Genomic DNA, 72,089 nt, shown 5'->3' on the forward strand with positions numbered 1-72,089 from the left:
CCCGTGAGTGTGTGAGTTCTAGAAGAAGCAGGGACAGAGTCAGCCCAGGGATCTGAGAAGAGGGGACTGCTGTGTGCACGTGTGTGTGTCGGAGAGGGAGGGCATCTGCTGGTCTAGGGGTGCAGAACCAGAAATTGTGAGCCTGTGGTTGGCAGTGAGCAAGACAGCCTGGGCAGGCACACAAGGAGGGCATGGAGAATGAGAAGAGAAAAGTCCGATCCAGGACCCTGGAGAACACAAATGTGGAAGGGCTGCGAAGCCACACACAGGCGCTAAAGTTGTACAGGATTTAGACTTAATAGAAAGGGAGTGATAAAGAGTGACATGTCCTTCAATTAAGGGAGTTTCTTCATCATCTCACAAAAATTGAGCTTTTGTATTTTACTCCTAAACATGCATTAAAGAATCCTACAAGAAACAGCGTCGCAAAACCTGCTGATGGATTTACTCTGGGGAGATTGCTGAAGCTATTGACCGTTCTCTTTGTGAAAGACAACTTGAGAAAGCATTTTAGAGTAAGCACACAAAAGCATTATTATCTTGCCACCAGGAACCGACATATTTTCTCCTGACTCAAGAGGCATACTTGAGAGATTTTATTTTTCGGGTTCTTGTCATCTGATTTTATTAATTCATCTATTTTCTGTTATGGCAAAGTAAGGATACTGTTCATGTGATTCTCAAGGCAAGAATATCTGAGGTGGTTTGCCATTCCCTTCTCCAGTGGACCACGTTTTGTCAGAACTCTCCACCATGACCCGTCCGTCTTGGGTGGCCCCACACTCCGTGGCTTGCGGCTTCATTGAGTTTCACAAGGCAACCTGAGATGGTGGGATGGCATCACTGACTCAATGGACATGAGTTTGGGAGATAGTGAGACAAACTCTGGGAGATAGTGAAGGACAGGGAAGCCTGGCATGCTGCAGTTCACGGGATCACCAAGAGTCAGACCCGACTTAGCGACCGGACAATGACAAATTAAGGATAGTAGAAAGCTCATCCATCCTAATGCTTTTGGAAGTGTGACTTGAGACAGTTCATGTAAAGCACTTAGTGTAGTAATAGACACATTGTAAGTATTCAATTAATATTAACTACCGTATGCCTGTGTACAAAGTTATTTCATTCTGGTATTGGTTCAGAAATGCTCAGTAGATCATGGAAGGGAGTGAAAAAAATCATTATTACTGATAGAGGAGTTTTGATCTCTATAGGTAAGATATAAGAGGTCAACCCTACATTATAATCCCATCCCATGTTATTTTCATTGTTAAATCGACTGCTCTAAAGGCAGATGAAGCTCTGTTGCGTCCACGATTTTATAAATGCTAGGTTTAAATTTATAGCAAAGCCTTGGCTGGGAGCTTCACCGGGGATAAGAAATGGTTGCCAAATATTTCTGATTACGTCATGAGCTCTAAATAGCTTCTCCATCATAAATGACACCGTTTGCCTTGATACATCCCTCCTCTCACCTCGCCTACCTTGTGAGCAATGGCATGAGATTACGCAGTAGAGAGGCGTGTGATTTGTGGCTGTTTTCCTCTGTGAAATGTTAACAGGGCCATTAAATGATAGTGGCCTCATTTAATTCACAGACAACAAGAATACATTTGTCCTGGCTCCTCACACATATTTTTTCCCTGGGATTAGACTTTCACACAAGTGATTCACCTTATGTGACAATTTATCTGACAAAGAAGGACTGGTTTCCGGGAGGCTTGAGTCATGAGTTCCTTTGTTGGCTGAAGTGAACTTTCTGGCTTGGAGTTTGTTTCTATAATCCAGCTTTCTTTGCATTTCGCTTTGGTGGTTCTATCCTCCCATGTACTTTTCTGCTGGAAATAAACATGAGGGGAAAGAACCAGTCATCGTAGCTGGAGGAAGACAAAAGGGATGAAACTGGTGTCTGAGCAGCGGATTTCCCTGGATCTTGATCTCTTAACCTCTTCACTTTAATTAGATTTGATTGCTCCCTAGAGTCACTGGTCCCTTTCAGACAAATCAAGTTGATGGTCTTTTCTTTTTTTCACCACATCACACAGCATGTGGGATCTTAGTTTCTTGACCAGGGATCAGACCTGCATCCTCAGCACAGGAAGCATGGACTCTTAATCACTCAGCTGCCGGGGAGGTCCTGATCATCCTTCTCTTCTAGTTTGTGTTCTTTGGGTCCAGAACCTGGTGGATGGCCTTTTTTCTCGCTTCACCTCCCACCATCCATCATCACCTCCAGGTCATTGCTATTTAAACCTACTTCACAAACCCTGGCTCATACATTCATGGGTCATGCCTTCCCCACGCATCCCCGTGCCCACCGTCTCACTTTGTCATCCTGTGACCCTTTGGACATCTCCATTCATTCACTGAAGACTTTGGCCGTAGGTTCTGTCTGCACCTCCAGCCTATTTCCTGTCGACATCCGTGATGATGCCAATCTTACATTTTTGTTCATCCAGTTTGTTGGCCTCAGCTCCAGGGAATTTCTGTGCAGATTATATCACCCACCCTTTCTCATGGCCATGCACTTGGCTTTTTCTTTTTAATAAAAAATTTACACCTCTCAAATCTCAAATGCAAGCTTTCTTTTTCTCTTTGACTCCAAATTCTCACATTTCCAGCCCATGTACACAATTACGAACTCAAACTTCAACCTGACCTACAATTCTTTGATTCTTCAGACTTTCTCACTCTCAATTTTTATAGTCCTTTGCCTTTTAAGCTTTTTGTTGTTCTTGTTTGTTTTGTATTTCTGTTTTGGGTACCACTCAGTATGTTGATCCATCACTATAATCCTTCCCTTGAGAAAACTCACAACTCACTCCTCTGGAGTTCTGATGGTCATATTTGCCTTGCAACTCCCCCCCCTTTGATGAATTCAGTCACATGGTCTTTTTATGCCCACGCTTATTCAGTGGCATTCACTGGCTTAATTTCAAGTGTTAGATGTGAAGGATTAGTTGGACTCTCAGCCCTGCCAGATAATCCAATATTCTGTCCCTTATAAGCTAAGTTTTCTCACATCCCAAGCCAAGTACTGCAAACATTCTCCTCTCTCCTTAACCTCCTATTGCCATCTATTGGGTTATATTCAAACTTATGGTTTACTCATATACTAATGAAAAGGTGATTCATCATTACATGAAATCTCCTCTGTTTTCCTGCTTATCTTCAAAATTATTTGTATTTACAACTATGTTCCTTCTTTATCTTCTGATACAATTGAGGAGTTGATCTTCTTGTTTCAAAGGCCAGTCTTTAAGTGTATGTTCTGAAACTCACCTCCCCTCATCTTCTCAAGGCCTTTTACCCCTATACTCCCCCCTTTTTCTTCTGCAGGACCAGGGTTATGTGCTGGAGTCAGCGTGCAAATACTCTCTAAAATCTCTCCTGCTTAAACAAAGAAAATATCTACAAGCATACCTGCCTTTGCTCCAGATCTGCTTGCAGACATGGCTGTGAGTGGTAAAGAACCTGCCTATCAATGCAGGAGACGTGAGACACAGGTTCGATCCCTGGGTTGGGAAGATCCCCTGGAGGAGGGCATGGCAACCCACTCCAGTATTCTTGCCTGGAGAATCCCATGGACAGAGGAGTTTGGCAGGCTGCAGTCCATAAGGTTGCAAAGAGTCAGATGTAACTGAAGTGACTTAGCACTCACACACAGCAAGATCTCTCAGTAGAGTTGTTTACATGTGTGAACTACACTTCCCCACCCATGCTAGTTTGGGCCCTGCTCAATGACTCCACAATTTTTATAGGTGCCCTTTATCCAACTGAGGAACTTTGGTCCTATCACTAGTTTGTTGAATGCTTACAAGAGTTGTTGGATTTTGTGAAATGCGTTTTCTGCATTAGTTGGGATGCCCGTGTTTTTCGTCTTCATTCTGTTAGTACATCATGTTCTTTTGACCCCTACTTCCTCCTGGGGACCTTCTGTTTCATTTACAATCCATATCACCACACATCATTGGCTTGTGGGCAGAAATGGACAAGAAGGCTCCGTCGTGGCTGGGAGATGTCCGCTCACTCAGGTGAGCCGGGATGTCTAGGAGCCTAAGGCCCATGGCTTCAGCCCCCAGCTGCCTGCCCACCTGTCTTTCAATTTTATTTATGCTTGGGGTGTGTTTGGGGAGCCCTCTTCCAAGCTCCACACTTAAGCTTGCTCCTTCTTATTTTAGAACTCTGATCTTCTTTATGGTACAGGACAGTCTCTCTGAGGATGTGACATTTGAGCAGAGAGCTGAATGACGAGAAAGAACCACCATGGGAAGCTGTGGGAACAGATTCCCAGCTACAGCCACTTAGAGCTTTGTTCTAAGCTGAGCTTGGAGACGTTTCTTCCTGGGCACTCCCTCATACGCTCTGTGCTCTTCAAGCTTGGTTTGAGGGACCTTCTGGAATCAGTCCATTCAGAAAATGAAAACCTTTTTTGCCACCAGTGAAATGAAACTGCTGGTAGTTCTTTATTGTTTTTTAATCTCTAAGTCATATCCAACTCTTGGTGACCCTACGGACGGCGGCACATCAGGCTTCCTATCTCGCGGAGTCTATTTAAACTCATGTTCATCAAGTCGGTGACGCCATCCAACCATCTCATGCTCTGTCATCCCCATCTCCTCCTGCCCTCAATCTTTCCCGGCATCAGGGTCTTTTCCAATGAGTCAGCTCTTCGAATCAGGTGGCCAAACTATTGGAGCTTCAGCATCAGTCCTCCCAATGAATATTCAGGGTTGATCTCCTTTAGGATAGACTGGTTGGATCTCCTTGCAGTCCAAGGGACTCTCAGGACTCTCCTCCAGCGTCACGATTCGGAAGCATCAGCCCTTTCGCTGCCAGCCTTCTTTATGGTCCATAGGCTACTGGAAAAAACATTGTTTTGACTATTCGGAACTTTCTCAGCAAAGTGATGTAGTTCTTAGGCTTAAACATAAAAAAGGAGCATAGAGAGGGCAAAAGAGTAAGGAAATAATGTTAATTAAAGGAGAAATTAGGAGAATAATAAAAGGTGGAGGAGGGAGAGCAAGAGAGAGAGACCACACTGCGGAAAAGTGGCCGCCGGCAAGATGTCATATTGCAGGTGATGGCGGTCGAGTCCGGCTGGAAAGCTCCTCTTCTTCCTAAACAGACGTGAGAATTTTTTTAAAAAAGGAATTTTTTTTTTTTTTTTTTTGCCAGTTGAGTCTTTTACAGGTATGGAAAGAAATAAGTTCATTTATAATTTCTAAGCCAATGTTGTGGCATTCTTTCCAATTGAAAAAAGCAGTAAAAAAAAAGTCATTGTTGCTATGTGATTGTAAAATTTTCCAGCTTGCTGAGATTATTCTCATTTCAGTTTCCCTTTCTGATGAAAGCAATATCTTGAATCTAAGTTGTTCTCAGTCTGCTCAGCAGCTGATAAACAAAGAATAAAAAGGAAACAATTGAAAGACTAATTAATCAGAGTTAAATAACCAAAATTTGAACAAAGTTTATCAAAGCCTCTGCCTGTATAAAGAGAGAACTGAGGAAGAAAATCGACTGGAACTCTTGTGGCTTTTCAACCATTAATTTTCATGATTGTGTATTGCCTTTAACTTTCAAAAGTCTAAAATTTCTTATATCCAAAATCAGTGAAATAAGTAAGCTAAAGGCATACTCAGGACAATAGACTGAGCAAAACAAAACAAACACAACCCCCCCACTTTCTGATATTCGCAGAATCTTTAGATTTTAAGGTTGGAAGCACCTTGACTGTTTATTAATTTTTCCTTCAGGAAGTTTATGCTGTTTCTGAGATTGAAGCAATTATCTTCACACACTGTAACAAAATGCTTCTGGTCAATCTGCTCTCTTCCTAACTCTCCCCGCCATTTTGATCACGAATTCTATTGACCTAGAGAATGTTTGCGGAGAAGGCAATGGCACCCTACTCCAGTACTCTTGCCTGGAAAATCCCATGTACAGAGGAGCCTGATGGGCTGCAGTCCGTGGGGTAGCACAGAGTCAGACACGACTGAAGCGACTTAGCAGCAGCAGCAGAGAATGTTCGCAGTACTCATTTCCCGATACTGAACTTGCTTAAGTTCTCTGCTGCTGCTGCTGCTAAGTTGCTTTAGTCGTGTCCAACTCTGTGCGACCCCATAGACGGCAGCCCACCAGGCTCCCCGTCCCTGGGATTCTCCAGGCAAGAACACTGGAGTGGGTTGCCATTTCCTTCTCCAGTGCCTGAAAGTGAAAAGTGAAAGTGAAGTTGTTTAGTCGTGTCCTACTCTTAGCCACCCCATGGACTGTAGCCCGCCAGGCTCCTCCATCCATGGGATTCTCCAGGCAAGAGTACTGGAATGGGGTGCCATTCCCTTCTCTCAGGGATCTTACTGACCCAGGGATCGAACCCACATCTCCTACATTGCAGACATTGGCAGTTGGATTCTTTACCACTCGGCCAAATTGCTAATGACAATGAGGATGGCGAATAATGATGAGTGATGAGCTACACTTCAAATAAATGTATTAATCAGTCTTTGTAAGTCATGTATTAAGAACAGGACATGATTGACCACAATTTCAGATTTTTCAGAATGGAAAAATCATGAGATCATAAGCAAGAACACTAAACTGTTCTGATTTGGGGGAACTAGTTTCTTGGGATTGATGTCACTGCTAAATATCTGGAAGTTAGCATCTAGGGACATATTTTGAAACTCATCAAAAGCTCTATACACATAAACATTAAACATCAATAGATAATATATGTGAACTGATAGCTTCTTTCATATATTAAAGGGACGAGGCATTTGTTAAAGCATGAGTGGATCTGTAGTAAATGCTGAAAATTTCCCTATTTTGTAAAGATATCCTGTTAGGAAAGTAAATGCAATCAGTCACACATTTCCTAAAGGAGATTTTCCCTTCAAATCAATATTATCTTTCATTAGGAGGATTTTCTTTTTATCACTATATGCATTTTCTTTCAGACACATAATTGAAATGATACTAAGAATCAATGGCAATACATGCTTTTATTTTATATGTATAATTTATAAAAGAAGACCAAGCTTTTCTTTAGTTGGAGATCACTCTTCATGTCTGATATCTATATCTGTCAAGCCTACTTTAGAAGTATAGCATCCCATTATTTCCATTATTTCATTGCCTATTTCATTTTTCTCTAACTTGACTCATGAATTTTGGCCTGACTTTAATTATACAGCTTCTCATACTCCCTGCTGCTGCTGCTGCCGCTGCTAAGTCACTTCAGTCGTGTCCGACTCTGTGCGACCCCAGAGATGGCAGCCCACCAGGCTCCCCTGTCCCTGGGATTCTCCAGGCAAGAGTGCTGGAGTGGGGTGCCATTTCCTTCTCCAGTGCGTGAAAGTGAAAAGTGAAAGGGAAGTCGCTCAGTCGTGTCTGACTCTTCGCGACCCCATGGACTGCAGCCCACCAGGCTCCCCCGTCCCTGGGATTTTCCAGGCGAGAGCACTGGAGTGGGGTGCCATCGCCTTCCCCGCTCACACCCCCTGCATAAAAGGAAAAACGTCCTTCCGTTGTGTCTCACTTGCTGGAGGCTTACAGGACCCAACTCTTGATTTCAGAGGAGCTGCTGTGGCTGCTGTGTTTATTCCTCTCTCACAGGACTCTGCTGCCACAGATCCCACCTTTAAATGTGAATTTTATCACAGGTAAGCGTTTAACCTCAGGATTGCCTTCTGTAAGCTCATTCAGTAGGAAAGTGACACAGTGCCACCTTCTATCAAAGCAAATGAGCTAAAACTTCATACATTCAAAGTGTCTGCTTAGACCTGTTTGTAGTAGCTAGCAGAGAACTTGAGCAGGTTCAGTATCTGAAATGAGTACTGCGAACGTTCTTTGCTGCTGCTACTGCTAAGTCACTTTAGTCGTGTCCGACTCTGTGCGACCCCATAGACGGCAGCCCACCAGTAGCTAGCAGAATTCCCTGTTTAATCTGCAGAACATTCTCTGCTCTTACTTCATAGCTATAATAAGCAAGAATATGTGGGACCGACTCATTTCTAGTTAGAAACCTAGAACATGTTTTCCCTATTCATCTGGTAATATGAATATTATCACTTCTTTTAAGTGTCTGAGGAAAAAAGAAAAAAAAAAGAGAGAAGACTTCAAATAGTCAAGATGATTTAGAAGCTAAGAAACGGAGAATGTAAACTGGAGGGAAACTTGCCAAGATTGAGGAGTAGGGGGGTCAGGTGAACTTCTAAAGGGAAGGCGAGGTTATCAGTTGTACATCCTGGAATCAAGGTAGATATGCACATGTTCCTGATGCAGATTCTAGTGACTTGAAAAATCAGAGACTGAAATAGTGGACGCAGATGGGAGGGTATGTGCTTGGCATTTAATGGTGGTGTTGACTTACTTTAAACTGATATTTGAGGTACATAGTCAGTTCTTAGTTATTTTTGCCCGTAGAGGGAAGCAATGGTGTGAATAATCCAAAATATAATTATTTTTGGCTTTTAATGGGCATTTTTGTTTATAGTATTAAAATAACTCAACATTTTCTGGAATTTGTGACTGTTCAAGTAAAATATTTTATTCACCTCTTTTGGCAAAAATAAAATTTTTTTTTTAAGAAAGATTGATCCTCTCAGCTTTAATCCTGTTTTCCACCTCAAACATTGGAAATGCTAGGTTTGGAGTGAGTGAATGAGCGAGTGAGATTGCTCAGTTGTGTCCGACTCTTTGCTAGGTTTGGAGAGTACTGCATTTCACTCACTTTGATTCGAGCTATGAGGATATGAGAGCTTAAAATAGTACACTTCACATGAGATCTCAAGAGTTAAGAGGAAAGTTTCTCATTCAGACACCATAGTATATAAACCCCACCACCACCCACCCTGAGATTTGCCTCCCATTTCCAACAGAGTAGCTACTTCCCTAAATGTCTCTAAGGGAAACTGTTACTCAGCCCGACTCTCTGCTTCCTTCATCTTGGAAAATCTCTTGGGCTTATAAACTTGGCCTTGGCGTGGGATCACTTATCCTCTACAGTATGTTTCACAAAGACAGAGTGTTTCATTCTTGACCAAAGCAGGGGTGGGAAAGCTCCCAAATTCAACCCATTTTAAGATTTCTCAGCCTCGTTAGTTGAGATTATGATACTCTCTGGTCATTGAGAAAGCAAAATTTGGAACTTCCTTGGCGTCCAGTGGTTAAGGGGGTGCAGGGACTTCCCTGGTATCCAGTGGTTAAGGGGGTGCAAGGCCTTCCCTGGTATCCAGCGGTTAAGGGGGTGCAGGTTCGATCCCTGGTTGGGGAGCTATGATCCCAGCTGCCTCGTGGCCAAAAAACCAAAACATAAAACAGAAGCAATATTGTAACAAAGTCAATAAAGACTTTAAGATTGGTACACCTTAAAAGAAAATCTTTAAAACAAAATGAACTTTTAGCCAGATCTTTCCCAGTAATAGAACCAGTAGTATTTAAATCCATGTAAAATTAAAAAAAAAACAAAAACAAAAACAAAACATCCTTGGACTGCAAGGAGATCCAACTGGTCTGTCCTAAAGGAAATCCACCCTGAGTATTCACTAGGACTGATGCTGAAGCTGAAGCTCCAGTACTTTGGTCACCTGATGCGAAGAACTGACTCATTTGAAAAGACCCTGATGCTGGGAACGATTGAAGGCAGGAGGAGAAGGGGACGGCAGAGGATGAGATGGGTGGATGGCATTACTGACTCAATGGACATGGATTTGGGTGGACCCTGGAGTTGGTGATGGACAGGGAGGCCTGGCCTGCTTCGGTTCCTGGGGTTGCAAAGAGTCGGACACGACTGAGTGACTGAACTGAACTGAACTAAATCTACATAGACTTCTGTATAAATTACCATATTATAATTTTTAGCGATAGCAGTAATTATAATGATTTGTTTGTTGTAACTGAAACTACTAGGGTTCTTGTGGCTCTGACCTTAAAGACTCTGCCTGCAATGCAGGAGACCCAGGTTTGATCCCTGGGCCGGGAAGCTCCCCTGGAGAAGGAAATGGTAATCCACTCCAGTATTCTTGCCTGGAGTATCCCATGGATGGAGGAGCCTGGTGGGCTACAGTCTCTGGGGTCACAAAAATTTGGACACAACTGAGTGACTAACACACACAACTCAAACTACTAAGTAATTTTTATTTGTTTGTTTCCTTTGTAATAAGGAGCCGCGGTTCCAATCATACCTGCTGAGTTTCCTGGGCTCCTCTTCTTTGATTTCATTTTCATTTTGCATTGAGTGGGCTTTACGATGTCTATCTGGAGGGGAAAGAAAAAAATGGCTTAAGTAGAATTTTACTTTGCCTTTTTTGGTTTCAATTTAGCTTCCATAATATTTCAACAATATCATACCCAAGATGAGTGGAAAAGTAATTATATTTGAGGGTACATATTATTTGCCAAAAACTTTTTAATTTTTTTATGAATTGTATAATTATATAATTATTATAATATAATTGTACAATTATACAATTGAATAATTGTATAGTTGAATTGTATAATTGTATAATTGAACAATTGAATTGTATAAATGTAAACCAATGACTAAAGTTTATTATTTCCCCTTTATAGATAAGGAAACTGAGGCTTTAAGAGCTAAAGTAACTTACTTAGGGCCACAGAGCCTGTGAGCAAAAAAAGTGAGGATTTTTTCTAAGAGAGCCTGAGTCAGTTAGATATGATTTGATGACTGCATTGGGACAGTGCAGATGGTAGAGGCCAGAACCCAGAATCCTGTCACTGAGAGGCTGGGGCCACTGCTGGGGTCAACACACAGGGGGATAGGGCCAGAAAGAGGTGTGATCCAGCAGGCAGAAGAACACCAAAATGGGAGGCCAGTTTGAGTCGGGCCCAGGGTGTGGACCATGTCGCTCAGCAGGTGAGCGGCAGAGCCAGCCCGACGGCAGGGTGTAAGGACCTTCCCTTCCTCAGCGGCGAGCATGGAGTCGGGGCTGCTCACACTGCCATGCAGTTTCTCTGAGACAGGGAGGAATCTCAGGGCGGTCTGTGAGGAGGCAGCATGCCGTACCATCGGAGGACACTTGGACTGTTGCCCTAAATCCTGAAGGCTAGCTCACATGGCAGATAAAAAGGGCAGGAGGCAAGCCAGAAATTGAGTTATCAGTGCTGAGAACTGGGATGCAAAGAAAGAGTCCATCATCAACAACAGCGATTTGACAGAGGGTTTCAGAATCGCTTTCTGAAGCCCTCTTGCCTGAGCTGAGGCTTGTCCTCAAACCTGGGATGCAGCTGGTCCTACATGTGGGCTGTACAAGTGCGTGAAAGAGATGACAGAAGCAGGGAGCTAGAGGAATCAGGACACTGGACCCTGACGCGTGAGTGAAGAGAAAGTCAGCACTGAATAGAAATAGCTTTTAATCACTGCCTTGCATCTCAGTTAGTTATCTGTTCAGATGATGTGGAGGGGCCAACACTGAAATTTGGCCTGCACTGTTTCCAAGGAAAATTCAGCATCTACTCAGACACCTCGCTATGTGCTTTTCAGTTCAGTTCAGTCGCTCAGTTGTGTCTGACTCTTTGCGACCCCATGAATCACAGCACACCAGGCCTTCCTGTCCATCACCAACTCCCAGAGTTCACGCAGACTCACGTCCATCGAGTCAGTGATGCCATCCAGCCATCTCATCCTCTGTCGTCCCCTTCTCCTCCTGCCCCCAATCCCTCCCAGCATCAGGGTCTTTTCCAATGAGTCAACTGTTCACATGAGGTGGCCAAAGTACTGGAGTTTCAGCTTTAGCATCATTCCTTCCAAAGAAATCCCAGGGTTGATCTCCTTTAGGATGGACTGGCTGGATCTCCTTGCAGTCCAAGGGACTCTCAAGAGTCTTCTCCAACACCACAGTTCAAAAGCATCAATTCTTCGGCGCTCAGCCTTCTTCACAGTCCACCTCTCACATCCATACATGACTATTGGAAAAACCATAGCCTTGACTAGATGGACCTTTGTTGGCAAAGTAATGTGTCTGCTTTTGAATATGCTCTCTACGTAGGTCATAACTTTCCCAAGCAAAAGATCAGAAGTAAGATTCTTGACTCCCCTTCCCAAGGGAATTGTGGCAATGCATCTAACTTGCTTCATGAATATGTAGGGAAACTAAACCTAGTCACGTACATGCTTGATGGTGGATTTAAGCATTAGAGAAGAGATAGATTAAACAAAATGGATGGTTAAATTTGCACAAGAAGACTGAAACCAAGAGCACTGCAGGCTGTGGTTGTCCGCACCTGTTTGCAATTCGGAAAGAGCATCAAGGGGGTAGACAGGGAAATTTTATGCTGAAATCACAGCTTGGTAAAAGTTAGACAGCCTAAACACAACAGATATAATTAAAACCCACATGCCGTGGATGTTTAAAACCTATCCAGTAAGTACCAAAACATTGATATACCATTGTTACACCATCCACTTACACCAAACTGAATCACCACTTTCTTGTTTTCCTGCTCACAGTATGTTCTATGCTTAATGAGTCATGTCTGGCCTTGCTTTGTTCAGCTGAACAGAATAAAACATTATGAATTTTTAACACTTTCATGTTAATTACTTTCTCAATTGTATACCCCAATATGCTTGTGAAGAACTTTAACACCTCAAATAGCCTTTGAATGTTCCTTATTTAATTATAATTTAAACATTACACAGACAGGATAATGGGTTGCTTATGATGAATGTTTCATGGCAAACCAGGCAGAGGGATTAACGATTGTATTTATGATGCCTAAGGGAAGACTGGGGCTTCTCTGGTGGCTCAGTGGTAAAGAATCCTCCCGCAGTGCAGGAGACATGGGTTTGACCCCTGGGTTGGGAAGATCCCCTAGAGGAGGGCATGGCAACCCACTCCAGTATTCTTGCCTGGAGACTCCCATGGACAGAGGAGCCTGGTGGGTTACAGCTTATAGGGTTGCAAAGTGTCAGACACGACTGAAGTGACTTAGCACGCACACAAGGAAAGATCTCCTGGAACTCCAGGAAGAGATACAATTACTGACCTCAACTAAGGAAGGCATATTTCCTGGAAGGCAGAAGTGTTGGGGTGAGTTAACCCATTTTGCTCCTTGGAAAGAAAGAAAACACCAATGCTGCCACCAGGAATTTCTTTGTGTTTTGGAGGCCACCATGCAAACTGAGAAACTTATAAATTTGATTATGGAAATAATCTGGGGTTTCTAACATCACTTTTGTTGAGGCAAGATATTTTACAGATTTTCATACTGCTGGGCTCTATCTACCTTTCTCCAGCTATGTAAACTGGGCTATCCACACTCCTTATTGCCAATGTTCATCTTTTGGAAAATGTTTGGAGAAAATATCTATCTCAGGGAAATTATGAAGATTCTATTAGCTCAATCACTGAGTGCTTTCTGCTGTCTTAAAGTCACCAGAAGTGCTCAGCAGATTTTTGGCATTTTCAAAATTAGTACTGTAATCATCATTAAAGTCATGTGTATAATCAGGCCATCTTATCCCCTGGTTTCCACATCTGCATATTCAACCAATTGCAAATGAATTGTACTCTGCCATTTTATATGAGGGACTTGAGCACCAGTGGACTTTGGTATTGACAGCGCAGTTGGTAAAGAATCTGCCTGCAATACAGGGGACCCCGGTTCAATTCATGGGTTGGGAAGATCCCCTGGAGAAGGGAAAGGCTACCCACTCCAGTATTCTGGCCTAGAGAATTCCATGGACTGTATAGTCCGTGGGGTTGCAAAGAGTCGGATACAACTGAGCAACTTTCACTTGGGTACTGGAACCAGTTCCCCGTGGAAACCAAGCGATGATGCTGTGTTCTATGACTGCATTCAAGCACCTCTTCCATTCTAGGCTCTCATTTTCTGGGATGTAACATTTATGACTTTGTCATTTCTTTGGAACTTTTAGCTCTCCAAGGGAAAGCAAAACAATTAAAAATTTTAAAAGGTATGAACTGTGTATGGAAGTAGAGCATAAGCTTCATGAAGGCATGTTCTTTGGATCTCTCGATGCTAAACATTATATATCACACTCTCAGGGGATGCTGCTGATGACGACAATGCTGTTGCTCTCCTGGGTCCTGTCCTGCGACGTCTTTGATTACTTCACACTTATTTGTTTTCCTTGACTTGGAAGAACCAAAATACGATTCTGTTATGGAATAGCAGTGGAATCAATTATCGTGCAAATTCAGTGTCTGAGTCTTGCAATCATAATTACCATTGAAAACAAATATTTGAGCTGTCCTGTCTTGTGTATAAGAGACTTTGTTTTATACTAAGTAGCAACTTTTAAATTTCAGTAAGTTAACTCAAAATGTAAAATATTGCTCAAAAGGTATTTTGACCTTAAAATATGTATGCAAGCTAAGATGGCTTAATTTTTTTCTCCAGCAGAAGGGGCATGTAAGACAATGTCTGTGAAGAAAAAGTACCATAACAAGAGTTTTCAAAGGGCACGCACATTTTTCCTGCACATTTGAACCACCAGTTTAATCAAATGAATGCCTAATCAGTAAGCTATGTGCTGACATAAACAGGGAGGCGCAAAATAGCCTTAGGGCAGTAGCCAAGAGTCGAATTCTCAGTGCTCCTACAAGGTTAAAGTATCAGATTCAGCATACTAACTTTCCCTAAACTGACCGAATTGTGAATTGAATGTTTGTGAGGAATAAATTATTGTTGCTCATAAATTACATAGCTTTTGGTGTTTTGTTATAACATCCTGAGCTGACTAAGGCAGACTTCATAAATTTGGTAACCACTGGCAACGGAGGAACCAGTTTTTAAGTCTCCAGAAGTTTTTGTTGGTAGGATGGACTCTCCAACACATAAAATATAATAACATCTTTGTGTTATTTGTGGGACTCTAGGTAAACTCAAATTTGTCCTGCCAAGGCTTATCCCATACCCGATAGAAGGATTCTGGATTTATGGGTAGAAAATTGCCTTTGAGTACTTCACTATAACCAAAGGTAGAGTGAGCAAACACTGACTTTTATTTAACTAGGGTCTCAGAGCATTTGTATCACTATACCTTACTCAACGAAACTATGGACATAATATTCTCTTCTAAAAGAACACATTGAGAAGACCCTCAATACTTACACATGCAAATTTAGGTAAATTCAACAAGTCTTAATTATATAAAAGCCAAGAAAAGTCAAAATTAAATAATAGGACCTGGGGAGTTCCAGGGCTTTTACAGAATTTTAGTTCACTGATTTTCATTTTCCTTGGAAACTACCTTTTTATCAATTTCAACTTCAGAACTCTCTGAGTGCAAAACTTCTTTTCCTTCACTTTTATCTCATCACTGCTTTTCCAAGTTCATCTTAAGCCAAAGATTCTAGTTTGGCCTCTTGGGCTTGGCCTTTGGAGGTGCTAGGAGGAAAGAGCAATTTTGAAAGTTTAAAGAGCTTAAAACCCAGTACTGAGAATTTTCAAGAAAAAGTCAGTCATCGCTACAGACCTTGGGTTGTTTGACTACCACACAGGATGGATTTTCCAGGGTAGTTCCAATTTTGAGACTGTACTTTGTAGCTTAAAACTTCTTTCCTATGTTTCCCTGTTTCCTTTGTTAGTACTATGCTGTCAAAGCCTGATAAAGGTATTATTAAAACAATTTTAGTGGTTAACCCTGATAACATTTCTGATGACAAGAGTTTTGCTAGAACCCAGAGCATAAGAACTTTTCAGCAATTTGTTTTCTTTCAGATGCCAGAGCATTCCAGTTTGACACATTGAGGCTTGAATGAAAGTTCATTTGGTTACAGTTATAGAATTCATTTTTTCTTTGACTTCCTAAAGCTTAGATTTCTAAATATGCCCCTAATCTCTTGGAAGAAAAAAATGAGAAAGTCCAGTATTATAGACTTGATAAAAAGAAAGTAGATAAATGATTTGTCATTGTACTTAAAGCTGGAAAAGATCTTAGGAATTCCAGTTCAAACTCATAAAGTGAATTTGTTTTCTCACTTATAAGTGGTTTATCATAAATAGAATAAAAAATGAATGAAATAACTACTTTTTAGGGGTATGTAGTGCTCTGACCTACATAGTTTATTTTAGTAATCAAAAATGGAATGCATACTTCTAAAACATGACCTCAGCTGGGTTAAGACAAAATGTGAAGTGAAAAGCAAACACCATGTTTTAAAGATCATTTCATTGTTTGTGAAAGCTGCATCAGGAAACAGCGTATGCAAAAAACAGGATATGGCTGTCAACTAGAGTACATATATTTGAGTGGCTTTTCTCTCCTGACTGAATCAGAATTTTTAAAGCTTCTGTCATCTGTACTTAAAATATTTAAAAGAATTGTAAACATAAAATGTTAACTCTCTTCTCATTCTATCTAGGATATCATAGAATGAGAAGAGACCCATCTAGGAACGCTGAGTCAGAACACAGTTCCAGTATATTTGCCTCTGCAGTGTTAGCAGCAACTCTTAGGCACTCGTTCTTACTTCTGTTCCATTTATGACTGTGCAAAATCCATCTATCACTTATGCCACGTGCATGCTTTTTGTTTTTTCATTCTCCTTTGTCCCAGGAGTCTGTCATCCTTAACCTGGAATGCCTTTTGGTTGGATAGGTCATCTCTTAAAATGCTCTTATTCAAAACAGCATCTCACTTTCCTTTCAAAGCAGTGTCTTCTTTCCTTCCTTCCTTCCCTCCCTCTCCCCCTCTTTTTCTCCTTTTGCCTCTTTCTTTCTGAGCTGTAAGCTAGATATTAGAAAATTGTTCTTATTAAATTAATGTTAAAATGAAATGTGAATGACACATCATTTACCTAGCTGTTCTCTCTTCAAAAGGTTTTTCTCTAATAAAATGTAATTATAAACAGAATTTTGGGTAGAGAGAAATCTTGGGATGGAAGCTTTTAAGTGACGCCGCTTAGTTTTCAGCTAATATTTGGCGTTGACGCTGAGAGTGCCAGGTCACGTTGGCAATCTTCAGAAAGCGCTGTCCTTCCTCCCCCATCTCCTCACGGCTGCCTTAGCCTTTCTCAGATGCTAATTAAAGTGGAAGAGCCTATGTAGGAGCTGTCCAGAGGAAAATAAGTATGACTTGGAACTTTATTCTCTTTTTCAGCCTTGTTTACTTGGGAATAAATATACTGTATAGGTAAGACACTCTCTGCTGTAACCAACAGGACATTCTTTGGTTAAAAGAAAGTCCCAACTACTAAAAAGTCCTGACTACTAACGCTTATTAAGTGATGAACATACTATCTCACACCGAAGAGTTGATGAGTGCTGGAGAATTGATGCTTTTGAACTGTGGTGTTGGAAACGACTCTTGAGAGTCCCTTGGACTGCAAGGAGATCCAACCAGTCCATCCTAAAGGAGATCAGTCCTGGATTTTCACTGGAAGGACTGATGCTGAAGCTGAAGCTCCAATACTTTGGCCACCTCACCTTTTCAGCTGAAAAGACCCTGATGCTGGGAAAGATTGAAGGCAGGAGGAGAAGGGGTTGGATGGCATCACCGACTCAGTGCACATGACTTTGACCAGCTCCAGGAGATGGTGAAGGGCAGGGAAGCCTGCTGTGCTGCAGTCCGTGGGCTTACAAAGAGTCCGACATGACTGAGTGACTGAACAAGGGAACAGCAACATTATCTCACAGAATTGTTGTTATATAATTAGGGTGAGAGTAATAGGTATTCTTTATAGAGTTCGTGTTGTATACTACACGTCTAAATACTTTACGTATTCTGACTCATTCTTGATTAGATCAAGGCAAGCATTATAATTTTCTCCATTTTACAAGGAAAGCACTGGGTTGTTCAGCCTCCAGACAGGCTAGTTCTGTGGTCCACGGGTGTCAGCGAGGACCAGTTTCTTTCCATCTCTCGGATCTGTCATCTTTAAGGTGTCAGTGGTTTCTCACACTGACTAACCTAGTTATTGCAAAATGAGTCGAACTATTCAAGGCATTATGTTCAGACAAAAATACATCAACAGTAAAATGAAGGGCCCTTGTGACTTTGTGCCTATCATTTTAATAGGGAGGAGATTCCTGTTCATCAGGACAGGATCACTTGTCTCTATTAGTCGTGGATGAGAGAACGCAATTTCTATAACTTGCTTAGGCTGATTGTTTGGAATAAAATGGATGTTGGGGAATGAATTACTATGATAACTGTGAAATCTTCCATTGTAAGCTCTCAGAATAAGATTTCCAAATAGTGGGAAATCACTGTGGGAAAGGCAGAAATCTACAACCTCTTGGGTATAAATTCAGAATATTTAGAGAATTTCAAGGCTACTTTCAGCAAATTTTGATTTCATTTTACCTTGAGGCTCTTACTCAACTTAGTTTAGTTTGGTAACAGTTGCATGTATAAGGGTTTATTTGAACTGCATTCTGTTAATGGTGTAGTTGGCATGCAACATAAATATTGTGTGTTATAAAAACTTAGATCACATTGTGCTGAGATGAAGTATATGTTGCCCTGCACTAAACCCAGCTAACAGTCTGATGCTCCCGTAGTTCAGTCATCTTCTTGTAGCAAACTAATTTAGGAGTGCTGTGATGAGGAATCTTCATTTTGGCGTATGGCAGTTAGTGGATCATTTGAGATTTCAGGGTGTGTGATTCATAAAGATGGATAAAGATGCAACTTGCACCAAATTCAATATATGGACATTTTTACAACACAGTTCAAACTCAGAAAACCTGAATTCTGTAACATTAGCTTTTTCCCTGGAGTTAGAACATTCACATCTATGTGTGGTAGAAAAGAAAATTAGACTGACTACGGTTGAATTCCAACTGTCTTTAAATTAAACCAATGACCTCATTTGAAACTTCATGGGAAAAATTATAGAACTTTCTTGGACTTCCTACAATGAAGAGAAGTCTGGGCAGGGACTGTGCCTGTGAAACACTGAGGCATACAACCTGTTCTCTACAGGAGCTGCAGCCCAATGGGACCATCACACTTCGATTTCCCCAAGATGCTGCCCATATTTTACTATTATCTTCAAGTGTTTCCTCTCCTATAGTTTCTATTCCTCCAGGCAAAATACATTCTGTAAGTTGGTTCCCAGTGTTCTCTCTTCAGTTCCTAAAAGCTCCTGTATTAAAAAAAAAAAATTGTTTTTGAGAGTGGTAATGAATAGGGAAAGAATTTGGCCAACTGAATAAAAATTTGGATTTATTAAGACCATTGGTCACAAGTTCAAAGGAAGAGATAAATAATTGGCTCCAAGGAGACAGGAAAGCATAGACGTCTGCCCCAGGGCCGTTATTAAGGTAATTAGGCTTCATGACTTGTGGTCCTGTATGGCCGTGTTCGTTTTCAGGTTCGGAGAAGGCAATGGCACCCCACTCCAGTACTCTTGCCTGGAGAATCCCATGGATGGAGGAGCCTGGTGGGCTGCAGTCCATGGGGCCGCTAGGAGTCGGACACAACTGAGCGACTTCACTTTCACTCTTCACGTTCATGCATTGGAGAAGGAAATGGCAGCCCACTCCAGTGTTCTTGCCTGGAGAATCCCAGGGACGGGGGAGCCTGGTGGGCTGCCGTCTATGGGGTCGCACGGAGTCGGACACGACTGAAGCGACTTTGCAGCAGCAGCAGCATTTTCAGTTTCCAGGAGAGAAAATCTAATGTGTCTGAGTTACAGCAGCCATGCCCATCTCCAGGCTTAATAGGGGTAGCCAGTAGCATTACTAAATGGTTGTTAAGGAAATCTAATGTGTGGCATTTTATCATCAACCACCCTGGGACACCACTTTTTGTTACAGCGTCTTCTTTCTTTTTCATCTTCTCTCCTTTTCCTCTTTGCTTTTCTTCTTTCTTCTTTCACTTTGGGTAATTCCTCACTTCCTTCTTTCTTATGTTGGCTTTCATGCTGATATCCCTCTCTACATTTTCAAACTATTAGAGCATGTGATGGCATCAACTTTTAATTAGCTTGGAAATAGCTTCAAATATCCCAGCTATGGTCCCAGGACCCAGAGTTATGGTCCTGGCTGGTTTTAGCTCAGTGAGACCCTGAGCACAGAATTGAGCCACATTGTGCCCTGACCTCCAGAATGGTGTGATAGGAAATGAGTGTGGGCTGTTTTATTGTTGTTGGAGGATAACTGCTTTACAATGTTGTGTTAGTTTCCGCTGTTCAGCAACACGAACAGGACAATATGCACACAAGTGCACGTATATCCCCTCCCTCTTGAACCTCCCTTCCCCCCACCCCACCCGTCTAGTCATCGCTGCAGAAGGAGGTGGCAACGGGCTCCAGCCTGCCTTTTCCGTACAGCAGCTTCCCACTGGCTGTGTACTTTACACATGGCGGTGGGGACGGCAGCGTGGCCCACCCCCTCCTCTCCTCACCTCCCCCGCAAGCCTGTTGTCCACCCTTGCGTCTCTGTCTGTGCCCTGCAAATACGTTCATCAGTACCATTTTCCTGGATTCTGTGTATATGTGTTAATATATGATATTTGCTTTTCTCTTTCTGAATGCTTGTGGTTTTAAGTCACTAAAATTTTGGAAATGCGTTTGCAGAGATAAAAAACCGAACACGTGCCCTTGAACTCTCTGGTTTGTTCTTCCTCTAAAGGGGGATTTGTTGATTTTTTTGTTTGTGCCTTTGTCTACTGTTTCCTTGGCTACTACCCTTATTTTTATTTTACCCTTCTATCTACTTATTTTGGACTGGATATACTTCTCTTTCCCTAGCTTCTCAAGATGGAGACTTAGATTAAAGCTTTTCTTCCCATCTATTATTAAGACTCTTTTATTTGGTTTTCAATTACTTGGAATTCAAGGCCTCCTAGGGTTTCCCTGTGGCTCAGATGGTAAAGAATCCGCCTGAAATATAGAAGATGTGGGTTCAATCCCTGTGTTGGGAAGATTTCTTGGAGAAGGGAATGGCAACCCACTGCAGTATTCTTGCCTGGAGAATCCCATGGAGAGAGGAGCCTGGCGGGCTACAGTCCACGGGGTTGCAAAGAACGACTGGGTCTCTAACACTTTCTTTTTAAAGGTGCACTAATGGATGGATGCCAGCTGCGCAGCTTCCCAGTTTCCAGTGTGCATGCGATTCATGTGGATGCCTCGTTAAAACGCAGGTTCTGACTCAGTTTGGCGTGGGACCTAAGATTCTGTTTTCATCAAGCTCTCAGGAGATTCTGGTAATGTTGACTTGAGGACTAAGCTTTGAAAGTCAAGGGTCTCACAGCAGAAAAATCTACCAACAGCAAAAGGCAGAATTGCTTGTGTCAGAAGATAATTAGCTATACATAATTATAGGAATCATCTTTTGATTTTTATTTTTCATGACATAATTATTTTCTAGCTATTTCTATTTGGTTTTTTAAACTTGAATTTTAATGCATTAAACTTAGCTTTACATTCAAAATATATTTTGAAAATTCACTGGGCTGACTTTTGTAACTGCGTTCTGGGTGGCCAGGAGCCCTAGAGCTCAGTTTCTTTCTCTCTTATCATGTTCAGCTCAGAAGACTAAAAAGGAAACTCCAGGGCCCATGGGCCCTACTGCTAAGAATAAAATGTTGTGTGGGGTAGAAATGAACAATTGTCTATTCTCTTCTTTTGTTATGGTAAGAGCATTTAACATGAAATTTACCCTCCTAACAAATTTTTAAGTGCATAGTACATTATTGTTAACTAGAGACCCAACAGTGTATAGCTATTATTGAGTGCTGTGAGTTATAATCCTTATTTAGTGGCCAAAAATCACTAATGAGCATGAATAAGTGCTTGGACAGGTGGAGAAGCAGGACCTCGGAGGGTCGTTCCTTAATCTTATCAGCGGGTGATTAAAAGCATGAGAGCTGATGATCAGTGTTTGCTGCAATGCTGCACCCGTGAGGGAAAACTGAAATTTAAAGGAATTGAGCAAAGGAGGTTGAAATGCATAGAACTCTGTGGATTACCTCTTGAGAGTACTTGTGTATGCAGGAGATGTTATAGCGAATGTGCAAATATTCCGTAAATGTTCCCCAAGCTTCCATTTCCCCGATTCTCACTAATACTGCTCTAATATCTCTTGGGGGAATTCACCCACTTATCGTGGATTGGTGCTGCTTGGTGGAAGCCAATGGATGCATCCCATGAGCCTGGCTGCACTGAGTCACTTAGAGATGATTCCAGAGGATGAATCCTACTACCTGGGCAGGAGACGCCTCTTCTTTCTCCCACAATACAGTGTGAGAAGGAGGACTCTGAAACAATGGCAGCCAGATTTGGGGTTATGAATGGAGACCTTAGAGCCTGTTGAAGACCACTGTAGCAGAGACCGTGGATGGAGCTCACTGTGTAGAAAGGAGATGAGAGAAACAGAGAGAAATTGAGTCCCAAATATATTACTTGAATTCCTGGAAAATGTCTCACCAGAAACCATTCCTGTTTGTAAAATTTTAAAATAAGTGAGCAATAAATTGTCTTCATTTTAAAACAGTTTAAGGTTGTAATCCCCATTTATCATCCTTGTCATTCATTCAGTCGTGTCCGCCTCTTTGTAACCCCATGGATGGCAACACGCCAGGCCTCCCTGTCTACGGGATTTTCCAGGCAAGAATACTGGGGTCAGTTGCCATTTCCTTCTCCAGGGAATCTTCCTGATCCAGAGATCGAATCTGAGTTTCCTGCATTGCAGGCAGATTCTTTACCATATGAGCCACTAGGGAATCCCATCAAAGTCGTAAATGATAAGAATTGTTACAATAGGTAAACTATAAGAGGAGATAATGCATCTAACTCTGTATTGTGAAATTTTTGCATTTTTTCATGGAATAAATTAAATGAAAAAATATCAAGAAGAACCTAATGATAACAGAATTTCCCAGAGAATGTTACAGGTGGCCTGGGTTAACAGGAAGGAGACTGGCTAGAAAAGATCTGAACTTTATAAGAGAAGAATGACTCAGGATAAAAGATGTGAAGGGATGAAGGCATCCAAGGGCAAGACGTCTGCAGCAGAAGGCACCTCGTGGCAGGAACAGCATCGGCCAGCACGCTGGCCCGTCGTTCTCTGTAACCTGAGGCTCTTTAAATCTTCAGGATGCTGAATTTGCCTATTTATCACTTTAAAACATTAAAGAAATAAAATTTGCCAGGCATGGAGTTGGTACCAACTTATTGGAGCGTCCTGGATGAAGATTTTCTCTGGTTACTGGATGAAGGTAAGATCCTACAGAATTACAACACACTCAGGAAATAATCCAGGTGCTTCAAGGCAAAGATCTTTCAAATACTGTTTCACATGATGTGACTTACTTTCAGAAAGTGCTACGAAAGTCTGGCCTCCTAGGGAAGGCCTGGGATATTGAGAGAATCATCTCTTGGGGCAGAGAATCGTCTCCTGCTGCTATAAAAATGTTCGCCCCATTTTCATGATGTACTGGGAACTGTGAGTATAGAACGCTCTTCAAACAGTAAAGTTTCACAGGCATCCAGCTGTGCTTTCCTGTGTGATAAATATTTCACCTGAAAACAATGGGAAAGGAATGTTGTTGGCAAGTACCCTAGTGTTTCTAAATAAGTAGCCCTTGTTTCAGTCAGTTCAGTTCAGTTGCTCAGTCGAGTCTGACTCTTTTCGACCCCATGGACTGCAGCACGCCAGGCCTCCCTGTCCATCACCAACTCCTGGAGTTTGCCCAAACTCATGTCTATCGAGTCAGTGATGCCATCTAACCATCTCATCCTCCGTCGCCCTCTTCTCCTCCCGCCTTCCATCTTTCCCAGCATCGGGGTCTTTTCCAATGAGCCCTTGTTTAGAAAGGACCATTTTTATCGTCTATGTTTCTGTGAAAAACCAAGAAACAAACAAACAAAGTGAGAGGAGAAACATGTCCCAGTGAGTTTATACCATCTTTGCAAAGGAAAGGGAAAAAGGAATGAAAAGCCTGGTACAGTGATGGTCAGGAATAGCCTGCAGAAACCCTTCTGTAGGTTAAGGGAACCCTGCACTGATCTACCTTGCTCTCTGAAGGGACAAATGCCGACTCTGAAGCCCAGCATAACAGGGTAATTGGAGGATGTGGCCATTAGAGCAAGACCAGCGCTGGTCATTGACATCATCTCCGTAACATACAATAAGCAATCCTCGTGTGCCATATTCTGTTTTTTGTTGCTCTAAAGTTTCCATCCCCTTGTGGTTAGAATCATCAAATTAAGATCTGGCATCCCCCATTTCCTCCATCCTTAGGTTAAATTAATCCAGATAGCCTTGATTCATAAAGTTCCTTGACATGTTCAATTAATTTTCCCACTATGGTGCTTCCTGCTAAGTGATATGTGCCCTTCTATTCAATTTCTGACCACTCACTGATATTTGTGACTTAAAAATGACAGACTGCTGTGAAGAGTCTATATTGAAGTTTTTCTGGCTAATTGATCATTCTTCCTCTTAATGAGTCACTTTTTTAAAAATGGAAGCTACCTGGTTCATAAATCCCCAGTTGACACTTTCTCCCAGACCTGCGATATCAATGGTCCACCTCTGCTATCTAGGCTTCTTAGGAACTTACCTCCTTGCAACCTGTTTACTCTTGTTTCGAAGGTAATGACAAAACATTTCAGTGTATCCATGAATAGCAGGATAAGTGTAATGGTTAACAACCCCATTTTGGGAAACTGCTGACTTAAATGACATAAACTCGTCTCAGCTGGCCCATTTTCCATACCTCTGGACACCAATTTGTGTTTGTGTATTTAGTAGTATAGGGATTTCTTTGGTGACTCAGCTGTAAAGAATCTGCTTGCCAATGCAGCAAATGTGGGTTCCATCCCAGGTTGAGAAGATCCTCTGGAGAAGGAAATGGCAACTCACTCCAGTTATCTTGCCTGGAGAACCCCATGGACAGAGGAGCCTGGCAGGCTACAGTCCATGGGGTCACAAAAGAGTCAGACACGACTCAGGGAATAAACAGCAACAGCATTTAATGGTGTACTTTAGAATTTTCTGTCACATTCTTTCATATCTTCCTTTAAAGATGAAGCCTTCCTTAATATTCAGTGTTTAACTTTAGTCTGAATTTGATTAACTTCCTTTTATCTAAAGTAATTACATGAAGGTGAGATCGTATTTTCAAATGTTTACAATAAAATGCATTATGCATTTAGCAAGATATCTAAATACAAAATGTAGCAATATAATGCAGGACTAATTACCAAAGTGTCAAAATGAATAAATCAAGCAAAAAGAAGCAGCCTGATGACGTCAGCTGAGGCCGTCTCTGTGCTAATAGAGGAAGAGATGGGAAGTAATGATGCCCACCAGTGTTTGCTGGGTGTGGTTATGTGTTGAGCCTTCTGCTTTCATTCTGGGGGAGAATTTTAGTAAAAGGGCAGTTAAGCTGGGATCTTATCTAAGTGCTATCTTCTGTCACGCTTGGCCACGTGTGTGTGTGTGTGTGTGTGTGTGTCTGTGCGTGCATGCTGACATACCCTTACTTTGTCACATGCATTTCGTGGAGTCGCGTTGGTTCTCACCAATGCCTGAGAAGGCTGATCCTCCCTTTTCTGCTGCGGAAAATACAGAGTATCAGGTGATTTCTGCAGCCTCTGTAGGGCCCTGAAATTTACCGTCCCTGGCAGCTGGGCTCAGCTCTCTGGTTTGATATGTAGGCTGGCCGTCCTGAGTCAGAGAGATGTTCATTCCAGCCAGGAATGATGGACTTGTCCTCAGGGATGTTAGCTCTACTCAGAAAAGGGTGAGTCTGCCCAGATCTTACTAAGATCGCTGACCCCAGATGGGTGCTCAGCTGGTCACTTTCCCTCTGAGGTAAGGGAGGTGTTGGCATTTCAAATTCACCTCCTGAAGACTGGGAATGTACAGTTCTGAAGTGGAGCTTTTCACAGTTACTTCTTGGTGTAACTAGGAAAAAAAAATGACTCAGAAGAAAAGGCAACCATTTACGGAAAATCATGAGAAAATGATTTAGCTGTACTACTGCGAGTTTTCAGGAAATATTTGGTGCTTTCAGCCTGTTAGTCTGTTTTGGTTCTTTGCCCCTGCGTAGGATCTTCCTTGACTGAAGCGAGTCCATTTTGAGGAAATTGTCTCTTGGTTCCATGTGCCCTGTTCTCTTCCCTACAGCTTGCTAGTAGAAGAGTCTGTGCTGTTTCTATACCCCTTGCTCTCTCATTCTACTTCTGTGTCTCCATGTGAGAAGAAAAACATCTGGTATCTGCTTCAGTATTTCACTGGAAATTCGCTCTTCCCCCCGTGTCTTCTATTTTTTCATCTTGTCGTCAAAAGCTTCGTCATCTTTGCGATTCTTTTCTCAAATGAAATATACTAGATTTCTAGTTGAACAATTTCTGAACAGCGTTTCATGTCTTCCTTTACTGAACTGATGGACAAATTGTCCCTTAAACTCCCTCCTCCGTTGACTTCAGTTGTATCCCCTTTTGTAGTTTTTCTTTTACCCCTGTGATTACGACTTCGTGACCTGTTCCTTGTTAACTAGCCCCTTAAGTGGGCTTCCCTGGTGGCTCAGATGGTAGAGAACCTGCCTGCAAGACAGAAGACCCAGGTTGTGTCTCTGGGTTGGGAAGATCCTCTGGAGAAGGAAAGGGCAACCCACTCCAGTATTCTTGCCTGGAAATCCCACAGATATAGAGGAGCCTAGCGGGCTGCAGTCCACGGGGTCACAGAGGGTCGGAAACAGCTAAGCACAAACACAAAGCACGGAACCCCTTAAATACTCCTAGGATAATAACAGGGGGTCCAGGCTTAGCTTTTTTCCTACTATTTTTATATATTCCTTCATTTCTTCACCAAATATATACTGAGCTCTTTTTATAGATGTGCTCCAGGATATGTACTAGGGAGAAGTTACTGGATACATTTTAATGATAAGGCCAATAATATATCCTGCTGGATCCAAAAAGGGGTGTAAGACAAAAAGAAATTAATTAGTGGTGACTCCAGAGGTTTTGGTCGGATCAAGTGGAGGGACCCAGTTGTCATCATCTGATGTTGGCGAAGCAGTGAAAGGAGATGTCTTAGGCAGGCACACTAGCGGTTCCAAATAGACTTGTAAGTTTAGGATCTGCTATGGTTTGCGTTGTGCTTCCCAGGTGGCTCAGAGAGACAGAATCTGCCTGCCAGCGCAGCAGATGGGGGTTCTATCCCAGCATCGGGAAGAGCCCCTGGAGGAGGAAATGGCAACCCTCTCCAGTATTCTTGTCTTTGAAATCCCATGGACAGAGGAACCTGGTGGGCTACAGCTCATGGAGGTCTCAAAGAGTCAGACCTGACCATCTACAGAGCAGGCATGCCTGCAAAATCCACATGGTGGAGTCCTGTGGAGGCATTTAGAGAGGGAAGCTTTGGGAGGTAAATAAGTGGGGAAAGCAGAGCTTCCACAATGGGATTAGTGTCCTTATAAAGAGAGAAGAGGGCTAGTTCTTTCTCTCTGTTCCACGTGATGATACAGGTAGGAAGAAGCCATCGGCAACCAAGAAGGATGCTCTCAGCAGGAGCTGAACTGGCTGGCACTGTTATTTTGGGCTTCTCAGCCTCCAGAAGCATGAAAAATGAATGTCTGTTGTTCAAGTTACCCAGTCTATGGTAGTTTATTAGAACAGCCTCAACTGAGACAGAATTTGTTGTAGAAAGCCAGGCATAGATGTTCAAAAAATAGTTGAAGTGATCTAAATCAAAGATATATGGTTGGGGGCCTTCAGAATAGTCTATCACTATTCAGTGCTTTGAGACTGGTTGAAATGACCAAAGAGAACAGTACTAAATACTAAGTTATGGAGGGTTCTGCTTTTAGGGGCTTGGGGGAAAAAAAGGAGAAATCTGTAAAAGAGACTGAGAAGATACTTTTGAGGTAGGAGGAAAACCAAGGGTTTTGCTGACCTGTGAGCCAAATACTGTAGGGAAGAGGAAGTTATCTACAAGTTAAAGTTTGTGCTGGTCTAAATAAAATCAGGAAAAAAAACAACACCCTGATAATTGGATTTAATCATTAGCAGCATCTTGGTTATGTTAGTAGGAACAGTTTCAGTACAAAAGTTGTGGATGAAGGCTCCGCCAGAATGAGGTTAGGAGACAACGGGGGGAAGGGATTGCAGGACTGCAAGACATATTGAGGAATCACTCACGTCCTTATCTTCCACTATCTCTATACCTGCTCATCATTATCACATTTATATGCATATCCTTTGGTGGAATATTACCCAGCCATAAAAAAGAATGAGATAACGCCATTTGCAGTAACATCTATGGACCTAGAGATTAGCATACTAAGCGAAATAACTGAGAGAAAGACAAATATCATATTGTATCACTTGCAGGTGGAATCTAAAAAAGTGATAAACTTATTCTGTCGCCTGCCAGGCTCCTCTGTCTACGGGGATTCTCCAGGTGAGAATAACTGGCATGGGTTGCCATGCCCTCCTCCAGAGAACATTCCCAACCCGGGGGTCGAACCCAGGTCTCCCGCATTGCAGGTGGATTCTTTAGCATCTGAGCCACCAGGGAAGCCCATTTGAGAAAACAGAGCTGGACCTACAGACAGAGAAAGTAGATTTGTGATTACCAAAGCAGAAAAACTTAGGGGAGGGAGGAATAAGTCAGGAGTTTGGAGTAACAGGTACACACTGCTGTATATAAACTAGACAAGCAACAAAGACCTACTGTACGGCACAGCGAACAATATTCCCCATCTCGTAATAACCTATAATGGAAAAAAAGTCTGTTTTCCTGAATCACTTTGTTGTCCACCTGAAACTAGTTCAACATTATAAATCAACTATACTTCAACTTAAAAAATTTATATGTATTTTCCAGACTTCTCTGAGCCTGGTTTTTATGTAGGTTTCTCAAAAAAAGCCCACGAAATCCAAATAAATCAGTCATGTCTTTGTCTTCCTGTTTTGTTCAGCAAGAACTAAATCCATGAGTCAGCTTTCTTTCCATTTCGCTCCTTTGAACAAACGGGCAGGCCATTCCTCTGTGTCAGGCTTCACGTACCTGGAGTTTTTTCAAAATCTCACTTGTTTCATTTAATCTTGGAAGTAAAAGCACAATGTGACTGAACTTTTGAGTTTCTGTTCCCATGAGAGTGATGAAATGATGAAAAGGTACAGAGAGTAAAAAGAGGTTAGATCTGTGTCGGTGAACAATTTGTTTCAGCCACATTGAGTTTCAGGTGAAAATACATTGATGTAGGACGCTGCAGTGTGACGGCTTGGAGGGGGAGATGAGAGGTCGGGCAGAGGCGGAAAATGCAAGGTTTTCTTTCTGATATTGACAGTAATTAGCTAACAGCTGTGGCTGGTAGGCGGGCTTCCTGGTGGCTCAGGGTTAAGGAGTCCACCTGCAGTGTAGGAGACGCAGATTTGGTCGCTGGGTCAGGAAGCTCCCCTGGAGTAGGAGAGGGCAACCGATATTCTTGCCTGCACAATTCCATGGACAGAAGAGCCTGGTGGGCTCTAGTCCATGGGGGTGGCAAAAGAGTCAGGCATGACTTAGTGACTAAACAACGACGGCAACATAGCTGGTAGGAACAAATCATGACCGGAGCATAATTTTCGATATACGTAAACAAAAATCACAAACAGAATTACTCTCAAGCCTTCTTGCTTTCTTCCTGGTAGAATGAAATCCCCAGGGTGCTATGAGATTCATAGAAAACCCACATGTGTTGTTTTTTAATGGGGTCATTTTGAAACTTCAACATTACAAATAAAATGTATTCTAAATTGAGGAGTTAAACTTTTCACAGATAAAATTTTAGCCTAAGTGTTTTCTTTTCCCTCAAGTGGAGTTATGACCAAATTTATTGTTTTATGACCAAATTTATTGTTTTATTTTCCCTTTTAAATTTCATTCAATGTTGGTTTAAATTTAAAAGTGAAATTTCTAACTCCGTTTAGAATGTTGGGTTTAGAAATCAGATCATAACAGTGTCATTAGCAGCTGAGCCCCATATAAAACCTCACTGAATAGTTCACTGATTGAGTTGCTGAAATCTTCCATTTGGTTCAATTTGAGGGGCTTCCAGGTGTCTCTTGTCAGTGAAAACACAGTTAATAACAGTACATTCTGATTACTAACTTCATTAACCCAGGACCCAATTCAACCATGACTATCACAGATCAAAGCTCTTCTCTTTTTCTCCTCCCTGAAGTGGCAGCATTCAATTGTGCTAGAAATCCTTTATGTGAATTATACAAATATAGTTTTATATGTTCCCTCTCAGTAGGCACATCACAAAGTAAATGCATTGTATTCATTTAATTTTCTTAAAATATTGAAAATTTAGAAAATATCATATGTCATTTATTTCTAAGTTTGAAGCATGTGGGAAACCCTTATAAAGTATACATTAAACCATTATTCAACACAAGAATTAGAATAGTACTGAAGCCATTGAAAAAACATGTGTCTTCCTGCCCAAATCCACCCACTAGCTGCCTTGAATTATTTTAGAGTGTTCAAAATTTCTTCATACCTAAAATAATAAACATAGAGATGTATTTTTATTTGCTTCACTTGAGAAATAAGTAAATGAAATGGTGAAAGCAGATTTGAATGGATCCTTGCCTCTCCGTGCTGGGGCAACGTGGCTAGCCAAGTGAATGTCATAGTTTCCTTTCTAGGGTTTAAGCTCCGATAACCTTTTAAGCGCAGTTTGAATAACAGATGCCTATAGTGACAAGCTCTTTAGTACCAGGTCATTTCAATAGATTATGTATTGTCATTAACTATAAGATGGGGCTTCCCAGGGGACGCTAGTGGTGAAGAACCCCCCTGCCAGTACAGGAGAGGTGAGAGATGGCAGAGACACAGGTTTGATCCCTGGGTCTCCGGATCCCCTGGAGGAGGGCATGGCAGCCCACTCCAGTATTCTCTCTTGGAGAATCCCACGGACAGAGGAGCCTGGCAGGCTACAGTCCATAGGGTCGCAAAGAGTTGGAAACGACTGAAGCATCTTAGCACCCACACATATGATGAGACGATGGGTATTATCTTCATTTCACTGTTTGGACTATAGATGCTCAGGAAACTTGCTCAAAGTTCTGGAGCTGGTAAATCAAGTTCGAACCCAGTGTTCCCCTAGTCCAGATGCCGTGTGCTCGTTTTATTTGCAAGCATACGCTTGGATCAATGCATGATAAACTGATAACTGAGCATCAAGATGCGACTATACTTAAAAAAAAGATGTGACTATAACTTAATCACTTATGATTCTTTTTAAAGGGTTTACATTTAATATCAACAATATGAGTTTAGATAATGTTATTCTACTAACACAAATTGATGGCATGAAGTTTAATCAATTAATCTTTGAAGAAATGGGCTGATTGGTCATTTCATGTTTAGAATATTATTTTTCTATTTAGCCTTTTCCAGTATTGAATGTGGCCCTGCAAATTTTAAAACAATTAGTACTATTAAGGATAAAAAATTAACTTTTTAAAATACAGGTATGCCTGTGTATTCTCTATGTTTAAATATACCCATTTATACCCCCCAAATTCTGTCTAATTCAAGAAAACTATAAAATTTAAAATTAATTAAAAAAAATTATTTGGCTGCATTGGGTCTTAGTTTCAGCATGTGGGATCCAGTTCCCTGACTAGGAATCGAACCTGGGCTCCCTGCATTAGGTGCCTGGAATTTAACCCCTGCACCACCAGGCAAGTTCCTCAAAGATAGTTTAAGAAAACATATGATTAAGCCCAAGGCATTTGTGTATTTTCTAATAATGCTGAGAGAGAGCAAAACCGACAAGTCTTCATTCATCCATGACTTTGTTCGTATACTTGGTATTCCTAAAAGTACTAATAATCACTGTTTTTGAGTGCCTATATTTATTGGGCACTGTTGTGTTGAGCTTTAATCTTTGATCTGATAATTGTCTTTTCTCCTTTGAAAAGACAGGTATTATTTTGCACATTAACAATGAGAAAGCTAACCCAACACAATCTCACAGCTAAAAAGTGATGTAACCATAATTCAGCCATAGGTTATGTGATTGAGGAAACTGTCCTTGTCTACAAAAGGAGGCTCGTAAAATTTGATGCAGGAAAATCCAGAGTCAGGAACTGGCTCTTAAGTTTTGATGCTGCCAGTGATTTCACAGGTGAGGTCAGACAGTCTCTCTGAGTCTTAGAGGGTTAGATGAGATGGTATCTAATATCTGTTCTGGCTCAAAACTAACTTCTCTTCTATGAACTCTTGCTCCACAAATCATTGGTAATTTGGCGATTACACTGTCATCAGCACCTTCTTGTTGGAATGCTTATGTGTACTTCTAAAAAACTAATCATCAAAATATGCTCATTGTAGCAAATTTACATAACAGAAACGCTCTCCGTAAAGAAAGTAAACAAGCTCCTTCATATTATAGCCCAAGAATAATGAGTACTGATTGCTCATGAGTTACTGGAAGTAATACACAGGAGGTATCTAAGTATATTGGCGGAACTTTAGGTAGTTGGGATCATAGTAAATATTCTTTTTTGTGTATTCCTTGGAGGAGCCTGGTAGGCTGCAGTCCATGGGGTCGCCAAGAGTCGGACACGACTGAGTGACTTCCCTTTCCCTTGTAACACAAAACAGAAGTCGGTACTTATTTACATGTTATTAAATAATTCTTCAGAAATGTTTTAGTAATTTCAAAATATTTAGTTTGGGCCAGAAAGACTTTTTTTCTGAAGTAGGTGATGACTATTTGTAGCCTGGAGTCATGGTAGGTACCTGCCAGGTGAACAAAAGTGCAAGATAAAAACCTTGTTCACGCAAGTTATGGCAATTGTTATTTGACTTTTTAAATCAATGTCTTGAGAATCACTTCTATCAGTAATGAAAAATTATTTCTAATAGGATTTATACTTCATTGAATTTTCTGGTGAAAATTTCAATAAAGGTATCTGACGCTGCTCACTATTTACATTTGGAGTATATACTCCTGACCAGCATTTGGTAAATGCTAACTAACCCCCCTTAGCAAAATATTAAAGGATCAACACATATATCACAGTATTTATACTGAAGCTTTTTAAAGGTTCATTCCTGCTCCTTGGTATAAAATAAAGACTTATGTCCACACACAAGTGTTTGTAGCAGCTTTATTCACAATTGCCAATATCTGGAAGCAACCAAGATGTTCTTCAGTAGGCAAACAGATAAACTATATGACATTCATACAACTAAGTACTATTCAATACCAAAAAGAAATCAGCTACCAAACCATAAACATATCTGAAGGACTCTTAAATGCATATTATCAAGTGAAAGAAGCCAGTCTGAAGGTTATATAGTGTATGGTCACAGCTATAGGACATTCTGGAAAAGGCGAAACTATTGCAACAGTAGAAAGGTCACAGGTAGCCAGCGGGTAGGAGGAAAAGGCTGGGGGAACAGGTGGAACACGGAGGATTCTTCAGGCAGTGAAACAATTGCCACTGACATTGTCTGCCAAAGCACATGGAATAGACAATACTTGAGAATGAACCCTAATGTAAACTATGGACTTTGAGTGATCATGATGTATCCCTCTGGAAGAATCTTGGTTTTACTGGAGAAAGAAGAAGGAACATCACAGAGGAATGTTTGGAGAACAGGAAAAAATGAGAAAGGCATGGTCTTAGCACTTAAAGAAACAGAAGCCTGATACTGGGCCCTGGGCGTGTAGGGGAGGGGGGCCAGGCACACAGCTCTAGACTAACACTCCCCCCATCCCTGTAAACTGCTCCAGGAGCAAGTGCTGGAGGCAAGATGCGGGAGGCTGATTTCCTGTCAGTGGCAGAAGTGGGCTGGTCCCCAGTGGACCGGGCAGCATCTGAAATGACCCCTGCTGGAGAAGCAGAGGGGACTGGAAGCACAGCCCCCGCAGGAGGCGGGGTGCTTCTAGCTGTCTTCCATGTCTCCAGTTTCCGGGGCTCCTCACAATCACGTGAAAGAATGGACAGGAAGAGTAGCAAAGACAGAAACACCTACCGTGTCCTGCCACAACGTGGGGTCTCTTTAAATATAATTTAAAGCCTCGCACATTTTTATGTCAAAATAGAGGCATGGCAGTGAATCAGGCTTCAGTATCAGCTTTCATGTGTAAGCTTTAATCTTACTGTTACATTTTAAAGTAGTGTTTCCTTATCGGTACTGACAGTGCTTCTCAGGACTTGCTGTCAATATGCAAAACATTCAGAAATTTGAATTAAGCAGTACCTTGTCATGTTTTCTCTGCCCATGAGCATCTGAGGAGACTCTAAAGTAAATCAAAAGGTAATTCACTGGTACACTTCTCAAAATACATGCAAATTGGAAAGTACAGATTTTATTGTTCAGTAGACAAATCTGTGGCATTATTTTGGAGCAAAGCAAGTATTTCTCTCTAAAATATAGTTGTGGAAGGCTAGTTTATGTCATGATGTCCTCTGGGGTTCAGGTCAGGCTTTTTTCCCTATTTATAACATTCTAGCACCAAGAGTTCCCTTCTTTTAGATTTTTACAAATATTGCCTAAAATCCTTATGCTATAGATTTAGTCTTTAAAGCTAAAGTCCTTTCTAATGAGTACATAAAGTCCAGTTCAAAAAATAAGTAACAGGGAAATAGTAAGTCACTTGCATGTGGAAAGTGAAAGAACTCAGCATGAATTGTGTAGTTCTTTAGGGAGCAGAAGCCGGATCTCAGTGGGGCATCACCTGTTCTAGACATTTCAGCAGGCTCTGGGGCCCTGGTTAAAGGGGCAGGAAGACCTTGTTCTCTGTCTTTATTAGAGGCAGTTGTACACAGTTTGATATCAGGAAGTTTAGCTTGCCTTGTTAATTTAGATTTCCCAGAACACTTGGATCCTCTTTTTTTAATCCCAAACTGAATTGCCTGTGAGGAATATCAGTCTCTTTGCTTGAGCAAATTAATCCTCTGTCTCTGAGAAACACACAGAGTTTTCTGACTCAAATATCCCTCCTCCTTTTTTTTTTTTTAAGTCACCGTTTTTGTCCCAGTAGAAGTTTCATTTCAACTTCTGCACAGGAAGAATGAATGAGCAAGTCTTATTAAATTATCTGAAATTTCAGCTTGTTTTTTTTATGATTAAGCAATATGTTCTCAATATTCCTCCCCTAAATACTAGAATCAAATTTCATACTTCAGTGTTGTAAGGTATAACATAAAATCCACTTATGAGAATATACTTAATGAAGCTGTGATTTTCATGTTACAAAAACAAGCAAACTGTCACACCCTTGTAAATCACAAGAAGGAAACACTGTTAAACTCCTCATAAGGACTTTGTTTCTTTCTTTTTTTTTATAAATCCATAGTGCCTATAACCTGTGATGTGGATTCACATGTTACAGCCAGAAAGTAGCATGATATTAAAAATACAGCAAGACTGGGCACTGCTTCACATCAGAAAAAAATCACAAACTTCAACTGATACAATAGAATTTTTCACTCCATGCCCTACACAGAAGAAAAAGCTGTGGCTGATACAGACTGTTCAGATTGTACATATGAGAAGGAGAAGGTCTCTTAAGCTTGTGTTTAGCACTGCAGTTTGTCCCCATTTAATATCTGCTAGACAAATCACAGAGGCCACCTAGAGGAGAGCAGCAAATGATCTCTTTGAAGGTTTTCCTCAGTTCCTGGCTCCGCAGGGCGTAGATCAGAGGGTCGATGACGGAATTACACATGATCAGGATGAGATACAGGTTAAAGTGAGACATGAAGCACACGCAGTAGGGGTTCTGGGGGCAGGAGATGTAGAATATCAGGTGCAGGAAGAAGGGGGCCCAGCAGACGACGAAGACCCCGATCAGGATGGTCAGCGTGATCGCCCCCTTCATGTTGGCGCCCTGGCGGATGGCGCCGGTGCCTGGCAGGACCGCGATCCTCTTAATGTGGAGCCTGGCCATGAGGAACATGTGAACATAGAGAGACGCCATGAGAGCCAGTATGGTGAAGAACACGGTGATGAGGCAGATGATGACAGCGCTGCTGTCTGAGTAAATGATGAACAAGACGCCCGACACCGTGCAGGCCGCCCAGATGGCACTGATGGTGATCGCCACCCGCCGCACCGTCATGATGCTATGGTACTGGAGCGCATAGAAGATGGTGAAGTACCTGTCCACCGCGATCGACAGCAAGCTGCAGATGGAGGCGAGCAAGGAGCTGCAGATCACCGAGTCGATGACGTTGTCAATATTCACCGTGAAGCTCTGCGCGTCCGCGTCTGTGCTGTTCAGCAGGGTGATGACAATGGTTTCCGACCCGTTGGAAACGCTCACCAACATGTCAGCCACAGCCAGGCTGCAGATGAAGAAGTACATGGGTGAATGCAGATTCTTATTCTTGGCGATGGCCACAATCACCAGAATATTCTCCAACAAGCTGATGACCCCCAGAGTCACAAACACCTCGGGAGAGACAAAGAGCTGCTCATAGCACCCCCCGGCCGAGTAGCCTTTTGCCGGGGACTCACTGACATTGGTGGGCAGCCCGTGGCCGCTGCGGTTCCAGGAGTGGAGAGAGGTGTGCGTTCCATGGGGCTGGGTAGAGTTCATCTTGGATTCAGGTCCCCTCTGGACTGACTGAACCTCCCGGGTCCGGCAGCCTCAGCGCCTTTCTCCAGTCTTGACTTGCCCCAGACGAAAGTTAGGCGGCCGAGAGTGGCATGCCTGCTGTGAATAAACGTCCCGTGCTCCGGAGCTGGAGAGGAAGTTTTCAGTCTCTTTCAGGTGCGGCTCTGGTCGGCATCACTTGGGAATCTTAGGCTGCAAGATACTCCTTCTCCGTCGAGCCTGCCGCTGGCTTTTTTGTTCTCCCTTCCTCTTCAACTTGAGTCAGAGGCATGCAGGTCTTTGCAGGATGATTTGCCTGGTGGCTGCGCTACGGCTGGGAGCCGGCTCTGCGTGCGCATGCTCTCATCAGCTGCCTCGCAGAGGTGCCGGTTCCGAACCTGAAGCTTTGCTTTGAGTGTCAGAAGCTGCTGCTGATTTTTATGGTGTGTGAAGGGGGAAAAAAAAAAATGCTCAGAGTGACTCCTCCTCTGCTTCCTTCTGACCAATCCGAGTCCAGTGGGGTCTGTGAGACACCCGCGATGGTCCAGAGACACAAACTGCAGGCAACCCCAATTCGGAGGCAGAAGGCTGTGGAGTCAGGCAGCCAGCAGGATGTGAGAGGCTAAATTTCCCCTGCAAGTTCTCAAGGAAAGCAACTTGATTCCCAGAGGACATTCTCTGACATCACAACAAGCCATCCTGAGGCACCCAGGTTTATCCTGCTTAAAGGAGGGGGGTGTGTGTGTTCCTGAATTAGATGCACTGCCTTTTTTTTTTTTTTTTTTGCACAGGGAATGCTCCCTAATGCTCTATGGTAACCAAAATGGGAAGGAAATACGAAAAAGAGGGGGTATATGTATACATGTCTGATTTGCTTTGCTGCACAGCAAAAAAAAAACACCAAAAAAAAAACATTGTTAAAAAAAGAAACAAAACCTGACTCCAATAAAAATGAAAAAAGAGAAGACATACACTGCCTTTTTGACCAGGACATTGAATTTATTTACCCTCTCAATTTCTCTGAATTGAGAAGAAAGGCAGTCATGCTTCAGTTTGAGACAGCTGACACACAGAATATTTAATAACGCAGGAGACTATGCTGTGGGTGCAAGGACTAGACAGGCAGTCACAGTTTATACCAGGGCTCAGAAGGAGTTAATTTCTTATGCACTAAGATCAGCTATTTCTCCATTGCAGAATTTCTTTGTATCATAGCTGGAAAAGTTTTGTTTTCATCTATGACATTTAAAAACCATATAGTATTAATGTAAACAATGATTACTTTGAACTCAGAAAGAAAAAGATCAATAGCTAGGCAACACTCAGGTTTTTAAAGCATTATTAAGGTGTAATTGAAATACAAAACTTACACATATTTAAGGCATACATTTTAATGAGTTTGGACTCATTAAAATGAGCATGTGTCTCCATGATACATCACAGTCAAGGTACTCAGCATATTCATCACCTCCAAAATTTCCTTGTATTCTTTTGTGTTTTCTTTTTAGGTGTGTGATAACACTTAATGTGAGCTCTACATAATATATTTTAAAGTGCACAATTTATACTATTAACTATAAGCATTGTGTTATACAGCAGATCTCTAAAACTTGTTCATCGTGCATAACTGAAAGTTTATACCCTTTGGGCAGCAGTTCCTTGGCAGCGGTCTTGGCAATGATTTCTTGGAATTGACAGCCAAATTATAGGCAACAAAACCAAAAAGAGACAAGCGAGATTACATCAAACTGAAAAGTTCCTGAACAGCAAAGGAAATAATCAACAGCGCGAAAAGATGATCTATAAAATGGGGGGAAATATTTGCAAACCATCTATCTGATTTGGGGTTAATATACAAAATATGTAACTGGATAGCAAAAAAGCTAAATAACCTGATTAAAAAATAGGCAAAGGGCTCGAACAGACATTTCTCCCAAGAAGACCCAGAAATCGCTACCAGATATAAAAAAAGGCGCTCAGCAACACCCATCATAAGGCAAACGCAGATCAAAGCTGCGATGAAGTGTCACCTCACACCTGTCAGGATGCTGCTGCTGCTGCTGCTGCTAAGTCGCTTCAGTCGTGTCCGACTCTTAGCGACCCCATGGATTGCAGCCCACCAGGCTCCTCTGTCCATGGGGTTTTCCAGGCAAGAGTACTGGAGTGGGGTGCCATTGCCTTCACCACCTGTCAGGATGGCTGTTATCCAAAAAAGAAAAGATAACAAGTGTTGGCTAAGATGTGGAGAATCTGGAATTCAGGTTTTTTTTTTTTTTTGAAAACAATCTATCTGCTTCCTTGGAGCGTCCCAGGGGGCTCAGTGGTAAAGAATCCGTCTGCCAGTGCAGGAGACACAGGTTCGATCCCTGCGTCAGGAAGATCCCCTGGAGAAGGAAATGGCACCCCTCGCCAGTATCCTTGCCTGGGGCATCCCGTGGACAGGGGAGCCTGGTGCACGGAGGAGCCCATGGGGTCGCAAAGAGTCAGATGCAGCTAAACAACAACAACTCCGCATCCAGGACATGACGGCAAGCACGCGCCTGGACAGGACAGGCGGCACGTCTTCTGATATTCGCCTTGTCTGCTATGCCATCCCTTTGTTCTCACGGACAGTCGATCCTAACTACAAGAGTGATAACAAGAACTCAGCGTTATTTTTGGTGTGGAGTTTAGACAATAGCTGTAGGTCCAATCTCGATAAAACGGAGGAAGAGGCAACCTTTGGCTTTCTCTGTGTCCCACTTTGGGGCTTTCCAAGTGGCTCAGATGGTAAGGAATCTGCCTGCCAAGGCAGGAGACGTGGGTTCGATCCCCGGGTAGGGAAGATCCCCTGGAGGAGGAAATGGCAACTCGCTCCAGTATTCTTGCCTGGGAAAGCACGTGGACAGAGGAGCCTGGTGGGCTCCAACACACGGGGTTGCAAAAGAGTTAGGCACAACTTAGTGACTAAACAACAAACCTGCCTCATTAATTGAAGGCTTCTGAATGCAACTCACGCATTCCTTGGTAACTTTATTCAAGCCAAGATGAGTGGATGCTAGTTATACATCAGAATTTCTGATTGTTTTGAAAGATTGTGAGGAAGTTACATTTCAAATTTAAACTCCAAGTTATGAAATTTTATATAGTACATTTTCTTGCCATGACTACTTTTGGTTTTATCTCTGTAGAGTTTGTGGTTATTGATAATAAGGGACAATAAAAAAATACTTATTTCAAAGTTGAAGTCTTCAGTTACTTAGGTAAGGGCTTTATCTTCTTTCCCTTTGGTGACAGAGGCAACGGTAAGTATGATTCCTGAGCACTGAGTGAAATTAACATCTTTCATCTATCACTGAGATTGCGTGGGGCCGAATCCTAACTAATGGAATGTGGGTAGAAGTGAGAGTGGTGTTGTCTCCTTTGTAAGATTCTACACGTTTTCCCTCTGATCTCCTCTAGAATGACTCTAGAATGTCTTTGAAGCTTCATGCTATAGATGTTAGAACCATATCATGAAGGACCCTGGTCTCTGAATGACTGCACAGAACACAGCTCACATCTCCAACTCCCTCCATGCCCTGGCCCGCCAACTGCACTGAACCTTGATACAAGCAAGCAATAATTATTACTGTATTAAGCTGACAAAATATTGGTGTTACCTATCACAGCAGCTAGCATTAATTGCCTTGATTTTGAAACTTATTTTGGGCTTCCCTGGTGGCTCAGACAGTAAAGAATCTGCCTGCAAGGTAGGAGACGCAGCTTCGATTCCCGGGTAGGGAAGATCCCCTGGACAAAGGAATGGCAACCCACTCCAGTATTCTTGCCTGGAGAATCCCCATGGACAGAGGAGCCTGGCAGGCTACAGCCCATGAGGTCGCAAAGAGTTGGACACGGTGGAGTGATTAAGCACACACACATGCACATATTTACAAGCAGCACATCCGAATTACCTGAAAATTCTTTCCTTCTCACATTTTGGATTTGCGTGAGTGGTGAAATACCTAATAAGCAAGTAATAGGGAAAACATCTCTTGAAATGTTTAAGCATAAATATCCAACTCTATATAAACTTCCTGAGTCAGCCCTTGACTTTACACTCCCTACTTCTCCTGGTTGACATGGTTGTTCCATTTCCTAAGGCTGAAAATTCAGAATATCTTTGACTTGTCCATCTTTCTCAAAAATCCCAACATGAAATCACTTGTAAAATACCTTCATTTCTGTCAATGTGTCTAACTCTTCTTTTTCTCCTTAAAAAACTCACTTGTCACTATTCTCCTTCATGGAAACTTCATTGCAGTCAAGATTCAATGTCATGAGTCTACTCAATTCTCCCTGCTTATAATGCGCTTTGCCCGTATTTGTGACTGTATAGTCATCATTATGTTGTAAAATTATTAACAGGCATATTATATATATAATTATATAATAGATAAAATTAGTATTGAAGATAAAACTCTGTTTATTTTGGCTTTTCACCAAAAAAAAAGATTTAATTTATAGGCATTTTAATCACATTGAAATCCCAGAAAACCATATACATTTACGATCTCAAATTCAATTACTTGATGCAGATTTTATAAAACCTTGATTATATGGTTAATCATGCTGGAAAGATTTTTGTCATCTCAAGGAGGAATTTTAATTGTGTGACAGAGTTTAGTTTTTAGAAGCCAAAAGAAATGCTAGAGCCATTAGTGGTATTTTTGAAAATTTATTGCAGATTTCTTTTTTCTAAGCACACACTCAATTGAGTTAATCATAATATATTTCTCCTCTGAGCATAGTCCTTGTTTTACATTTTGTAACAATAAATATGAAACATTGCTAAAGAGAAGTATTTATCAAACTGTGCTACACAGACCACTATTTTTAGATGTTACTGTTATTCCTACCACAGAATAAAAAGTCATAGAACTTTGGAAAGAACTGAGAACACATTGCCTTCTTGAAATTGCAGAGTTTACATTAGTACGTAAACTTTCTGAAATTTCTGACTAGAAAAAAATTCAGTGTTGTTTACTCCACTTATTTCCTGAATATAGAAAACTACTATTGTGTGTGTGTGTGCTAAGTTGCTTCAGTCATGTCCGACTCTTTGCCACCCTATGGACCATAGCCTGCCAGGCTCCTCTGTCCATGGGATTCTCTAGGCAAGAATACTGGAGTGGGCTGCCATGCCCTCCTCCTGAGGATCTTCCCCACCCAGGGGTTGAACCCGCTTCTCTTATGTCTCTTGCATTGACAGGCAGGTTCTTTACCACTAATGCCACGTGGGAATCCCAAGATGCTATGCCAGCAGCCCACAGAAGAGTCTGTGAAGGCCTGAGGTCAGCCAGTACTTGCTTTGCTGCAGGGGAGACTACTAATCAGTCATGAACAGAATGAGGAAGAGAAAGCAATCTTCCATGACCTCCATTTTTTGCCTTCAGGGAATGGGTAGATGTTGGTGCCGTTTATCTGGTAGACACATGGATTGGCTCTCTCAGTCTCCATTTAAACATCCATCAATTCAGACTTCAGCAAGCTGAAGTCTATGTTGCTCAGATTTCCTTGCAGCCTGCATTCCATATGTGAATTAGTTTTTCCCAATTAGATATATTCTCAAGAGATTTGGAAAGCATAAGGTGAGACAGAAGTCACCTTCCTGTGGCCATAGCAGCTGGCCGACAGGATCTACAGGCTGTCAACTCTGGCACCAGCGACTGAAGCGACTCCAGCTTTAGGCATCAGGTCACCCTCTTTATGAATCAGAGATAACAGGACCAGCAGCGTCTCCTCGTCTGCGGACTGCAGCTCGGGTGGTGTAAAACTGGAATGAAATAAAATAGTTGAAGGTCCATGGCTACTCCAAAATTTTGTAAGCACCTGTTTCCTGTATTAAGTCCCTTTCTGCCTGACATGCTGACAGTGTGTCTGTCTTTCACACTGAACTATGATTGTTATACCTGATTAAGGAATCCTTTTAAGAGACAAGATACATTTAGTTTTCAACAATTTTGAAATTTGTGTTTTTGAGACATCTACATGGAAGCTGAAGCTCTGATACTTTGACCAAATGATGCAAAGAGCCAACTCATTGGAAAAGAGTTCCCTGATTCTGGGAAAGATAGAAGGCAGGAGGAGAAGGGGATGACAGAGGATGAGATGGTTGGATGGCATCACCGACTCAATGGATATGAGTTTGAGCAAGCTCTGGGAGATGGTGAAGGACAGGGAAGCCTGGCGTGCTGCAGTCTATGGAGCCGGATGGAAATATCTATTTAGCAAAGATGAATACACAGCCCAAAGGAACACTCTGGTAAAAAGACACATATTTTGGTTGTGGTAGATACAAGCTGTACTGAAAGCTGTAGGTTTCTACTAAGATGGAAGGAAAAGGGAAATTGTGAACATAATCGTGAGGAACACAACGTATTTGAGCGGCAAATGCAAGGGGAAAAATAGGCAAATGAATAAATAACGTTGGTGTTAGTCTAGGTCTTCTGGAAGGAAGATACCAAGTTAGGATTGTGTGTATGACTTTACTGAGGAGAAGTCTATGAGGGAAAAAAAAGTGGGGGATGAATTGAGCCAGGAAAAGCTGAAAGAGGTGTCAAATCACAATCTGAGCTTGACCTTGAGTGAGGGCGGAGGGAAGAAAGACCGAAGGGGAGGGGCCTTGACCTGAGGTGACGTCATTCCTGCTGCGCACGGTGATTGGCTGGGGAAGCCTGGTCCTGGAGCAAGCGTGGCAATGAATTTCAAGAGAGCAATTAGCGGAGGTCTGTGGAGGACCCTGGTGGGCTGCAGTCCGTGGGGTCGCTAAGAGTCGGACACGACTGAAGCGACTCAGCAGCAGCAGCAGCAGTGGTCAGTTAGCTCCCTGAAGCTGGAGGTTTGCGGGCACATTTTCACAGCCGTCACAGTCTGAGAAATGGTCAGTGCGGTAGCAAGAGCCAGGAGGGGATCATCGGACGGTCAAAGAATAAAGAGAATAACGAGAATGCAGCAGATAAAATGGGCAGAGCTGGTCAGTGAAATCAGAATTGGTTCTTTTTTTTTTTCACTGAAGTCAGTGTGACCCTTTTTGGAGCATATTTTGTTCATAGTATCTTTACTGGTCAAAATGTGACTTAAAAATATAAATACATGGTTCTTATCAGATCAGTAAATTCTTAGTACCCCCAATTACACTTAGAAATAAAGTAGCGTACTGCTAGATATATTGTAATAATTTCATATTTGTGTGTATGGGTGAACATTTTAATGCATAAGCATCAATTTCTTCTTTTATATTATGATAATAATAACTACAAAGCTTACTCAAGAATTAAATGCTTTAATATGTATTAAACACTTTGACTAGTGCCTTGAACAGAGTAAATACTATATAAACCTTAGCTGTATTTATTTTGTATTTTTCTAACCTAAGCCTTTTTTAAAGCTCTGCAGTCTTTCTGGGGATTGTATACCCTATAGAATTCACCAATTTTTCACACTCTGATCATGGGAGTAGTTCTTAAAGATACTTTGAAATTTGATTTCTTATTGTGTAGGCACTGAAAACAACTTTTTGTGTGTACGAACACTCTGTGATACTTCATGTGTCATTGAACTCGTAATGCTTCAGAGTGGCATGATTTAGTCACATTGTGCCCAGTAACATGTAGGTTACAGTTCTAAATGTGCTCATTTGCTTATTTATTAGAGGAGAGCTGGAGTAAAAACTTTGTAGATAAATTTTCCTTTTCAGTGAACTTGATGTGGTCTTTATCCCAATGAGTCGTTTGAGAAAACCTAGATTTTGCTTTTTAATGGGTTTTTCTTAAATCTGGGGTTTGGGAAAAGAGGATACTTAACATCTTTCTTGCCTTTGTAGGGAGACTGAGAATGCCTTGCTTCATTAAGCCACCAATAAATATTCTAAACATCTAGTATGTATTTAGAGTTACAGTTCTCTGTTATGAATAGAGCATAGAGTCTTAGAAAATTTCTTATAAATTTAATCTTTGAATTACATTCTGTTTCTGAAATGTAATTGCTTTTAAATTGAAAAATACTTCTGCCATTTCCTGCCCCCAATTTTCTGTCAATCAATAATCTGTTTGGATATTATAGTTTGCGTTGTGCTATGCTTAGTTGCTCAGTCATGTCTGACTGGACCCCACAGACTGTGGCTCGTCAGGCTCCTCTGTGCTTGGGATTCTCCAGCCAAGAATACTGGAATGGGTTGCCATGCCCTCCTCCAGGGGATCTTCCCGACCCAGGGATTGAATCAGGTCTCCCGCATTGCAAGTGGATTCTTTACCATCTGAGCCACCAGGGAAGCCCATGAATACTGGAGTGGGGAGCCTGCACCTCCTCCAAGGGATCTTCTTAACCCAGGAATCAAACAGGGGTCTCCTGCATTACAGGCAGATTCTTTACCAGCTGAGCCACCAGGGAAGCCCCACTTTATAGTTTAACTTCTACTTAAATAAAATTATGATAAACAAATTTGTATTAAAACTTGGCATTCCTCCTTTTCTGATTCTACAAACTTAGATTTTCTTATGTAACATGCCTCTGAAGGTATTTGTGCTATTTCCCTGCTTTTGATTTCATCTGGTGTTAGAGAGTTGATAGTTTCATGCCATATCACCCATCAGGATTTCAGTTTTTCCAATAGCTTGCAAGATAAGGGGCTTCCTTCATAACTCAGTTGGTAAAGAATCTGCCTGGAATCCAGGAGACCCCTGTTTGATTCCTGGGTTGGAAAGATCCCCTGGAGCAGGGATAGGCTACCCACTCCAGTATTTTTGGGCTTCCCTTGTGGCTCAGCTGGTAAAGAATCCACCTGTAATGAGGGAGACCTGGGTTTGATCCCTGGGCTGGGAAGATCCCCTGGAGAAAGGAAAGGCTACCCACTCCAGTATTCTGGCCTGGAGAATTCCATGGACTGTACAGTTAGTCCATGGTTGCAAAGATTTGGATTGTTAAATAAGAGACTGCAAAATAACTAAGTTCTGCTTACCTTAGTTTATCCAATATTATAAAGAAGAGAAGCAGAGAAAGTATCTCACAGTTACTGTGATTTTAAAAAAAAGTCTGTAAATGCTTGTGGAATGTTTTATAAATCAGTGCTTATAAGTGTTGAGTTTTGTCATTTAATGTATCTGAGAGATTTTAGATTCCCTGAGCAGAGAAGGCAATGGCACCCCACTCCAGTACTGTTGCCTGGAAAATCCCATGGATGGAGGAGCCTGGTAGGCTACAGTCCATGGGGTTGCTAAGAGTTGGACATGACTGAGCGACTTCACTTTCACTTTTCACGTTCATGCATTGGAGAAGGAAATGGCAACCCACTCCAGTGTTTTTGCCTGGAGAATCCCAGGGACGGTGGAGTCTGATGGGCTGCCGTCTGTGTGGTTGCACAGAGTCGGACACGATTGAAGCAACTTAGCAGCAGCAGCAGATTCCCTGAGATGTTTTATAATATCTAATAAACAGGTCTTAAAAATCCTTTCATGAATTATTTTTTATTTAAGTTGCTTTTGCTTTTGGCCAGAAGTCTTCACTTCATTAAACTTTCAGGAGAAACTTTAAGGAGATATGAACTGCTTCTCCGATTTGAGCTTGGTATGTGTTTAACTGTACCCCTTAGCAGATTCAGGAGGTAGTATTCTTTCTGCACAACTTCAGCTAGAGTTTTTCATGGATGAAAGCGAAAAAAAATCGTGACAGAGCTTGGTGTTTTAGCAAGGTGTGTTGTGTCAGGAAAGACCATTTCCATGCTCCTGTGTGTGAGGCAACGGGAGGCCGGGCTAAGCTGGTTACTGCCACTCTCCTTCTTTTCAAGCGGGCTGCTGGGTGAAAGTGAAAGTGAAGTCGCTCAGTTGTGTCCGACTCTTTGTGACCCGTGGACTGTAGCCCACCAAGCTCCTCCGTCCATGGGATTCTCCAGGCAAGAACCATGGAGTGAGTTGCCATTTCCTTCTCCAGGGAAGGAAATGTTGGGTAGCCAGGAGGAAAATACTAGCCAAATGACCTCAAGTCAGGGGCTTCAACTGTGAGGCTGTATCTTTAACTGAAACGCCTGTTCAGCTGTTACCCCTTTGGTTTGTTCCAACCTCTTCGTAGCGTCTTCCTTTATGTCCTCCTTTTTCTTCTCTATTTATGTTTTCCTGTTTTCTTTTCTGCCCGCATTTCTAATCCTGCACCTCTGTCTTCTATATGACCGAACATCAGCCTGCCTTGGGCTCTGTCGGAATCCAGCACTACCTGATGGAGTTGGCATGGTCAGCACCCACTGGTAACTGTCCAGGCCTTTCCACGCCTCAGCTCAGCTCCTTGAGGAGGTGTCGGATGCCCCAGCGTGTCGCAGGCCACAAGCCTGCACAGGCAGGGGCTCGTCTGCTGTCAGGCGCCATCTCCAGGTCCATGTAGCTGTGATGAGCACGGGGCCCACATGATACGAGGTGGGCTTCCGTTCACATAAGGGTGGTGGCCTGGACAGCCTCACTTAAAGGGATGGTTGTGGGTGATGTACTAAGCGGCTGGTGCCTGGTACAGATGTCCTGGCTACAGCCTCTGCTCTGCCCTCTTTCGGTAGCTGTTCAGGTTGTCAAAGAGCCAAGGAAAGGGAGTTTTGATCTTTCAGGGTTATAGTTTTAAATGATAAATAGCCTAATTCCGGGAGTTCTCTTTGCAGTAACAATGGTAACCTGAGTGCAAGAAACACAAGGTGAGTCGAATCTCGGCAAATTATTGTCCCTAAGTGAATTTACCTTGCCCTATATGCTGTTCCTCTTTCTCGGGGAATTTGCTTTCTGACTATTGAAAATAGAGAGTAGATAGGTGGGCACGGTGGGGGGAGGTGGGGAGTGGGAAAACTGGGAGGTTAGGATGGACATACACACACCACCATCTGAAAGACAGACAGCGTGGGAGGCTGCAGTGCGGCGAAAGGAGCTCAGCTCCGGGCTCTGTGAGGACCTGGGGGGGTGGGGCGGGGGCGGGGATCTGTGTGTGTTTATAACCGATTCACGTTGTTGTACAGCAGAGACTAACACGGCTCTGCAAACCAATTATATTCCAATAAAAATAGTTTCTGCAACATCTGCAAAAAAGCAGTAAAAAAAAAAGTCTATACCTACAGAGTAGATTACTACTAATATACCTGTCACATTTTACACTCTTAATAATCTACTCTGTAGGTATTTAGAAGAGTGAGCCCAAGTGTGGCAGCAGATAATGTGAACTTTTTAAGCACCAACTTATTAAGAGATAAAATAAGATTTTGAATAGCAGTCTATCTTAAAATAGCTGTTATATCATAGCAAACTTAATCAAAATGAGAATTTAAAAAAATGATGTGACGTTATAGTAATGTAATATTCACTGTCTTCTTTAACCTCAGAAAGCCATATAGTTTTGAACAGCTATTCTAGGTTGCTGCTGCTAAGTCACTTCAGTAGTGTCCGACTCTTGGCGACCCCATGGACTGCAGCCCACCAGGCTCCTCCATCCATGGGATTTTCCAGGCAAGAGTGCCGGAGTGGGGTGCCATTGCCTTCTCCGATTCTAGGTTAGTGTCTTCTAAAACTCTTTCCAAATGTCTGTTAAACTTTTAGGAGGCTATGTTTTTGGCTTAAAATGTGCATAGCAAGTTTTATAGAAGGAGTGTTTTCTCTGTGGACGCAATTAGATTATCTTTTGTTGGTATGGTATTTGTTTGGAAAGATAGAAAATATGGCTAATTACTATCTGGAAAGATGAACTAGGGCCCAAGACCTGTGGGTGGCCTAGGATTCTGAGGGAACAGGCTGCAAGTCTACTGGAAACATTTCAGATCTGGAGTAAACTTTCCTTTAACCCCTAACTAGGCTAAATACCCCCAAACATTTGTAAGATTTTTAACAGACATCTTTCTGTTTAATATATGTATAGCTCTGAAACTGACTTGATTACTGAAAAGAAAAATTTTGTACAGTTGAAGAGAACTTCCAAAGACATAATGTCCCAACATTTTAGCATGGTTTTAAACTATAACACTGGAAACAGAACTGCAACAAGCATACAAAAAATCATTTGAAAGATTAATTATTTATTGTCTTTATTTTGGTGAATTTTGAATGACAACATTTATGTGAATGTTTCTCAGTGAATTCTATCTTTAAAGAGAAGGACTAAAATAAAAAAGAAACACAATTAAAAAGTATTTGTTTCCTCAAAAAATAGATAAATTGGTCAGTCTTATCTTTGTTTACTAACTAATGAGCATGTCTGCTTGTAGAAAACTAATGAGACTCAAGATAATTAGAATTAATTTAAAAAAACGTGAAAGTTAGTCCCTCCATCATGTCTGACTCTTTGCAACCCCGTGGACTGTAGCCCACCAGGCTCCTCTGTCCATGGGATTCTCCAGGCAAGAATAATGGAGTGGGTTGCCATGCCCTCCTCCAGGGGATCTTCCTGACCCAGGGACTGAACCCAGGCCTCCCGCATTGCAGGCAGATTCTTTGCCGTCTGAGCCACCAAAGACAACCTAGAATGAACATTTAGCCCAATCTATTAGAAGTTTTTCAGGTTACCAATTGTTTTAATAATCTTCATCGGTTGAAGGTTAATACATAATCATACAGTATGTCCTGGTATTTCACTTAGATGTAGGTAGGCCCAAATGTGTGAGTTTAGGCAAAGATCCATACAACTTAGAGAAAGAAATTAGTTTCTTGTTGGAAATCAAGGAGAGTGAATATGGTCTCATCCATAACAATTGTGTCTCTTTTCTTAAACCATTCATTCATTCATCATCTGCTATTTCTGATAGGCAAGGCATCGTGTTAATAGCTTCAGGAGAAGCTTAAGTAAATAAGTTACAGTCCCTTCTTTCAAGCTGTTCTTATATGAATGAAGAACAGCTGCCTGAGGATGTTTAGCATTATTCTGTAAAGATATGGTTTAAGATGAAGTTGTTGGATGCTAGGTAGCTTAATAGAACTAGGTAGTAGGATTAGAGCTAAGAGGACACTTTGCATAAATATTAACATAATTATATCTGCGTCTCTATCCCTGCAAATAAGTTCATCAGTCCCACTTTTCCTAGATTCCATATATATGTGTTGATACACGATATTTGTTTTTCTCTTTCTGACTTACTTCACTCTGTATAACAGGATCTAGGTTTATCCACCTCTCTAGAATCGACTCAAATGTGCTCCACTTTATGGCCGAGAATTATTCCATTGTTTATGTGTACCACGACTTTGGACACAGCACGGTAATGAGAGGTTGGGACAAATGGAGAGAATACCACGTGTAAACTGATAGGTAATAGGAAGTTGCTGTATAACACAGGGCGCCCCCCCCCCCGCCCAAGTGCTCCATGACAATCTAGACGGGTGGGATGGGGTGGGGAGTGGAAAGGAGGTTCAACAGGGAGGAAACACATGGATACTTATGGCTGATTCATGCTGTTGTATGGCAGAAGCCAACACCGTATTGTAAAGAGATTATCCTTCAATTAAAAATAAATTAAAAAGGATTATAACCATAAGCATATTCATATAATTAAATTTGCAATATGGTGATTGCTTAGATATGAAGAGTGTGGGGAGAAAGGAGTCAGGGATGAATCCACGTTTCTATTTTGTCTGAGGAATGATTGAACATGTTATCATTTTACAGGAGTGAGAGCCAATTTGAGAAAAGAGGAACACTTCAGGCTTGGACATAAGAAGTCTGATATGGCTGTGGGTCATGGTCGAGAGGTAGAGAGGTCCATAAGCTAGTGATTATGTATCCACATGGAGGTGAAGTCTGGAATACATTTTTGAGAGTTGGTGGAATGGTGATTTAACTCTCTAGATTATATAAATTGAGAGAACTAGTATTCGAATAATAAAAGCAGGTGATCACATATTTGTTTGGCAGCCAAAATGTTGACTGGGTCAAAGATATGCTGATATGTAAAAAAATTGTTGCAACATATTTTGGGGACATTAGGACAATGAAGAAGGTTCCCAGGTCAGTGTACAACAGGCCAATATCATGGTGATTCATGCTCTAAATTTCCTGAGATGCAAAACACAACAATATGCCTAGAATATATTTCATATTATCCATATTATTTGAATTAGACTTTAAATTTGCACCTCAACTTGAAAACTCAAGAATGACTGCAAATGGCTTTTTTTTTTTAACCAACATTTTCATTCAGTTCAGTTCAGTTGCTCAGTCATGTCCAACCCTTTGCGATCCCATGGACTGCAGCACACCAGGCTTCCCTGTCCATCACCAACTCCCAGAGCTTGCTCAGACTCATGTCCTTTGAGTCAGTGATGCCATCCAACCATCTCATGCTTTGTCATCCCCTTCTCCTGCCTTCAATCTTTCCCAGCATCAGGGTCTTTTCCAATGAGTCAGTTCTTCACATCAGGTGGCCAGAGTATTGGAGTTTCAGCTTCAGCATCGGTCCTTCCAGTGACTATTCAGGACTGATTTCTTTTAGGATGGACTGGTTTGATCTCCTTTCAGTCCAAGGGACTCTCAGAAGTCTTCTCCAACACCACAGTTCAATTCTTCGGTGCTCAGCTTTCTTTTAGTCCAACTCTCACATCCATACATGACTACTGGAAAAACAATAGCTTTGGCTAGAGGGACCTTTGTTGGCAAAGTAACGTCTCTGCTTTTCAATATGCTGTCTAAGTTGGTCAGAGCTTTTCTTCCAAGGAGCAAGTGTCTTTTAATTTCATGGCTGCAGTCACCATCTGCAGTGATTTTGGAGCCCAAGACAGTAAAGTCTATCACTATTTCCGTTGTTTACCCATCTATTGCTGTGAAGTGATGGGACCAGATGCCATGATCTTTGCTTTCTGAATGTTGAGTTTTAAGCCAACTTTTTCACTCTCCTATTTCACTTTCACCAAGAGGCTCTTTAGTTCTTCTTTGCTTTCTACCATAAGGGTGGTCTCATCTGCATATCTGAGGTTATGTAGCAATCTTTATTCCAGCATGTGCTTCATCCAGCCTGGCATTTCCCGTGATGTACTTTGCATATAAGTTAAATAAACATTTTCATTACTATATGCCTGTCACAAGTCCAATATCTCTATTTAAATCTTATACATACATTGCATTTCCCACCTTCATGTCTTTAGTTTTTTGTCGTTATATACACCATTTGTATCTTGATATGATTATTAGCTAATGAACTGAGAAAAAAGTAAGCAGTTATTTCTGAACAAGTCAGATATAGTCAACTATGTATGGAGTTGTTATACAGAATTTCAATGAGTTTTTTTTAACATTATGTAAGCGTAATAAATGTTGGGCATTTGGACTTTAATCAATAGAAAACTTTTGTTTTAGTACACTGTTATATGAGAGGAAAATACACTGGTTTTTTTTTTTTTTTTTTTTTTACTACTTGCTTTATTCTCCTTTGGTTTCCTAACAGCCCCTCTGGTAGCGAACCAAAGACATCTTAAATTTTTTTTTTTAGATTAGCGCCTCAAATTTAATTGTTCCTTTCAAATGTGGCAAACCCACAATCTTCTGAAGCAAGCGCACCGCTCTATTTATAGATTTTCTGTCTAGTTCAATCACTGGGATCTAGTCTCAATAAGATGATTCTAACCGTAGACTCAAGACTCTCAAACAAGATTAATAACAGATTTTAGATTTCTGGCAATTAAATAATATCCTTTGGCTTCAATTACTTCTCACACTTTTCCAGTAAACAGTGCCATTCAATGTGAATTTTATTGCTCTAGGATGTATGACTCTCATTTATCTTTAAAGTTCAGAACTTTAAAAACACATTACTCTGTAACTGGATTTTGTGGTTATTCATGGCTTTCGGGGGACAGGGATGTCTTCATACATAATATATATAATATTAAACAGCTTTGTCCTTTCAAAATAAAGGGTATATTGAACATTTATATAGTCTTTAATATTTTAACCTCTGTACACTCACTGGATATAAAATCACTGCAGATTTTTTAACAACAACCATAAAAATCATGCATGAATATCCTAAGTCTTTCTCCTTCATCAGCCATAAAAATTTTTATTTATGTATAAATGGAATAACTGCATTTTCTATGAAAAACGAACTTGGTCACAGTCCATCTGATTGCTTCTCAGGAATCTAAGTAGTCTGTTACCCTTGCAACCCTGGTTTGATGAATTATCGTCCATGTGATAACCTTTGCCTGTATTTGGGATCTAATAATCACTGGTACTGAATCAGGCAGCTAAGACAAACAAGGAAACACTTTATTTAAAAATTATCATTGGTAGTTTCCATCAGGACTGTAAGGTTTGGCACAGTTTCACAGATGTTATTTTAATATCATGGAAGGCGGAAGCTGAAGCTCCAATACCTTGGCCACCTAATGTGAAGAGCTGACTCATTGGAAAAGACTAATGCTGGGAAAGATTGAAGGCAAAAGGAGAAGGGGGTGACAGAGGATGAGATGGTCAGATTGCATTGCTGATTCAATGGACATGACTTTGAGCAAACTCTGGGAGATGGTAGTGGACAGAGGAGCCTGGCATGCTAGAATCCATGTGGTCCAAAGAGTCGGACAGGAGTGAGAACAGCAAAAACTAAGGCGTGAAACCATTTTAATTAGCCATTGGGGGGCCACGTCAGGCTTCATGATTACAGCCGCATGATGAATTTTAACATTAAAAATTACATCTTTTGGTAAAATTCTATGCATTTATTATATAAATATATATACATATATATATATATATATATATATTTTTTTTTTCTGTCAGTTGGAAAGTTAATTAAGTACCTTTGAGTTGACCCAGTGGACATGAGTTTGAGCAAACTCTGGGAGACAGAGAAGGACAGAAACTGGAACAGAAGACATTTTCTCAGCCTTGGAGGCCAGAAGTCCAGTCAAGGTTTAGCAGGATTGGTTTTTGTTCCTGAGGCCTGTCTCCTTGACTTGTAGATATTTATCATCTCCCTGAGTCTTCCCACATTTTCTTCCCCTCTGTACATGTCTGTATCCAAATTTACTCCTCTTGGCAGGATACTAACCATATTGGATTAGGGCCCACTCTGATGACCTCTTTTTAATTTAATTACCTCTTTAAAGGTCCTATTTTCAACTAGTCACATTCAGAGGAAGTAGGGTTAGGATGTCACCTTGGGGATGGGGTACAAATCAGTTTATAAAAGTACCTTCTCGGTACTTGGCACTGGACTATTACCAGTCAAATATTTACTTTTTAATTCAAGGTATGTTTAGTAAGCCAGGGGTTATTCCAGGTGCTGGGGATACAGTAAAGATCAAAACAGAAATAATATTCTAGTGAGTAGTATATAGAGGCTAACTGAATTGATGATACTCAGAATTCACTTCCTTTTTACATGAAATTCCAAAGGCATGTGGATCAGTATGGAAAGATTTTATGAGAATTTGTAAGCAGATCAATCTTGGTTCCAAAAAGGAATAGCCATTGTTGGGCCTGCTGGAACTTTCCAAATTTCTTTGTGTTTCTTAGGAGTATAAACTATAGTGAAGTTAGTCTTGCTGCTGCTGCTGCTAAATCGCTTCAGTCGCGTCTGTGCGACCCCATAGATGGCAGCCCACCAGGCTCCCCAGTCCCTGGGATTCTCTAGGCAAGAACACTGGAGTGGGTTGCCATTTCCTTCTCCAATGCATGAAAGTGAAAAGTCAAAGTGAAGTTGCTCAGTCGTGTCCAACTCTTAGCAACCCCATGGACTGCAGCCTACTGGGCTCCTCTGTCCATGGGATCTTCCAGGCAAGAGTATTGGAGTGGGGTGCCATTTCCTTCTCTGAAGTTAGTTTTAAGCCAATGTAAAATAACTTTCAAGATTGAGAGATATTACCTTGATTTGACTGTTGTATAACTGTAAAACCTGAGGCATTTGGCAGAACTTAAGAATCTGAAGTGCAGTTTTGTTAAAATTACATTTCCCTAAAATACATATTTTGTTACTGGTGACAGATTTGAAATATCTCCTCAAATCTATTGCTATTATCACAGAACAAACATTTCTGGCTTGTTGGGTTTTGCTTTGTTATGTGTATAAACCCTCTATATATTTATATAAGGTACTAATGAAATATGTGAATTTCAAGCAGAAGCTCAGATATTTGTGCATGTGTCTATATTTGTATAACTCCATTTCAGTTTTTTATCATGAGCTCTCATCTCTTGTCATTGTTGATAAAATTGAGAAGTTGTGTATAAATGAAAACATCCAAAGATTCACCAGTTACTGTCATTGAAGAATTGATTCCTATTCAATGGTCACCTTTCCTTCTCAAGGTTCTCTACTTTCTCATCTATCTAGTCTTGGCCTCAAATTCCCTTATGTACTTGTCAGTTGTCACACTCTGTTATTAGGGAAGAAACAGCCCTCTTTTAAGCTCATTTGGCCAAGACCTGTCCTGACACTGGATGCTGGTATCCTGGTTCTATCTGTTTCTGAGCAGGAAGGATGTTTGAAGCTCAGGCCAGCGGTGACTCAACAAGCTACATGCATCCGTCGGCCCTCCCGGGCAGCCCTCTGACCCCGCATCCTTGGTGGGCAGATCAAGCCAGCATCTTGATGTTGGGTAGCCTTCTGACAGTCATTTGCAGCTCATCGGTTCACCTCACTGGGACTCCCCCAATTTTTGGATTCTTTCTCATTCTAGGAATTGCATTTCTCTCCTTTGTCACTGGTTTTCTGTTCATAGAGCTTGGGAGTGGCAAATGATGTTTGGGTGAAGGGAAGCCTTTGGCCTTTTGGTAAGATCTGGAAAGACTGTATGGCTCCTACTTGTTTGAAATGTTCTTTAGAAAATGGAATATTGACCCTTTCTGTACCCAGCATTTTGTTCAAGTTCCAGAAACACAGGAAATATTCCATGCAGTTTTATGTTCTTGAGCGTTTCTTTTGTTACTGAATTTGCTTTACAGAGGAATCATTTGACATCTTAAAAATGTGTCAGAGTTTGTGGATTTGTATCAAAGCTGGAACACCTGTCCTATCAGTAGAAGCATGATGTGCTGTTGATCAGAGCAAAAGGCTTCAGAAGTTGGAGGTTATGGATATGCAGTATGATTTAAATGAGTAAGTCAATCTACTGATCCGTGAACTTGTAATTCTTCAGGTATTTATTGACAGAAGATGGTTGTAATGAAGATTAAAAATGATGGATTCTGAAATCATTGAAAAAGTATTTCCGTTAAATTTGCAAGATTTGTTTATTACCAAATAGCTTCTAAGGACAAGTTTAACTGGTCAGAGTATGCTTTTATCTTATTTTGGTCAGTGTACCAAGCCTTTCTGTTGTGGGAAAAATGACATGGTTTATTCTCCAGATACTGGTCTTAAGTCAATAAAATTATAAGCCTAATGACATTTATCCTAAGAATCTCATAGATCTTCATTGCACAAAAGAATTCATAGTCCCGTGGTGTTATGAGGAGGGCAAAAATAATTAAACTGGAAAAGCATAGTCTAATTAAAAATAAATCTACTTTATAACTGCCACAGAGGTAGTGAAGAATGCTGCTTGCTTAACTATCTGATGAAAGCACTGGTTTAAGAGAAGCGAAAATATGTAGCTGAAAAAGCTCAACCATTCTTTTTCTGCCTTTTGATCTTATGCTGTGGACTAAAATATAAATGACTCTACCCTCAAAGTGCACTATAAATATAAATGCATTAGCCAATTAAAATGTTCGTAAAATGTGCTGGAATTATTACTTAATATTATGCCATAGTTGAAAGCACATACTTATTTTTTATCATCACTTTTTAAAAAGCATCTAGTTATGGTATTAGGGCTTAAATCACCAGTATTATTTGTTCCCTCATAAATTACTGGGCCAACTCATATATCTCTTTGGATTAGTTGAGATCCTTTTAAGGGTCTCCCCTAGTAATTCTCTTTTTGTTGTTGTTAATAAGCTTGCTTTGAGCAGTGCATCCTAACTAGACCTTGACAAAAATGACTTTGGGAATTTTATTATTCTTGGCTTCATCATTGGAAATTCTTTAACTTTGGAGAAGGCAGTTTATCAGAGACTTTCTTCATCTGCAAATGGAGAAGGCTAGTGCCTGGGTCAGGAAGATACCCTGGAGAAGGAAATGGCAACTCACTGCAGTATTCTTGCCTGGGAAATCCCATGGACAGAGGATCCTGGTGGGCTACAGTCCATGGGGTCTCAAGAGTCAGACAGGACTGAGTGACTCAACAACAAAAAGCTATGTAGGAGGTTATTGTGAGGCTGGAATATAATGTGTGTGTGTTGAGATGCACCCTGCAGGTCTGCAAGCCCTGGTACTTGCCCCACCTCAGCACTGAGGAAAGAGCCTGGAGTCAGTGACAGGGCCGTCAGTGGGCGGTCTTACACCTCTGGAGGGACACTGCACCGTGGCTGCAGAAGGCAGGAAGGGAAAGGCGGCAGCAGCCTTTGGTCCCAGGGGAATAAGGAGACTCTCACTCCTATGGTGCCTTGAACTCAGATTACATCTTCAGTTGCCAGGGAAACCACCGAGGAAGTAGTCCCTCGTTAGCCCTTGGGCTACTACATACCTTGGAGAGAGAGGCAGGGGCCTTCCCTCTGAATAGCTGTATAAGACGAGCCATTCTGATCTAAAGATTAGAGCAATCTCTAGCTGGGGCCAGGGGCAAAAATGGAGGGATTGACTACTGATCATTGCTGCTGTTTAGTAGCTAAATTGTGTCTGGCTCGTTGCAACCCCATGGACTGCAGCTGAAAGGTTGTTGCTGAATGAAAAAGACAGCCGGGATTCTTGGCCCCCGGAGGAGAAGAATTCAATCTGGGGCCAGAGACGAGGCTTGGTCACTCAGAGCGTTTGTGTAATAAAGTTTTATTAAAGTGCAAAGGACAGAAATGGTATGGACCTAACAGAAGCAGAAGATATTAAGACGAGGTGGCAAGAATACACGGAAGAACTGTACAAAAAAGATCTTCACGACCCAGATAATCATGGTGATGTGATCACTCACCTAGAGCCAGACATCCTGGAATGTGAAGTCAAGTGGGCCTTAAAAAGCATCACTACGAACAAAGCTAGTGGAGGTGATGGAATTCCAGTTGAGCTATTTCAAATCCTGAAAGATGATGCTGTGAAAGTGCTGCACTCAGTATACCAGCAAATTTGGAACACTCAGCAGTGGCCACAGGACTGGAAAAGCTCAGTTTTCATTCCAATCCCAAAGAAAGGCAATGCCAAAGAATGCTCAAACTACCGCACAATTGCACTCATCTCGCATGCTAGTAAAGTAATGCTCAAAATTCTCCAAGCCAGGCTTCAGCAATACGTGAACCATGAACTCCCTGATGTTCAAGCTGGTTTTAGAAAAGGCAGAGGAACCAGAGATCAAATTGCCAACATCCGCTGGATCATGGAAAAAGCAAGAGAGTTCCAGAAAAACATCTATTTCTGCTTTATTGACTATGCCAAAGCCTTTGACTGTGTGGATCACAAGAAACTGGACAATTCTGAAAGAGATGGCAATACCAGACCACCTCACCTGCCTCTTGAGAAATCTGTATGCAGGTCAGGAAGCAACAGTTAGAACTGGACATGGAACAACAGACTGGTTCCAAATAGGAAAAGGAGTACGTCAAGGCTGTATATTGTCACCCTGCTTATTTAACTTCTATGCAGAGTACATCATGAGAAACGCTGCACTGGAAGAAACACAAGCTGGAATCAAGATTGGCGGGAGAAATATCAATAACCTCAGATATGCAGATGACACCACCCTTATGGCAGAAAGTGAAGAGGAGCTAAAAAGCCTCTTGATGAAAGTGAAAGAGGAGAGCGAAAAAGCTGGCTTAAAGCTCAACATTCAGAAAACGAAGATCATGGCATCTGGTCCCATCACTATATGGCAAATAGATGGGGAAACAGTGGAAACAGTGTCAGACTTTATTTTTTGGGCTCAAAATCACGGCAGATGGTGATTGCAGCCCTGAAATTAAAAGACACTTTCTCCTTATAAGAAAAGTTATGACCAACCTTGATAGCATATTCAAAAGCAGAGGCATTACTTTGCTGACTAAGGTCCGTCTAGTCAAGGCTATGGTTTTTCCAGTGGTCATGTATGGATGTGAGAGTTGGACTGTGAAGAAGGCTGAGCACTGAAGAATTGATGCTTTTGAACTGTGGTGTTGGAGAAGACTCTTGAGAGTCCCTTGGACTGCAAGATCAAACCAGTCCATCCCAAAGGAGATCAGTCCTAGGTGTTCCTTGAAAGGACTGATGCTAAAGCTGAAGCTCCAGTACTTTGGCCACCTCATGCGAAGAGTTGACTCATTGGAAAAGACTCTGATGCTGGGAGGGATTGGGGGCAGGAGGAGAAGGGGACGACCGAGGATGAGATGGCTGGATGGCATCACCGACTCGATGGACGTGAGTCTGAGTGAACTCCGGTAGATGGTGATGAACAGGGAGGCCTGGTATGCTGCGATTCATGGGGTCGCAAAGAGTCGGACATGACTGAGCGACTGAACTGACTGAACTGAAAGTGTAAAGGAGATAGAGAAAGCTTCTGACATAGGCATCAGAAGGGGGCAGAAAGAGTGCCCCCCTGCTAGTCTTCAGCCGGATGTTATCTAGTCACGAGCAGTCTGTTAATGAAAGAAAGGAAAGTCTTAAAACTCAGAATGGCAGCAGGCCCCTCCCCCGTAAGATGCATTTTGGGGTAATCTTGGCTCCAAATGGTTCATCCTGGGCCATAAAGTGATTAACTTGAATCTTGTAGAAGCATAGATTACCATATAGATAGTTTCGTTTACATAGATTAGGGGAACAATATCTGAGTATAAGTACTGGTTTGTCAAGTAGGTTCTGAGCCATTAGGTGGAACAGACTTGAAGACAGAGTTTGGGCTAAATGCATAGTACATTAGCATAGCTTAAGACAAACATTTCCATAAGAGAAATGCATTGGTTATCTCAAGGTTTGAGAATATTAACTTCAGGTGAAACCAGGTGTCATTATGGCCACACAGTATTTTAAGAGAAACCTCCTTTTAAATTTCCATAGAGAAGAAAAAAATATCACTAGTTTGTTTCCTCCTGCCGCTTAAGAGAGATAAAAATGTCTGACACTTGCAGGCTGTTTCCTCCATTTGGAGACCCCTGGCCTTCCTGCCTGTTACCCTCTCACAGCCCACCAGGCTCCTCTGTCCACGGGATTTCTCAGCAAGAATACTGGAGTGGGTTGCCATTTCCTTTTCCAATATACTGAATAGGCTCTACATTAGGAACAAAGGCCAGTCTTGTGAGTGACACCAAGGTGAAGTAGGGACTGGTAGAGCCGGGGATGTAGAGAGAGCAAGCAAACAGCCATCTTGAATGTCCTGACTATACAACATGACAGCCCAGTTTTAATCACAAAGCACTCTATAAGAGGTTGATTTTCTTAAGGTAAGTTCATTACCTTTAAGGAATGTGGAGTTCCCTCTCACATATCTTCAGAACATCTGTCCTATAACTATGACACGTCAGAAGGCATTTCTGAACCAGACCTTCCCTGCCACACTTACGAGACTTTTCTTTTCTTGTGTGTGGTATTTGGTCTTTACACTGATTCCACGCTTAAGCCAACATACTTTTCCATTTGTCCACAAAGGCAAAATGAAGGGGGTAGTTTCTCAATTATATAGTGAATCTCATTAATGTAGGTAGTTAACTTGAATGCTTATGACTCAAAACTTTCAGTTTCAAATCTTTTTTTTTAAATCTTCAGTTCAGTTCAGCTGCTCAGAAGTGTCAGACTCTTTATGACCCCATGAACCGCAGCACGCCAGGCCTCCCCATCCATCATCAACTCCCGGAGTTCACCCAAACTCACGTCCATTGAGTCAGTGATGCCATCCAGCCATCTCATCCTCCGTCGTCCGCTTCTCCTCCTGCCTTCAATCGTTCCCAGCATCAGGGTCTTTTCAAATGAGTCAGCTCTTCGCATCAGGTGGCTAAAGTATTGTAGCTTCAGTTTCAACATCATTCCTTCCAGTGAACACTCAGGACTGACTTCCTGTAGGAAATGGTTGGATCGCCTTGCATTCCAAGGGACTCCCAAGAGTCTTCTCCAACACCGCAGTTCAAAAGCATCAATTCTTCAGTGCTCAGCTATCTTTATAGTCCAACTCTCACGTCCACACATGACCACTGGAAAAACCATAGCCTTGACTAGATGGACCTTTGTTGACAAAGTAATGTCTCTGTTTTTTAATGTGCTGTCTAGGTTGGTGATAACTTTCCTTCCAAAGAGTAAGCGGCTTTTAATTTCACAGCTGCAGTCACCATCTGCAGTGATTTTGGAGCCCTCCAAATAAAGTCAGCCACTGTTTCCACTGTTTCCCCATCTATTTGCCATGAAGTGATGGGACTGGATGCCATGATTTTAGTTTTCTGAATGTTGAGCTTTAAGCCAACTTTTTCACTCTCCTCTTTCACTTTCATCAAGAGGCTCTTTAGTTCTTCACTTTCTGCCATAAGGGTGGTATCACCTGCATATCTGAGGTTATTGATATTTCTCCTGGCAATCTTGATTCCAGCTTGTGCTTCCTCCAGCCCAGCGTTTCTCATGATGTACTCTGCATATAAGTTAAGTAAGCAGGGTGACAATATACAGCCTTGATGTACTCCTTTTCCTATTTGGAACTAGTCTGTTATTCCATGTCCTTAGTAACTACTTATGCATCATTATACTTATTAAGTGATGAGTTAATAAAAGAAGATAAACCACATTTCAGCTCTGTAAAAATCAGTCTTTTTATTTATAGTCACATTTTAAATAAATCGAGTATATGCTATTTTGTCTTTTGCCTGGAAAATTGATTTTTAGAAATGGTAAATTGCTATATTCATTTAGGACTACCAAATGAAATGTTTAAATTGGAAAAAATAAAAATAGTAAGAGAATAATCTTTAAGACAAGAAGTTAGAAGAAAGTTTCCCAATATACATTAAGCTTTTCATTATTAATTTTTTGAAAATATTTGAAATTGTAAGGAAATAGAATTCAGATGTTCAAGTTAAGTTCACAAATTTCTTTTTTAAATAGACTGTATTTTTTTAGAGCATGAATTTCTTTTTTACAAAAATACCGCATTCTTAAAAGTTTGCAATCATCAAATACCAACAAAGGGTATTAATTAAGACATTGTCTCAGGGGATTTCCCTGGTGGTCCAGTGGTTAAGAATCCACCTTACAATGCAGGAGAGCTGGGTTTGATTTCTGATCAGGGAACTAAGATTTCACATGCTATGTGGTGTAGCCAACAAATTGTTTCATGTGGCAGTGATGTAACAGGTATATAAAGAATAAATTATGTGAATGTTTCCTTACTTTTGATTGTGTGACATAAGTTTTAGAACTTACAATCAAGGAAATTTTGATCAAGCAAAAATATTATTTGGTGTCTCCAGTAGAAAACTGCATGCTTCAGAGCATAGCTCTCTGTGTTATCTGAATCTAATTCTATGGGTGATCCTAATTCTATGGGTGATCTGAACCTTTTGTTGATTTTATGCTATTTTAGAACTCTGTAAGTTGCAGATAAATGATAGCAATACAAATACTTCTCATTTATAAACATGCAAATAAATTCTATCAGATGGAGTTTTAATATATTTTCTTCCCCTCCTGGAAGAAGATGGTTTTGAGTCCTTTTATAAATTCAAGTTACTCCTGATCTATACATGTGTCTGTTCTTTGGATCCCCCTTTGAACTGGTGTTAACATCTGTCTGAATCAAGGCTATGGTTTTTCCGGTGATCATGTATGGATGTGAGAGTTGGATTGTGAAGAAGGCTGAGCGCCAAAGAATTGATGCTTTTGAACTGTGGTGTTGGAGAAGACTCTTGAGGGTCTCTTGGACAATCCATTCTTATGGAGATCAGCCCTGGGATTTCTTTGGAAGGACTGATGCTAAAGCTGAAACTGCAGTACTTTGGCCACCTCATGCGAAGAGTTGACTCATTGGAAAAGACGCTGATGCTGGGAGGGATTGGGGGCAGGAGGAGAAGGGGACGACCGAGGATGAGATGGCTGGATGGCATCACTGACTCGATGGACGTGAATCTGAGTGAACTCCGGGAGTTGGTGATGGACCGGGAGGCCTGGCGTGCTGCGATTCCTGGGGCCGCAGAGTCGGACACGACTGAGCAACTGAACTGAACTGAACTGAATCCCTCATTAATAATGAGTTAGCAAAGTCTTTAATAAATGCTTTATATTTGTATGAAAGTCATGATTTTGCCTTCATCTGAAAAATTTCTGTTGATGCTGAATACAAAAGTAATCAGTGCAATTCATATTATTTAACAAATGCATAGTATCATCACCTCCCGCTCCTCTTGGGAATGTTTTGTAGCGGATTTAAAGGAAGCTTGGACTAAACTCCTATTCAGTGTCCCTGGTGATTTTATGTTCTCTCGTGGTCACTTTGGTGGCTAATGGACACTGAGCTCCCAGTTACAAAGTATTTTTTAATGACAGCTTTGGCTATTGGAAAGTACCTTCTTATATCAAGTCAAAATCTTCATACAACTTCTAACTGTTGGGTCAAGTTATATTTCTTTATCATACAGAATGAATATAATCCCACTGTCCTAAAATTGTCCTTCAAATATAGAAAATAGTTATATTCACTGTTACCGTTTTTTTCCCTTCGCAGGAAGAATTTCCTGAGGTCTTTAGCCTTCCTGAGATGTATTCTGAGATGGATTAAAAATCCCTAATTATCTTAGACACTCTGATATGATACCGCTTCCCAATAGGCCCTATCATTCTATGAATACACATTAAAGTTTCATTAGCAATTTTGGCAATAACATTGCTCTGTTTTTTCTTATAGAGATAAAATCATAATATATGCTTCTGCCCATCTGTATTTTCTGTACACAACCTTTAAACATTTTTTTTTTCAGGTCTTATATTTACTACTATTCAAGTCGACCATATTAAACAGCCTATTGTTTAAATCTCTTAAGAACGTTTTAGACCATTCTTCTTTCTTTTTTTAAAATTTAGTCATTCTTCCAACATTTTTTATGTCTATTTGATATCTTATACTGCCCTGAGGGACAAAAAGATAAGAACATAACTGATCTCTTTTTTTGAAGTTCGAAGGAAGCAGACATTTAAAAGTGAATTATTAGAAACTAGACTCTTTAATACTCAAACAGAGCAATGTTGCTGTATGAGCATAGGAATGGCATTATTCTTCCCTTTGGGTAACAAAGATGACTATTGGGTTTTCTTACTATGTTTATGCAGATTCTAATTCTTTGTGTACAGGTTTAAAAATAAATATATTAATATTTTGAGGGACCCACTGTTGTAAATTGTAGGGCTCTTCAAGTTTAGACTTGAATGAAACTGAGAAAGTTGAATAAAATTTTCTGAAAATATTGATATATCAAGAATCATTTAACTAGAACAAGGCAAAGAGTTGCTTGAATAAAATGCAGCTTAATTAGTTGTTTATTTGTCTACCTATTTGAATCAACAATGTCAGAATATGCTAGTATGAGTTGGCATTTAACTACTGAAGTCCTAACTACTTTTGCCTCACTTTCCTCTTTGTAGACTGTCATTAACTCAATTCAATTTGAGGTTTACTTGAATAAAATCTTACTTGGAATGAACCCAATTTATTTTTTCCCATTTGGATTAACAAGCTAAAAGCATAGACTCATGATAACACTATGCAGACAATTTTTTGTACTCTTCTTAACCTACGAAAGGTAATTTGAAAAAAAAAAAATACATTGTACTTTACTGTCCTGTAGTGTAATCCAAGTTTATTCATGCTATTTGGCTTTGAGCGCTTCTACTTAGTTTTTAACCAACTTTCCAGTTATTTTCTTGAACCAGAAAGGGCACTTCATGTTGTTTCCCCTTATATTCTTTTATTTGTCTTATATTTTGGCATTTGTATGATTTTGCTAAGATTTGCATTTCCCCTGACTAGAATGCCAGTTAAAGCACTCAGAGGCTGGTAAATGTTTTCTTAAGTCATGTAATCTTAGCTCAAGCTGCCGTAACAAAGTACCATAGACTAGGTGGCTTAAACAATAGAAACTTCTTCCATCACGGTTCTGGGACCGGGAGCTCAGTGTCAGGCTGCTGCACACAGGTTCTGCTGAGAGCCCCCTCCTGGGCCTGCGGACGGCTGCCTTCCTGCTCTGTCCTCACAGGGAGAGAGAGCGCTTTTCCTCTTCTAAGGTCTCCCAAGGTCTCCAGTCACCTCTCCACTCTTGAGACTTCATCTAACCCTGATGACTTCCTGAAAGTCCTGGTGCTAAACACAGTCACATTGGTGGTGAGGGTTTCAGCAGATGAATTCTCACCCCACAGCACTCCCGGTCTCACAGGTTGGGGGCATGCCCACGTATTGATCACATGGTGCTCAGCTCATTATCTCAACATGTAGCACTTCTGTGCCAGGATTTTAAAGGACTCCTAATAATTTTCTATGCAGCAATAAGCAGCTGCTGCTGGTTTGCTGGAGCCTAATACAGCATCGTGAAACAGGTGAGTGTGGGATTAAGGAAACGCAGAATCGTAGCTCTGCCACTTGTGAGCCGAGTGCCCTCAGCTAAGGTATAAGGTTAAATGAGGTCATATTAGTTCAGGGCTGTAGACAAGACCTGGAACATAGTAAATATTATATAGGTGTGAGTTTTGATTATTGTTAGTATCACTCATCTACTTCTGTAGGCAAAACCTATTTCACTGTCATTTCTTACATGAGTAAGAACCTCTTTGGTATTCTAGTCTCTCGCTTTTGGAGGCTTTGTAGTTTGTTTATGTTACTTTCAGTATGCGCTGTCCCAGAACTAAAGAGGCAATAGTGTATTTCACAAGACAGCTAAAAATTCAGAATTGTTCAACTGCAAAGCAACAGTAGTTCATGGGTGGACAAGTTACTAATGTGATTTTCCCTGATTTTATTTAATTTTTGTAAAATTCTCATCACTGAAATGAAATAGAAACTGCTTTTTAACTACTGACTTTGGAGATCAAATTTGATCACTCATTTTGTATACTTAAATTTTTATTTTAATAAGAGACCTGTGATATCACATGGGTGGAAGTTTTAAGAAAATTCAATCAATTGATTAAAATATTCATTAAATTATGTAAGTATATGTCTGGATATACTTGCGATAATTCAGTATGAGTGTTGAAGTCTGTTATTTCTTTGGACTCAGTACATAAACTCCATGAGAACAGCAATTTGCATTCTCAACTGCTGTATCTTTGCTGCTTGTCACAGAGTCTGGAACATACTATGATTTATAAATAGTTATCGAATAGTTGACTGGTCAATAGTCCACAATAACCACTGTGCATGTGCCCAAGCCGGTGACATGTCCTAGATGTATAAAGAATAGATCATCTCTGTCCATGGGGGCACAGCTCAGCGGGAAAGAGAAATGTGACGCGTGAACAGGCACTTAGTTCTTGTCACTTAACTTGTGATGTAACAGAAGATGAGCTAGGTGCAGCAAGATCAGGACAGAAGGCGTCTGCTGAAACGTGATACAGAAAGTCGGGAAGCAGCTCAGAGAAGAGGTGGTGGTCTGGTAGAGCTGGGAAGATATGTTGAAAGATACACGAAATATTACCAGTATTCAAGGGTATAGGGATAATGGAGAATTATTCAATGTAACAAAGAAGAAACAAGAAACCTTAGAAATGGAAAGCTAGTAGGCTCTGAGGAGCTTCATTTACTGAAGAGCTTGAACTTTATCTCACCAGTAAGACGCTGACAGATTTAAACAGCATGTTTTTAGAAAGGTCGCTCTAGCCATAGAGTAGACAACAGCTTGGAATATATGAGTTCCAGAACGGCGTAACTCTTCAGAAGTGTAATGGAATATTCTAATCCTCCAGTTGCATAGATTTCAGATAGGGCAGTCAAAGGCAGGGTGCAAGGTAGGGGTGTTTTGCTAGTGCAGGACTCATATGCTGGAATTGAACAAGGCCACTGAAACACGAGGAAAACTGTTCAATGCTTCTGAGATTTCTAATTTAGGGAATGGAGTATATGGAGGTGTCAACAACTGCAAATATAAGCTAAGTCCAAGAGGGCAAATTTAGTGTGCAAATCGGTTGGTTAACATGGTTGGTTTTGCTGAGTTGAAGTACTGGTGGAAACTTCTGGATATAAGACTGAGGGTCAGAAGGGAGAAAAAGCTTGAATATTCAAAAAATCTAGGTCACTGGTGAAGGCACATGTCTAGATAAGAATGTCCGTGGAAAGTGGGAAGGGCTTGGAGGCAAAGATGAAGCCCTGTGGAAAACCAACCGTTGCTCTCCATGCGGTGAGTGAGTAGGGGAACCCACAGAGAGGCTAGGGAGGAAGGGGAGGGGCCAGGAACAGACGGCAGGGTGAGATGCAGACAAAAGGGCAAAGGCGTTGGAGAAATCAAGCGAGATGTGGTTTGCAGGGTCTGCCCCGGCCTGACTGGGAAAGATGGTGTGCAGACAGAAGCCCCACACAGGTTCACCTGTGACTGGAAGACAAGGAGAGGTGGGCTTTGGTAGTCGTCTCTGAACCTTTGGATCCAGCCTTTCTGAAAGATGAGTCCTAATTCTGGATGGGTTAGCAATATAAATGAACGAATTCCCTCTTTTCATTTTAATCTGAGCTGAGCATAAAGGTTATTCACTGGGAAGAGGAGAGATTTATAGAGATAAAAGAGGAGACCAGAGGCAAGAATAAGGACAGCGTATTTAGGGCCAAGAAAGAGAAATAACAGCAATCCATGTGGAATCTGCTTGGAGACCTGGGATGGGTCTAGACTACAGACTCTTGAAAAACAGGCAACACTCTGGAGGATCAGGATATCTGTCTATTTGGTTAACTCAGCAGTAGGCACTCAACAAATACTCGTGCAATGAACAAATGTAGGATCTGGTGTGTTTGGGTGCAATGAGTGGGGGCAGTCATGTTTTTGGTAGAAATGTGGTGATGAAAGTTTCAACTTCAGAAATGCTGAACCTGAGATCACTATCTGATATCCCAGTAAAAACACCTCCTGCGTTGATGGGAAACCATGGATGAATCTTAAGTAAGAAATTCTACACGGAGAAGAGAGATGAGTCCACATATAGAAAACCTCCTGGAATAGAAGTTGGGTTGCCAGGTTTACCAAATAAAAATATGGGATACACTGTGGAGTTTGAATTTCAGATAAACAGCAAACAATTTTCAGCAAAAGTATGTCCCATGCCATATTTGGCAGCCCCAGGGAGAGAAAATATAAAGAGAGAAGAAAGTACAGCTCATCTACCTTCATAAGCATATCCTGAGTTCAGAGGAAACTCCTGTATCAACTCTTGAAAGTTCATAACACAGGAAAAAAAATGAAGGTGACCGGAGTATTGAAACAATCATTCTCTTGAAAGGCTATTTTGAAATAAAAGGAGAATAAAGCACAATTGTCCTTGGCCATGTTTAGAGGAAATGGATTTCTTCTGTGGTTTTTAGAAACAACAAAAACGCCTCCACAGCTTTGCTACTTTAGCAGAAGAAATTCTGTTCTAGGGAAGATTTGGGCACAGACTGGTCAATAATTTAATTTTAAGAAGCATTGCCTTTCGCTAAACCCTTTGTCCTTTGTCTTGGTCAGACCCTGCTATCCTGTGCAAACCACAAATCATATATCATGTATAAATAAAACAAGTGATAGAAGACCTTTTGGTTACCTAAAATATTTATGTTGGCTGAATAGTTAATGAAAGAAGGAGTGTAACGGTGTGACTGCAGGACCTCCCGTGAGGACCGAACGCATGCATAGAAGTGAATGTAACTTTCACGTGCCTGGGACTAGCATTTGATTTGTACATTACAATTTGTTTTGTGGATTCCTTGTGATTTATCTATTGCTGAGCAAGTCATAATTTGTGTGTAGAGCGGGGAGTCTTTTTTGCTAATTAGTTTTTTTCTCCATTTATCTGAATTGCTTTAAAAATGACTGTTTCATGCAACTACACAGACACATACTGTTATGTAATACACAGTCGTAATTGTAATAGACTGTATTTTTGATGTTTGATATCTGACAATTTTCAATCCCCTCTTCCCTTTTTCCTTTGCCAGACTCTGTGCAGTTTGATTTAAAAAAAAAAAAAAAAAGCCCATGGCCTTCCTTCCCTTGACACTGGTGGAAATTTCAAACCAGGCTAGTTCCTGGGGCTGCCTCGTCCTAGCTCCACTCAGTAACCACTGCAAAACAGACCACCACCGTTTTTTGCTCTCGTTTGCCTTCCGGTAGAACCGGAGCCCTCCCTGGGGAACCCTTCTGTTGTCTGTTATGTGAATGATAAACTGTATCACATGTATGGGGATCTCCCTGGAGAAGGAAATGGCGACCCACTCCAGTATTCTCGCCTGAAGAATCCCGTGGACGGAGGAGCCTGGTGGGGTACAGGCCACGGGGTCGCAAAGAGTCGACATGACTGAGCGACTTCACTTTTTTTCGCTATTATGCCTGGGTGCCCACGTGTCATTTGTCCAGACATCTGTAAACTTCTGCAGAGGTTGTGATGGGAGATGAAAGGCTGCTCAGCCCCCAGCAGGGAAAGCTAAATGCCCAAATCACATCATGATCATAGACGTCTCTTCTTAGTGTGGTTATTTTGCACCGCCTCCCACTCGGCTCCTTCTCGTATCAGCAGCCCCCACGTGAGGTCCTTACCGTCTTGACATTAAACACCAGGGATGACTTTTAGCAATTTAAAATTATATATACATAGAATAATACCGTATGTATTCTGCTGATGATACTCAACGTTTTGTTCGAGAGCTTTATTGTCTTCAGAATAGTCAGCTGACTTTCATTGCTCTATAGCATCCCAATGACTGTCCCACAGTTTATTCAGTGTGTCGGTTATGAACAGTTCATCTGTCAGCATTATTCTCCACATGTTTTGGTGCACGTTTCTACAGGATATTTACCCAGGAGTGGGATCACTGGATCATTAGATATATCTACAGCTTGTAATCGCTGGAGGAGGGCATGGCACCCACTCCAGTGCTCTTGCCTGGAGAATCCCATGGACAGAGGGGCCTGGAGGGCTACAGCCCAGGTGGTCACAAAGAGTCGGACACGACTGAGCGACTCAGCACAGCACGACCGGTAATAGGTACAGACTCCTATTTGCAGGGTGAGAATAGAGACGCAGACGCAGAGAGGAGACGTGGATATGGGAGGGGGCCGAGGCGGCTGGGACAAACTGGGAGAGCAGCCTCGACAAATACATACCACCACGTGTATCACAAATCAGTTCAGTTCAGTCCGACTCTTTGCGACCCCATGGACCGCAGCACACCGGGCCTCCCTGTCCATCACCAACTCCCGGATACGTATATGGTCTAATAAATAGCTAGTGGGAAGCCGCTGTATAGCATAGGGCGCTCAGCCTGGTGCTCTGTGACGACCTAAAGGGGTGGGATTGGGGTGAGGGCGGCTCAAGGGGGAGGGAGGTGTATGTACACATACAGCTGATTCACGTGGTTGTACAGGAGAAACTAACACACCATTGTAAAGCAATTATGCTCTAATAAAAAGGAAGACAGTAAGAAAAACAAAACAGAACAAAAAAACCCCCCAAACCCCAAAATACCCCAAATAGTTCTTTAAGACTGTTACACCGATTTATAGCTAGTGTGAGGTGCTTTGTAATTTATTACTTATACTCCTAGCCAGAATCAATCTTTTTCATACATTTAAGGCCATTAAGGAATATTTTATATAATTCCAGTATCTTAAATTATTTTAGTGTTGATTCAAAGTTTAGATTTCTTTGTTATACACATAAAATGTATTAACTGATAGAAAGTCTTTAAAGTGCTATGACAGTTTCTCAGAATCCTTGTAATTATTTATATATAGCATAGTTTTTAATAGAAGAGTTTTGTTGCCTTTAGGCTACAAATTGGAATTGTTCCCAGGAAACGTTGAGAAGGAATTGATGGTTCAACTAAGCCTCATATCTAACAGAAAATGAATTTTGTGTGTTATGTTGGCTCTTTACCCAGAATTTTTTGCTTGCATATATTGAAATTCATTTATATTAGAAAATTTTTTTTTTTAAATCAGGGACTTTTTCTTCTGCTGTAATGAGAAAAAGTTCAGACACTTCATTTTCACCTCCTACTTGGGAACTTTCTTAGTTATGATCATCACTTATATATAAAGTTTTGAGAATGTACAGCTCTTCCAATTAAATGCCAGTTGCTACATTAGGCTGTTTATTCATCTTGTGAAGCATTAAATGCTAACCATAAAGTGATGATGTTGGTAATAAGCACAACCTCTATTATCACATGATTGCATCAATTTAATCTAATTTTTAACAAAATAAACAAAATGATGATTTAGTGATGATTCAGTGGCTCCATGGATGATTCAATGATCATTCAATTAAATGTGTTAAGAAAATTGGCAAGTGAACTGTGAAGGAAGTATTTAATTTTTCTCTCTCTCTCTTTTTTTTTGTTCATACCCTATTTCAAAATCAATTCAAGATGGATTAAGTAGTCAGATGTTTAAAAAAAGAGAAGAGAGAAAAAGCAAAAATTCTTTGAAAGATGAAATTTCATCTTGAGATAAGATGCTATTGCCTAGATCATTTTCTTTGTGATTTCTTCCATTGTGCTTATGTATTTATATGTGTGACTGTTTATTGCATTAGGGATTTTCAGATAAGCAGAAGGAAAAGGGTGTGTGTGTGTGCATTTTTATATACATGCATCATACGTATAATATAACATATAAAATGGTGAGTAGACTCATTAAATGATTGTCAATTCAGGCACTCAGTCACGTCTGACTCTTTGCGACCCAATGGACTGCATCACGCCAGGCCTACCTGTCCATCACCATCTCCCGGAGCTTGCTCAAACTCATGTCCTTCTAGCCAGTGATGCCATCCAACCATCTCATCCTCTGTCATCCCCTTCTCCTCCTGCCTTCAACCTTTCCCAGCATCAGGGTCTTTTCCAGTGAGTCAGAAATGATTATAGAGGCTGTGAAATCCCAAGATCTGCTGTCTGTAATCTGAAGACCCAGAAAAACCACTGGTGTTATTCAGTTCAAATTCAGTGTCCTGAGAACCAGGGAAATCTCAGTCCAAGGGCAAGAAAAGAAGAGATGAAATGTTCTAGCTCCTGCAGTGAGACAAGAAAAAAGGTTGAATTCCTCCTTCCTTTGACTTTTTTCCAGGCTTTCAACTGATTAGATGATACCCACCCACCCAGGGAAGGGAAATCTACTATGGCGAGTGTTCAAATGTTGATCTCATCTATAAACATCCTCACAGATACCTAGAAACAATATTTAATCAGGGCATCAGGTGGCAGGTCAAGTTCACTCATAAAATTAACAATCACACTTACCAAATGGAAAATTCATGAAATTAAAAAATCAAAAATATCTGATTGAAATTTTGATACAAACATGGCATAAAATTTAGGAGGTTTACAGCTTTAATATATAAATGGTGCAGCTAAAATTGATTTTCTTATTCAAAATATATTAATAGATGATAATTAGGACATAAGAAAAGAAACATACAAAAGAG

General features: G+C 41.3%; 1 protein-coding gene across 1 annotated transcript; it reads right to left on the reverse strand.

Moving 5' to 3' along the window:
* On the reverse strand, positions 34,830-36,886 carry MC4R (melanocortin 4 receptor; the record flags this gene model as incomplete). Its single annotated transcript, NM_001285591.1, is given in 1 exon segment — positions 34,830-36,886. A coding segment is annotated over 1 exon segment (999 nt). The 3' UTR covers positions 34,830-35,512.

Source organism: Capra hircus, chromosome 24 (genome assembly GCF_001704415.2).
Source record: "Capra hircus breed San Clemente chromosome 24, ASM170441v1, whole genome shotgun sequence".
NCBI classification, from domain to species: domain Eukaryota; kingdom Metazoa; phylum Chordata; class Mammalia; order Artiodactyla; family Bovidae; genus Capra; species Capra hircus.